Consider the following 72,089-nt stretch of genomic DNA (forward strand, 5'->3'; position numbering starts at 1 on the left):
TGTTATAAAGCATTATGAACACTTTATAAATCTTTATGAATGCACTTATTATGTTATGAATGCCAAATTCATAGAAAGTGTTACCAATAAGGTGTTTTGGAGTACTTATCAAAAGTGTTCAATATATAAGTAAATAAACATAAATTAAACTTTGACATTGATATAAAAATTTTTATTCAAGATGATTTCCTGCTTAAATATTTTTTCTCCTTTTTATTACTTTTTATTACTATTATTTTATTATTTTTCATTTATTTAGCTTTATTTATTATTTGTTTTGCCTTATTAATGATAATTCAAACGTATTTAAATTTTACAGCTATGGCAACACGAATAAGCACATTTGAATTTTCATTTCAATTCAAATGGGAGAGACAACAAGCTGGATTATTTGTTCTTTTTTAAGTAATGTTTTAGAATGTGTATTTGAACAGTTAGTAGGTTGATGTTAATTTAAAGCCACAGTCGTTCTGAATATAGTTCCAGCTGTAGAAATCAAGTATTTACATCTTTGGGTAATATTACCATAACGATATCATTATTGCTATATGGAAGTATCACCCCCCCCCCCCCCCCCCCCCACACACACACACACACACACACACACACAGTGCGCTCCACCAAAACAGAGCCGCCCCCACCACCAGCCCCCCAATCTGAGGATAAACTGTTCATATCTGAGCCGCACACTTCATATCTCACAGTAGACTGGAATCGTCCCCATATGCTGCATGTGCTCCTCATTTATGGACCTGCAGAACAAGGGGACTGAACTGAAGCAGATTCAGAAGGAAACGCACATTTCAATTGAGTGTAAATCGGTCCACTATTATCTTCCCCGAGTCCTTTCAACCTCTGAAATTGACTTGCGACACATTTAAAATCCGAAGCCTTTCTCCAGCTCTGCTATTGTAGGATAATACCTTTGCTTTTAGATGAATGCTATTTGCTTTCATGCCATGTGTGAGGGGCTGGCAGACCAGAACAATGTCATGAAACATCATCAACATACACCCACATCCTCCACCCACCCACACCCACATCCTCCACCCACATCCACCTACACCCACACCCACATCCTCCACCCACATCCACCTACACCCACATCCACCTACACCCACATCCTCCACCTACACCCACATCCTCCACCCACCCACACCCACATCCACCTACACCCACATCCTCCACCCACACCCACATCCTCCACCCACCCACACACACATCCTCCACCCACATCCACCTACACCCACATCCTCCACCCACCCACACCCACATCCTCCACCCACATCCACCTACACCCACATCCACCCACACCCACATCCTCCACCCACACCCACATCCTCCACCCACCCACACCCACATCCACCTACACCCACATCCTCCACCCACACCCACATCCTCCACCCACACCCACATCCTCCACCCACACACACATCCTCCACCCACCCACACCCACATCCACCTACACCCACATCCTCCACCCACACACACATCCTCCACCCACCCACACCCACATCCTCCACCCACATCCACCTACACCCACATCCTCCACCCACCCACACCCACATCCTCCACCCACATCCACCTACACCCACATCCTCCACCTACACCCACATCCTCCACCCACCCACACCCACATCCTCCACCCACATCCACCTACACCCACATCCTCCACCCACACCCACATTTTCCACCCACCCACACCCACATCCTCCACCCACATCCACCTACACCCACATCCTCCACCCACACCCACATCCTCCACCCACCCACACCCACATCCACCTACACCCACATCCTCCACCCACCCACACCCACATCCTCCACCCACCTACACCCACATCCTCCACCCACCCACACCCACATCCTCCACCCACCTACACCCACATCCTCCACCCACCTACACCCACATCCTCCACCCACCCACACCCACATCCTCCACCCACATCCACCTACACCCACATCCTCCACCCACCCTGACATATGGTGGCGTGTGAGTTCTGACAGGGGCAAAATATCATTCAGGGTTTCTAATGCACAAAGAGCTAAAGCAGTAGAATAAAACATCTTCAGAGATACATGAACTGTTCCTCAACACCTGATCAAGCGTAAAGGTTTTAACTGATTAGGGTCCAGATTTGCTATAACTTTAAACTATAACTTTAAACACCAGGGCACTTTTCACGCACAGTACTAACAAGCTCAAGTAATGAACTGGCATGCATACACACAAACATACACAGACATGCATGCACACACTTTTGAACACACAAATACTCATGTACAAACACACGTGTGCTCTCTCTCTCTCTCTCTCTCTCACATACACACACACACACACACAGATCAAACAGATTAACTTTCATATCGTCCAATCAGGTTCATTTTTTCTCTGTCTGATTTAAGCTAAGTGTACACCCAGTTCTCTAGTCACTCCTACTGCATGATTTGCTTGAACGGAGTGTGCATTACTAAATCCTCCCAGACCAAACTCTGAAATGGAGCCCCTCCCACTAGAGGTGGAGCACATCTCACCTGAATTGGAGCCCCTCCCACTAGAGGTGGAGCACATCTCACCTGAATTGGAGCCCCTCCCACTAGAGGTGGAGCACATCTCACCTGAATTGGAGCCCCTCCCACTAGAGGTGGAGCACATCTCACCTGAATTGGAGCCCCTCCCACTAGAGGTGGAGCACATCTCACCTGAATTGGGGCCCCTCCCACTAGAGGTGGCTCTTCTCTTGTTGTAACTGTGAGGGTTTTCACTGCCTTTTCTGTGGACAGCTGCCATGGCCACTGTACATCTACTGTACATCATGTCATTCTGTAACTTTTGCCCCTTTATACCACATTTATTTACACAGATTTCTAATATTTTATACTTGGTGAAACCTTGAAAGCAGTGAATTTAGCCAGGATATTCTCACTTCCTCAGTACGCAGAAGAAGCGCAACACGGGCGCAACACGGGCGCAACACGTGAGCAACACGTGAGCAACACGTGAGCAACACGTGAGCAACACAGGCGCAACATGGTTGTCCTGAGTGGTTTGGGGCCACTTTATGAACTGGACCATTATAGGGTCACACAACCTCCACCAGTCTCTCTGCAGTATGTGATATATACGCTCCAAATTACATATGTAGAAGGAGGAAGAAGACGCAGAATGTGTCTGTACTGACAACAGGAACAAGATGTCTGCTAGTAAAGAAATGCAAATGACTATGAACCCGCCTGAAACACAAAGGTTTCAAATGCACTTGACAATAATATGTCACGAAAGACATGTTCTAATGAGACAGGAACGGGAAAAACATGAGGTAGAAAAAAAGTGAAAGACATTTTAATCTTTTAAATCCCATGCTCTGCTACATTGTTAGACAAACTGAATGTCAGAATGTTGAATCTTTTCTTTCCAAACACTTTTTTCCTCAAAAAAGGTTATTTATTTATTTCCGACTCCTGTGGTGTGCACAATCGAGACGTGGGTGCTTTGAAGAGTTAGCCTGTCACATTTAATAGTCGGCCTCTGTGAACCCACTCAGCTGCGGCTTCCTGAGTGTGTGTGTGTGTGTGTGTGTGTGTGTGTGTGTGTGTGTGTGTGTGTGTGCGTGTGCGTGTGCGTGTGTGTGTGTGTGTGTGTGTGTGCGTATCTGGGGAGAAGAAGAAGCAGAAACAGACGATGACAGTGCTGTGTCTCAGAGGCACTGGAGGGATGAGGAGAATATTTTAACACTTATTTTATCACAGTATTTTATGTAAAAGATGGAAATTCCCTTTCTGGCGGTGTTTTTGGATGGTGAATGAGGCGTTTGGCAGTGTTTTGTCTGTTTGTTTACTTACATATCCCCTGCTTGCTTGTTGCTTCCTCGTGTGTGACCAAAGGTTAATGGTTTACCACACATAAAGAGGATTTACCCAGTTTAACATATACAGCATAGCACAGTAATGACAGTCATTACCCAGTTTAAAATAAGTCTTGTATTTTATTTATAAAGGAGAACAGTGTAACTGCTGAAGAAATCTCTAGCATTTGAAGCCATTAGATTAAGAAACAGTATTGCACAGCTGCAAAATGTGTATTTACATAATATAAATATGCATATTGCATAATTATCAGAATTACATGTAGCACATAATGGTGTGGTATGTGCAGATATGTTGAGACCATGATACATAAATATGTATTGATGTGGGCACTGAAGGGGCTCATACATCTTTAACCTTTAATCTTTAATGTGACAGGACGTTTTATCGGAGTTAAAGGCACTCGTAAATCTTTTAGCTGATATTGGTCTTCATAGTCTCTGGCCTCTCTCACTCCCTCTCGTTAGACATCTAGAGTCTGTGTTTATTACCGAGTGGCCCTGTGTGGGTGTTTGACTCTGACACACACACACGTCTCAACTCAGAGCCTGAGTCTGACAGGTGAGGTGTCTGTTCAAGCCCATGGAGGTCACCCTCCTCACCCTCCTCACTCCCCTCACCCTCCTCACTCCCCTCACCCTCCTCACTCTCCTCACCCTCCTCACCCTCCTCACCCTCCTCACCTTCCTCACCCTCATCACCCTCCTCACCCTCATCACCTTCCTCACCCTCATCACCCTCATCACCCTCCTCACCCTCCTCACCCTCCTCACCCTCATCACCCTCCTCACCCTCATCACCTTCCTCACCCTCATCACCTTCCTCACCCTCCTCACCCTCCTCACCCTCCTCACTCCCCTCACCCTCCTCACTCCCCTCACCCTCCTCACTCTCCTCACCCTCCTCACCCTCCTCACTCCCCTCACTCCCCCCACCCTCCTTACCCTCCTCACTCTCCTCACTCTCCTCACCCTCCTGTCCTCTGTCCCTCTGTCATTTTTGAATGAAAATAAAAGTTCAGACACATCTTCAAATCCCTGCTCTCCTAATCATAATCAAGTGAAATGCAAACATGGGCCTTAAACCGTCTCCTGCTTCTAATTCAATGACAAGTTTTCTTCCACTGGAAGGAGCCAAGCTGACCCAGTAGTACTGAAGAGGGGTTAATTCCCAATACCCCCATTATCCCTAATTATCTCCCATTACCTAATACCTCCTTGCCCTAAAGCCCCTGCCTACCCAACCCTAAAGGATGGAGTCGGTGTGAGGAGTGCGGTCTGCCCTTCCTCCAGTGAAACGTGTTTTGCACTCAGATACATACAAAGAGTCACAGACATGTGCTGAATTTGCATTTATTTGCTTGTACTGCGCTCTCTCTCTCCCTCTCTCTCTCTCTCTCTCTCTCTCTCTCTCTCTCTCTCTCAATGTCTTTTTGTCTCTGATGGAAATGTTGGTGATGGAGACGGTGAAGGAGTTGTTGATGGAGATTGTGGAGATAGTGAAGGAGATGTTGGTGGAGATAATGGAGGTGGTGAAGGAGATGGTGAAGGAGATGTTGATAGATGGAAATTATGGTTATGGGGGAGATGACCTTCAGCCTAACCTCTAACCCCTGACCATTACCCTTCCAGGAACATCGAAACATCCTCCACATCCTCATAGCAACATTAGTTAAATAAACCATGTGTATATTGATTACAGGTGTTTTCTTTAGAATATTGATAACAGGTGTTTGAATTTGCATATTGATAACAGGTGTTTGCTTTAGCATATTGATTACAGGTGTTTGCTTTAGCATATTGATTACAGGTGTTTGAATTTGCATATTGATATATTGATTACAAGTGTTTCAATTAGCCCTTTACGAGGGCCACAAGCGGAGTCCCTAAGTCCTCCAAATGACTGAGAGAGGAAAAGAGAATGACAGGAAAGTAGAGAAAAATGGAAAAGAAAGAGTGATAACAGAAAGGGAGAGATAGAGAGAGAGGGAGAGAGAAAGAGAGAGAGCAGGATAGAAAAAGGAAACAAGTGAGTGTGAAGGTGAGTGAGTGTGAATATGACTGATGAAGGCAGGTTGAAGTATTGCAGGTGTCTGTATGTCTACTGTGTGTGTGTGTGTGTGTGTGTGTGTGTGTGTGTGTGTGAGAGAGAGAGAGAGAGAGAGAGAGAGAGAGTGGGTGTGTGTATGTGAGTGTGTGTGTGTGTGTGTGTGCGTGTGTGTGAGAGAGAGAGAGTGTGTGTGGGTGTGTGTATGTGAGTGTGTGTGAGTATGAGTGAGTTTGTGTGTGTGTGTGTGTGTGTGTGAGAGAGAGTGTGTGTGGGTGTGTGTATGTGAGTGTGTGTGAGTTTGTGTGTGTGTGTGTGTGTGTGTGTGGGTGTGTGTGTGTGAGAGAGAGAGTGTGTGTGGGTGTGAGTGTGTGTGAGTATGACTGGGTGTGTGAGTGTGTGTGTGTGTGTGTGTGTGAGAGAGAGTGTGGGTGTGTGTATGTGAGTGTGTGTGAGTATGACTGGGTGTGAGTGTGTGTGTGTGCGTGTGTGTGTGTGTGTGTGAGAGAAAGAGTGTGTGTGTGGGTGTGTGTATGTGAGTGTGTGTGTGTGTGTGTGAGTGTGTGTGAGTATGACTGTGTGTGTGTGTGTGTGTGTGTGTGTGTGTGTGTTTACGTTCAGTGATTGTGGTAGTGTCCTACATTCAGAGCCCTCAGAAGGATTCCCGTCATAAATTAGTCACAGAAATGAGATTTATATAAAACCTCAAAATAACTCACCACTCTCATAGAGACACTCACATTTATTGAAATATACTGATGCACCCCTGACATTTACAACACTGATGCACCCCTGACATTTACAACACTGATGCACCCCTGACATTTATGACACAGATGCACCCCTGACATTTACAACACTGATGCACCCCTGACATTTACAACACTGATGCACCCCTGACATTTATGACACAAATGCACCCCTGACATTTACAACACTGATGCACCCCTGACATTTACAACACTGATGCACCCCTGACATTTATGACACTGATGCACCCCTGACATTTATGACACAGATGCACCCCTGACATTTACAACACAGATGCATCCCTGACATTTACAACACTGATGCACCCCTGACATTTAGGACACTTATGCACCCCTGACATTTACGACACTGATGCACCCCTGACATTTATGACACTGATGCACCCCTGACATTTACAACACAGATGCACACACACACAAACACATATTTTCTGAACGTCTGTCTGTACGTCTGTCTGTATGTCTGTCTGTGCTTCTGACTGTCTCTGGTGGCCTCCGACTGCCTCTCTAGCTCTGACTGTGACTTTCTTGTCTCCTCTTCTCTCTGCCTTTCTTTAGGAAGTCACTAATCAAGACTCGTGAGATTCCTGGTCAGGAGAGGCAGAAAGCTTCTCTCCAATTAGTGTCTGCACACAGACAAATACCTCCTTCACACACCTCCGAGAGTGGGGTCGAGCGCTAAATGAATGTGACACCAACTCCAAGAAACACTCTGCCAACCAAGTAGACAGACAGACTCAGAAGAAGTAGTGTGTTACTGCGCACACACACACCCACACACACACATACACACACACACACACACACACACACACACACACACACACACACACACACACACACACACACACACACACACACACACACACACACACACACACAGCAGAGATAGAGTGTGTTACAGTGCACACACACCACATACACAGTCGTCTCTCTCTATCTGATGCAATTATCCAGGGATCATTTGGCATGTAGTTCTTGCCTTTGTTGGTTTGGATCAGGCTCTCTGCTCCACAGGGTCTGTTTCTTGTTTGAGCATGCAAACATTTTTTCAATGTCCAGCTGAATGGGTGTGTGTGTGTGTGTGTGTGTGTGTGTGTGTGTGTGTGTGTGTGTGTGTGTGTGTGTGTGTGTGTGTGTGTGCGTGTGTGTGTGTGTGTGTGTGTAGGGGACTTCAAATCTTCATTTATGTTCTCACACATGAAAATATATAAATTAATGAACAAATAAATAATCAGTCTAACATATACCTTCAACTACCCCCTCACCTACCCCCTCACCTACACCTCACCTACCCCTCACCTTCATCTACCCCTCACCTACCCCCTCACCTTCACCTACACCTTCACCTACACCTTCACCTACACCTCACCTACACCTCACCTACACCTCACCTACCCCTTCACCTACACCTCACCTACACCTCACCTACCCCTTCACCTACACCTCACCTTCACCTCACCTACCCCTTCACCTACCCCTTCATCTACCCCTCACCTACCCCTCACCTACACCTCACCTACCCCTCACCTACCCCTTCATCTACCCCTCACCTACCCCTCACCTTCACCTACCGCTTCACCTACACCTCACCTACCCCTCACCTACCCCTTCATCTACCCCTCACCTACACCTCACCTACCCTTCACCTTCACCTACACCTTCACCGTCTTAGTCACATCATCATTCAGCCACCTGCTCCTGAATTAAATACAAATCTTCATTTATGTTCTCGCACATGAAAATATATAAATTAATGAACAAATAAATAATCAGTCTAACATATACCTTCACCTACCCCCTCACCTACCCCCTCACCTACACCTCACCTACCCCTCACCTTCATCTACCCCTCACCTACCCCCTCACCTACACCTCACCTACCCCTTCACCTACACCTCACCTACCCCTTCACCTACACCTCACCTACCCCTTCACCTACCCCCTCACCTACACCTCACCTACCCCTCACCTTCATCTACCCCTCACCTTCACCTACACCTATATACAAATAAATAATCAGTCTAACATATACCTTCACCTACACCTCACCTACCCCTTCACCTACACCTCACCTACCCCTTCACCTACACCTCACCTACACCTCACCTACCCTTTCACCTACACCTCACCTACCCCTTCACCTACCCCTTCACCTACACCTCACCTACCCCTTCACCTACACCTCACCTACCCCTCACCTTCACCTACCCCCTCACCTACCCCTCACCTACCCCTTCATCTACCCCTCACCTACCCCTCACCTTCACCTACCGCTTCACCTACACCTCACCTACCCCTCACCTACCCCTTCATCTACCCCTCACCTACACCTCACCTACCCTTCACCTTCACCTACACCTTCACCTACACATTCACCTACCCCCTCACTTACCCCTCACCTTCACCTACACCTCACCTACACCTCACCTGCCCCTCACCTACCCCTCACCTACACCTCACCTACACCTCACCTACCCCTCACCTACACCTTCACCTACCCCCTCACTTACCCCCCACCTTCACCTACCCCTCACCTACCCCTCACCTACACCTTCACCTACACCTCACCTACCCCTCACCTACCCCTTCACCTACACCTTCACCTACACCTCACCTACCCCTTCACCTACCCCTTCACCTACACTTCACCTACCCCTTCACCTACACCTCACCTACCCCTTCACCTACACCTTCACCTACACCTTACCTACCCCTTCACCTACCCCTTCACCTACACTTCACCTACCCCTCACCTACACCTCACCTACCCCTTCACCTACACCTCACCTACCCCTTCATCTACACCTTACCTACCCCTTCATCTACACTTCACCTACCCCTCACCTACCCCTTCACCTACCCCTTCACCCACACCTCACCTACACCTCACCTACACTTCACCTACCCCTTCACCTACCGCTTCACCTACACTTCACCTACACCTCACCTACCCCTTCACCTACCCCTTCACCTACCCTTTCACCTACACCTCACCTACCCCTTCACCTACACCTCACCTACACTTCACCTACCCCTTCACCTACCCCTTCACCTACACCTCACCTACACCTCACCTACCCCTTCACCTACACCTCACCTACACCTCACCTACCCCTTCACCTACACCTCACCTACACCTCACCTACCCCTTCACCTACCCCTTCACCTACACCTCACCTACACCTCACCTACCCCTTCACCTACCCCTTCACCTACACCTCACCTACACCTCACCTACCCCTTCACCTACACCTCACCTACACCTCACCTACCCCTTCACCTACACCTCACCTACCCCTTCACCTACACCTCACCTACACTTCACCTACCCCTCACCTTCACCTACACCTCACCTACCCCTTCACCTACCCCTCACCTACACCTTCACCTACCCCTTCACCTACACTTCACCTACACCTCACCTACCCCTTCACCTACCCCTTCACCTACACCTCACCTACCCCTTCACCTACACCTCACCTACCCCTTCACCTACACCTCACCTACACCTCACCTACCCCTTCACCTACACCTCACCTTCACCTCACCTACCCCTTCACCTACACCTCACCTACACCTCACCTTCACCTCACCTTCACCTCACCTACCCCTTCACCTACACCTCATCTACCCCTTCACCTACACCTCACCTACCCCTTCACCTTCACCTCACCTACCCCTTCACCTACACCTCACCTACCCCTCACCTACCCCTTCACCTACACCTCACCTACCCCTTCACCTACACCTCACCTACACTTCACCTACCCCTCACCTTCACCTACACCTCACCTACACCTCATCTGCCCCTTCACCTACACCTCACCTACCCCTCACCTACCCCTTCACCTACACCTCACCTACCCCTTCACCTACACCTCACCTACCCCTCACCTACCCCTTCACCTACACCTCACCTACCCCTTCACCTACACCTCACCTACACTTCACCTACCCCTCACCTACCCCTCACCTACCCCTTCACCTACACCTCACCTACCCTCTCACCTTCACCTACCCCTCACCTACCCCTCACCTTCACCTACACCTCACCTACACCTCACCTGCCCCTTCACCTACACCTCACCTACATCTCACCTACCCCTCACCTTCACCTACACCTTCACCTACCCCTCACCTACCCCTCACCTACACCTTCACCTACACCTCACCTACACCTCACCTACACTTCACCTACACCTCACCTACCCCTTCACCTACACTTCACCTACACCTCACCTACACCTCACCTACACCTCACCTACACTTCACCTACACCTCACCTACCCCTTCACCTACCCCTTCACCTACCCCCTCACCTACCCCTCACCTACCCCTCACCTACCCCTTCACCTACACCTCACCTACCCCTTCACCTACACCTCACCTACACCTCACCTACACTTCACCTACACCTCACCTACCCCTTCACCTACACTTCACCTACACCTCACCTACACCTCACCTACCCCTTCACCTACACTTCACCTACACCTCACCTACCCCTTCACCTACACCTCACCTACACCTCACCTACACTTCACCTACACCTCACCTACCCCTTCACCTACACCTTCACCTACCCCCTCACCTACCCCTCACCTACATCTTCACCTACCCCTCACCTACACCTTCACCTACACCTCACCTTCACCTCACCTACCCCTTCACCTACACCTCACCTACCCCTTCACCTACACCTACATCTCACCTACCCCTCACCTACCCCTTCACCTACACCTCACCTACCCCTTCACCTACACTTCACCTACACCTCACCTACCCCTTCACCTACACCTCACCTACCCCTTCACCTACACCTCACCTACCCCTTCACCTACACCTACATCTCACCTACCCCTCACCTACCCCTTCACCTACACCTCACCTACCCCTTCACCTACACCTCACCTACACTTCATCTACCCCTCACCTTCACCTACCCCTCACCTACACCTCACCTACACCTCATCTGCCCCTTCACCTACACCTCACCTACACCTCACCTACACCTCACCTGCCCCTTCACCCCAATCTCTCCTGATTTCACTTGTATTCTGATGTGGAAGATTTGAGTGTATACTAGTCCTGTGTGTGTGTGTGTGTGTGTGTGTGTGTGTGTGTGTGTGTGTGTGTGTGTGTGGACTGACTGACTGATAGACCATCGCTCATATAGACTGATAGACCATGAACTGACTGTCTGCATCTCTCTCCACCTCCTCTGTCCATCTCTCTCCTCCTCTCTCTAAACTTGAGTCTGCATGTGTCACTCCGATTTCAGACATCACTTCCTTGTTTATATCCTTAAGTGCAATTTTTCCTCTATCTCTCACTTCATTTCCTCTATCATATATCTTACTCTCTCCCTCTTTACCTGTTTCTCCCTACCTCCCCCCTCCTTCCGTCTCCCTGTGTGTGTGTGTGTGTGTGTGTGTGTGTGTGTGTGTGTGTGTGTGTGTGTGTGTGTGTGTGTGTGTGATGAATTACCCTGACCCTACCTTTGACCCTAGATGTCTGTTATATTCACTCACAGAAAACCATTTTAAACAAGGCCAAAAAGTCCTTGTTCCTTCTCTCACCGTTTAGTAACCATAAAACCACACCCCCCCCCCACACTCTGTGTATATATGTATGTATATATACACAGTATATATGTATGTATGTACAGTATATATGTATGTATTTATGTATGTACACTATATAGATAATAAAGATTATTATTATTATTATTATTATTATTATTATTATTATTATTATTATTATTATTGTTATTGTCATCATGTTATTAGTGTTGTTGTTATTGTGCCTAACTATGATGGATCATTCTGTACTGTTACACTAACAACAAACAACAAACAGTTCAGATTCAGAAAGTGAAGCACCTTCATCTCAACTGTGTGGGGCACCTTCAACTCACCTGTGTGGGGCACCTTCAGCTCACCTGTGTGGGGCACCTTCAGCTCACCTGTGTGGGGCACCTTCAACTCACCTGTGTGGGGCACCTTCATCTCACCTGTGTGGAGCACCTTCATCTCACCTGTGTGGAGCACCTTCATCTCACCTGTGTGGGGCACCTTCAACTCACCTGTGTGGGGCACCTTCAACTCACCTGTGTGGGGCACCTTCATCTCACCTGTGTGGGGCACCTTCATCTCACCTGTGTGGGGCACCTTCATCTCACCTGTGTGGGGCACCTTCAACTCACCTGTGTGGGGCACCTTCATCTCACCTGTGTGGAGCACCTTCATCTCACCTGTGTGGGGCACCTTCATCTCACCTGTGTGGAGCACCTTCATCTCACCTGTGTGGGGCACCTTCCTCTCCAGTTCTCATCCAGTTATTTTCCACCAATATTCTGAGCAGTGGTTTGAAAAGACAGCAGGAATAAGAAATATAGCATTTATATATCCTATCTGTAAATCATGTCAATAGCAACCCTTTATCCATCTGTATATTAAGTCCATATATCTCTAATATATTCTCACATGTATATTTACAATAGTTCTCAATATCTCTGTAATATATTCATATATATATGATATATATATAAAAACAGTATACAACACATCCATAATATATTCATATGCATATTTATCCAACTTCTGTTTATATTTTTATTCTCATATTTATTATGTACATTCTATACTGCTGCTTACTGCATTTCTGGTTAGATGCTAAATTACATTTCGTTGCCATGTACTTGTACATGTGTAATGACAATATAATTGAATCTGAGTCTGAATGTGAATCTGGAAGAGGAAGAGGAGGAGGAAGAGGAAGAGCAGGAGGAAGAGGAAGAGCAGGAGGAAGAGGAAGAGTAGGAGCAGGACTCTGTGGCCGAGACCAGTGAACACCGTAAGAAACGTCATGCTGCAGCAACAGCTGCCTACAGTGCTGTTATTTGTTTATGTTGAATATTTTAACTGTTTATTTGTTTATGTTGAATACTTTAACTGTTTATTTGTTTATGTTGAATACTTTAATTGTTTATTTGTTTATCATTGTTGAATACTTTAACTGTTTATTTGTTTATCATTGTTAAATACTTTAACTGTTTATTTGTTTATGTTGAATACTTTAACTGTTTATTTGTTTATCATTGTTGAATACTTTAACTGTTTATTTGTTTATGTTGAATACTTTAACTGTTTGTTTGTTTATGTTGAATACTTTAACTGTTTATTTGTTTATCGTTGTTGTAGCATTTTCACCATGGATCTGCAACAGCTCTGTGATGCTGTCATGTCAATATGGACCAGAATCTCTCAGGAATGTTTCCAGCACCACGTTGAGTCTGCCGTGAGGGGTCTAACTCGGGACTAGAACTAGAATTAGTACCTAATGAAGTGTCTGGTGAGTGAAACAAATATGTCTAAAACCTCAAAGTCCTTAATTATCCTTTAAACAACCTGCAAAAATATCCTTTCTGCTAGATAAATAGTTTATAAACCACTGAATTATTATGAGCTCTACACAGTGGGTGAGTATTTTATGGGTGTACCATATGTCAGTAAAGCTCAGCAACAGATAGTAATTTTTGATTAAAATCAAACCAAACCTTATTACATACGCGCACTGAACTCAGCAGACCACTCTAATGTATTAGATTGTGTGTCTACTGCAGAGAACAATATTTCAGCACTATTGACTCTGGCACAGAGATAGTGTGTGTGTGTGTGTGTGTGTGTGTGTGTGTGTGTGTGTGTGTGTGTGTGTGTGTGTGTGTGTGTGTGTGTGTGTGTTTGTGTACATATGTGCATGTGTGTGGGTGGGTGTGTGTGTTTGTATGTGACTATATAAATATTTTGTCTGTGTATGACAGTAAATATTGTGTGTGTGTGTGTGTGTGAATATGAGTGCATATGTGTATATGTGTATATAACACACACTCTCACCCTGGTGACACACATAGCCAGAACTAGATCTGTTTCCTCATCTAGCTATGTACATACATGTGCACACACAAATACTCACATCCGGTAGCACGTGCACACATTTTGTTACTTTATTTAATTCCACATTTAAAAGCATTAACAGGAAATTGTTTTTCTGAAGACATTTCTGAATTATTCCTAGTTTATTATAAATGTTTCACTTCAGACATCCTCATCAAATCTGTTTTCAAATAGTCAAAGTTAAAGTCAAAGTCAAATTTATTTATATAGTGCTTTTCACAACACACGTTGTCACAAAGCAGCTTTACAATCGTATGGGTCCAGATCCCTAATGAGCAAGCCAAAGGTGACAGTAGCAAGGAAAAACTCCCTATGATGGTGGGGATTAGGAAGAAACCTTGGGAGGACCAAGATTTAAAAGGGAACCCATCCTCCATTGGGCGGCCCGTTAGCACAAGTCCGTATTTGTGGACAAAAGGTGGTTCTACAGTTAAAGTTAATGTTCTTGATCCCCGGCCAAGTAGTCACAGTCCCTTCAGTGTAGATGGTGAGCCTCAGGTAGGAGCATCAGCACGTCCTCTTGCGGCAATGGCACATCCAACCCCGACATCAGTATATCCACCGGCAACCCAGACCATCTCCCAGGTGCTTGTAGGTGCTTATATCCAATCGTCTTGGGTAGAGGCATGCAAAAATATAGACAATACAGACTGAGTGGACATCAATTTAAACCACCATTGATTTAAACGTACATAGCTCACGTGCCAGTGATCAGCATGTGGCTCCGGCAGGCTAATCTATAGCAGCATAACTAAAGGGAGGGGTTCAGAGGTGACCACTGTCACGAGGGCTCACTGAGACATTGCTTTCCAGTCAGGTCATTGTCACAACTAGAGTGATCACATGACACAGCTGCATGACAGCATCAACATCTCAGATTACCAGAAATCTCAATGTCTGGGCCCCCAAGCCCCCACACCTTACAAGGGGAATGTTAGCTGAAGGCTTGATTAACTAAGTGAGTCTTAAGTCTAGATTTAAAGATTGGTACTGTGTCAGAATCTCAGATTGGAGCTGGAAGGCTATTCCATAATTGAGGGGCTTTAAAAGAGAAAGCTCTGCCTCCGACTGTAATCTTACAAATTTTTGGAACTAGGAGAAATCCAGCATTTTGGGAGCGCAAAGGGCGAGATGGGTTGTAGTAAGCAATGAGTTCACTCAGATATTGTGGGGCAAGACCATTTAACGCCTTATAGGTTAACAGAAGAATTTTAAATTCAATGCGATATTTAATTGGAAGCCAGTGTAATGCTGCGAGAGTGGGACTAATATGATCAAATTTCTAGCCTTAGTTGGACTCTAGCTGCAGCATTTTGCACAAGTTGTAGTCTCTTTTTGGACTGTTTTGAGCATCCAATTAGAAGACTATTACAGTAGTCCAATCTTGATTAAACAAAAGCATGGACCAGCTTCTCTGCATACCCAAATACACACAAAGTTCAAAGTGTTTCAAGCTTTCCACATACACTATGTTGCCAAAAGTATTCACTCACCTTCCTTGATTCACACATGAGCTTAAGTGGCATCTCAAGTTCAATATGACATTGATCCACCTTTTGCAGCTAGAACAGCTTCAACTCTTCTGGGAAGGCTGTCCACAAGGTTTAGGAGTATGTTTATGAGGATTTTTGACCATTCTTCAGTCTCCACTCTTAATTTATTCCAAAGGTGTTCTATCGGGTTGAGGTGAGGACTCTGTGCAGGCCAGTCAAGTTCATCCACACCAGACTCTGCCATCCATGTCTTTATGGATTTTGCGTTGTGCACTGGTGCACAGTCATGTTGGAAGAGGAAGGGGCCAGCTCCAGTCTGTTCCCACAAAGTTGGGAGTATGGACTTGTTCAAAATGTCTTGGTATGCTGAAGCATTCAGAGTTCCTTTCACTGGAACTAAGGGGCCAAGCCCAACTCCTGAAAAACAACCCCACACCATAATGCCCACTCCACCAAACTTTACACTTGGCACAATGCAGTCAGACAAGTACCGTTCTCCTGGTACCGCCAAACCAGTGGCGGATCCTGGTCCTTCAAGGAGGGGAAGCTCAATTTCGGCCTACATCATAAAATGTGTTGGTTTATTTATACGTAAATTCTACCCGTTAATTTTCAAGAAAATGTTCTGTGACGCTGTCGTACCAACAAGAAACGTTTCTTTCTTCGTTTCTTTTAATGAAGAAAATGCCGTTAAGAGGATTAGGAAAATCTCCAGTTAAACTCAAAACGGAGGTTTACACCAAAAGATCGCTGATTCGCTCATTTCGCTGTCAATCAAAAAGGTATTCAGCCTCAGACAGATCATCCAATCATCATGCAGAAGCTGAGCGTCCGGGCCAGCCGAGGCCAGCCCACTGCCCCATAAACCCCCAGAGACGCTGAGCGTCCGATGGGCGGGACAAAGCCCAGCATTTATCCAATGGCTCGTCTCGTTTCGCTGCACTCTTCGTTTCGCTATTGAACTCTGTAGACGCTCAGCGTCCACACCGTTTAAAGTGCTGTGAAGCTGCGGGACTGAGTGAGAGGAAAGCCGCGTCGTTACCAGTGATAAGAAGCTGATTCTGAACAAAAGTTGAGCGCGTTGTAGTGCACATTTAGTCAATGACATGTACACACAACAGTTTATGTTTGATCTCTTATTTTTTTACATTTTAGGGGAAGCTGAGCTTCCCTTGCAGTCTTAGAGCAATCGCCACTGCGCCAAACCCAGACTCGTCCATCAGATTGCCAGATGGAGAAGTGTGATTCATCACTACAGAGAACTCTAGAGTCCAGTGTTGGCGTGCTTTACATCACTGCATCCGACTCTTTGCATTGTACTTGGTGATGCAGCTGCTCGACTATGGAAACCCATTCCATGAAACTATCTGCGCTGTTCTTGAGCTAATCTGAAGGCCACATGAAGTTTGGATCTCTGTAGTGATTGACTCTGCTGAAAGTTTCACGACTCGATTTGTTGCACAGGTGGCATCCTATCACCGTTCCACGGTGCAGTTCATTGAGCTCCTTAGGTGTTTAATTTTATACGCATGTGGCCAATGAAGTGATTGGAATACTTTTGGCAATATGGTGTATATACATAAACATACATATACAGCATACAGTATGTGCTGCTATCATGTCCCCAGGCTTTTCTCTGCCTTTCCTAACAAAATCTACAAAATTAATTAATGTAATTATACTAAATTATACTAAATAAAACTGAATTATAATGCTAGTCAAGCACCAAAACTATCAGCTCACTCACTGTCTGTCAAAGTTTGAAAGGAGTCTTCCTCACTCTCTCTGATTGTCTCTCTCTCTCTCTCTCTCTCTCTCTCTCTCTCTCTCTCTCTCTCTCTCTCTCTCTCTCTTTCTGTCTCTGCACACATTTCACACAGTTTTGGATGGTATCTGGATAGCAGTTTTGTTGTATGACACTGACAATTTTGAAATCGTTTTCATGACCTAACTCAACAAAAGTATGACAACAATGCTTAGTTGTGGTTAAAACATAATAATTAAGGAGATCTATATCAGGAAAAGAATATAGGATACAAAAATGTGTTTTCATTAGTGTATTATCACCTATAACTATGATTCACTGTCTTCATGATCAGAATAGACTAAACCTACCACTGTCTAGTTTTTTACATGATGTAAAAGAATACAAGGATATACAAGGAATACAAAACACTGGTGTGACCTTACCCAAATGGAGAACACTATATGACCTTACCCAAATTGAGAACACTCCATGACCTTACCCAAATGGAGAACACTATATGACCTTACCCAAATTGAGAACACTGCATGACCTTACCCAAATGGAGAACACTGCATGACCTTACTCAAATGGAGAACACTATATGACCTTACCCAAATGGACGATAGTGGTGTGGAACACACATAAGCAGAGTGACAGTGACATTTGCTGCACTGGTAGGTTAAGATTTCAGTCCAAACACACTGTTGTTTGATAGCTGTAGCCTTGGGCAGGATTGTAATTTGAGGTTTTTGTGTCAAAACTACTATTTATCTTATGTGTTTGGACCAAAATAAACTCACACACACAACACCAGAGGAGGTGTATTCTGCTGAATTAAGCTCCCATATTCCCTGATTGTAATGGGCGTGAGGAAGACGAGGATGCAAAGACGAGGTGCGTTCAAAAGGCTACGTTTATTGAGCTTGATGCAGGACACACTCACAGTGTGTCGAAACAATAGTTTAACACACAACAGATATCACATTAAAGACGACCACCAAACGATACAAACACACGCACTAACTACACGTAGCCAAACAAGCACCGCGTGAAACACATTAGACTAATGAGACAAGTGAACACACACCCAGCCACACCCACGGACGTACATATAAAAACATGGACTACATTAACACACGCCCAAAGGGAGGGGTTCGGCGCTGAAGGGAGGGGTTCGGCGCTGAAGGGAGGGGTTCGGGGCTGAAGGGAGGGGTTCGGGGCTGAAGGGAGGGGTTTGGGGCTGAAGGGAGGGGTCTGGGGCTGAAGGGAGGGGTTTGGGGCTGAAGGGAGGGGTCCAGAGCTAAAGGGAGGGGTCTGGGGCTGAAGGGAGGGGTTTGGGGCTGAAGGGAGGGGTCCAGAGCTGAAGGGAGGGGTCTGGGGCTGAAGGGAGGGGTTCAGAGCTGAAGGGAGGGGTCCAGAGCTGAAGGGAGGGGTCCAGAGCTGAAGGGAAGGGTTCGGGGCTGAAGGGAGGGGTCGGGGGCTGTAGCGTGACACTGATGGGTTGAGGATGATCAGATTTTCCTCAACCCAAAATCAGATTTTCCTGTGTGAGTGAGGGTGTAGTTATGTATGAGTTTGGGTGGGTGTGGTTATGTATGAGTTTGGGTGGGTGTGAAGGTGTGGTCATGTATGAGTTTGGGTGGGTGTGTAGGTGTGGTTGTAGATGTGGTTATGTAGGTGTGGTTATGTATGAGTTTGGGTGGGTGTGTAGGTGTGGTTGTAGATGTGGTTATGTAGGTGTGGTTATGTATGAGTTTGGGTGGGTGTGTAGGTGTGGTTGTGGCTAGTGTGAGTGTGTGTACTGAAGACCCTTCTGATTGGTTTGAGACAGAGAGGAGTCAGATTATAATACGGCAGTTAATAGAACTTTTAGGGCATCACTCTAAGTAGTTTTAATTCTTCTAACATTTTCAGACATCTTGTAAAATGTCACTCAGACTGGATTGCAGGAAAGACTGTTAGACTGAATCCCTCTGAGATTAGATTGACTTTCCCCTCACGGTGTGTGTGAATGTTCTCAGGCGTGTGTGTAAGAGGAGTGTCGCCATGGTGCAGTGATATCTTCTTCCACAATTCTGATATTGAAGGGCTGCAGTTTTGATGCTACTCTGTCGCTGAGGTGTTCTCTGTCTTCACAAGGTGCTTTAGTGTGGGATGATGCACTCAGAAAACAGAACTGTTCGATTTCACCCTGACGTCTGCAAAGATGAAATGAATAAGAATGGATTGAAAATGTATTTTGAAACTGTGGCATGTTTTAAATTTTATCCAAAGCCTTTCAAGTTGTGTTGATGTGTTCTGGTTTGTGAGTGGACTGTGCTCTGCTCTGTCAGGACACTGCCCATGTGTTCCTGAGTTTGAACACTTCCAGTAACAAGTGCTGTATTCCATGCTGAGCTTTTACCTGTAATAACCACACAGGTCACAGACTGAATGAAATGAAATGTGAAATGAAATGAAATGTGCCATATTTTGTCAATTGTGATTTTTACACCCCAATCGAAAATTTTCCTCCGCTTTTAACCCATCTGTGCAGTCAGAACACACACACACACACACTAGTGTGAAGTATGAACACTGATAAACAGATAAGTTTTGCTTTCCACTAGAGTTCTGCTTAAACAATTATGTTTATTTGGGCTGTGTTCAGGTTTATTTGAGCTGTTTTCATGTTTATTTGGGCTGTGTTCAGGTTTATTTGAGCTGTGTTCAGGTTTGTTTGGGCTGTGTTCAGGGTTATTTGGGCTGTGTTCAGGGTTATTTGGGCTGTGTTCAGGTTTATTTGAGCTGTGTTCAGATTTATTTGAGCTGTGTTCATGTTTATTTGGGCTGTGTTCAGCCTTTTGGTTTGAGTTTACAGTACTTGGTCTAATCAATTTGACCAGTGAAACAAGCCAAACTTGGTGGTTTTCAGTGATGTTCTGGAAAATCACAATGGCTTCACATTACATTAGTATTACATTTATCTGTACCAGTTATTACAGGTAAAACATTGTCACAGAATAGAAGAATAGAATAAACTTTATTGATCCCATGAGTGGGGAATTCATTTCCAGGGTCAAGGTGTAAAGTGCCGTTCAGTGATGCTGTCCTACTGATACCCCAGAGGACATGTTCATTGCTCAAATGTTGCTCTTTGATGTCTCTGGAGACTTTCTTGTGATTGTCACTTATGTTTCATTTAGAGATATACTTTGTCACAGATATTTCTCCTATAATTTCTCCTAGGAGAAATTGTCCTAGACAAAATTGAGACATGATGTACCTCGAAGAATAAATGAATCAAAATTGAGAATTTAGTTTCAGATATATATGAGATCTGCGGAGATCTCTTTCTTGTCTTCAATTAATCTATTTCAAGACACCTTTAGAATAATGTGGAATTTCTCAGTAAAGCAATGAAAAAGCTAGCAAAATCATTCAGACGTTAAGGCCAACAGCTTTCTAATCCTAATTAAACACATTCAGTTCACTTAACACAAACAACTGTCCAATCAGCTTTGCATTTCATTTTTGAGCCTTGAACAGAACAAATTTTTCATATTTAATAAAAGATCTTATTGAATTTATCATATACAACAGTAGTAGTAAAACAATGTTCCCAACAAAACAGCTATGCAATAAAATAAATACATAAATTGTGATGCTGGCTAAATAAACATAAAATCCAATTAGAATTCTGTGGTATGATGGAATTTCGGTATATTTCGGTATATTTTGGTATTTACATATGGTATTGGAATTGTAAAATGGTAATGGCATATTAAATATGTGATGCGACACAACACAGTAAATCTGTGCTTTGAAAAATGGGATGTTTAAGACATTCTGCGTATCCAAAATAAAAGAGCAGTGGGAGGGGCTAGGAGTTGGAGCTGTCTGATTGGTTCTAGCGTGGGGCTTCTCACTGAAGAGACAATGCAGAGAGAAAAAGCAAGAAGCCACATTGGCGAGCATTGAGCTATCACTACAGACTCATCTATCACTACAGACTCATCTATCACTATAGACTCATCTATCACTACAGACTCATCTATCACTATAGATTGAGCTATCACTACAGACTCATCTATCACTATAGATTGAGCTATCACTACAGACTCATCTATCACTATAGATTGAGCTATCACTACAGACTCATCTATCACTATAGATTGAGCTATCACTACAGACTCATCTATCACTATAGATTGAGCTATCACTACAGACTCATCTATCACTACAGACTTATCTATCACTATAGATTGAGCTATCACTACAGACTCATCTATCACTATAGATTGAGCTATCACTACAGACTCATCTATCACTACAGACTTATCTATCACTATAGATTGAGCTATCACTACAGACTCATCTATCACTATAGATTGAGCTATCACTACAGACTCATCTATCACTATAGATTGAGCTATCACTACAGACTCATCTATCACTACAGACTTATCTATCACTATAGATTGAGCTATCACTACAGACTCATCTATCACTATAGATTGAGCTATCACTACAGACTCATCTATCACTATAGATTGAGCTATCACTACAGACTCATCTATCACTATAGATTGAGCTATCACTACAGACTCATCTATCACTACAGACTTATCTATCACTATAGATTGAGCTATCACTACAGACTCATCTATCACTATAGATTGAGCTATCACTACAGACTCATCTATCACTACAGACTTATCTATCACTATAGATTGAGCTATCACTACAGACTCATCTATCACTATAGATTGAGCTATCACTACAGACTCATCTATCACTATAGATTGAGCTATCACTACAGACTTATCTATCACTATAGACTTATCTATCACTATAGATTGAGCTATCACTACAGACTCATCTATCACTATAGATTGAGCTATCACTACAGACTCATCTATCACTACAGACTCATCTATCACTACAGACTCATCTATCACTACAGCCTCAGTGGCGTCAAATGGAAGGCGTGTACATTTGCAGTGACATGTCTCACTAAAGAAATGTTATCATTCCATACAGTCAACAAAACATCATTCAAAAACATGATTAAAACACTTGTCAGTACGAGTAAGACATTCTTTTCTAAAACAGCAATTCCTGGCTTGTACAACAAAGTTCGACAAGATATTCAAGCTCTGATGTTGACAGTTATTCGTTGACAACAGATATGTGGTCGTCAGTGAATCTGACACCATACGTGTCCTTCACAGCCCACTTCATCACGCTCGACTGAAAGTTACAGTCTAAATGCCACAAAACAACCTTTTTTATGGCAAGTCTCACTGCTAGCAACATTGCAGATGTGCTTGGTAAGGTGCTCAATGTGGCAATTGGATGAGAATTAACTTGTAGCCATAACTATAATGGATATGGACATTAGTGTCTATGTGTGCTTACATTCATGTGTTTGTTAGCATGTATATGTTTGGTTATGTTATTATCACCTGTCTTTGGTCTTGTTAATGTTATGTGTTCCACATGTGTCTTGTTTATATGCTTGTATTTATGTGTATGTGTTGTCTACGTATTTGTCAATCGATGTCTCATTCTGTCTGGTAAATGTGTGAGAAAAAAAAAGTTAAGATATTTCAGTAGGATAAAATCGCTCCGCAAAACCAAGACACACAAGCCAGGCGAAAAACAATGAGATCTTGATATATAAAAATCAATGTGTTCAATTTCATTAAAGATGTTTTCTTAACATAGAAACAGCTGCATTGCCAAGTTGGGAGGGAAAACCAATATGTTAAAATATGGTGTCCATGCTGCCGAGGGCCTAAAACATCAAAACTCATCAGTCAGGTTCAATTTTGGTGTTTGTAGGATGTGTTATGACCCCATGGGTCCCCTTCAGGTACTAGTCTGTCAGTGCACGGGCAGGGCTGGGTCTGATTGGTCTAATTTGATAATTGAGTACACCTTGGTGGTACTGTTTATAAGTTGGGGCTTTTTCTTTCCAGGGGGGGCATTTATTTTCTTTGTTTGGGCACGTTGTTGGGCTGCTTGATTTCTCCTTCTCTCCCTCTCCTACTTTTATCCAACCTTATCCTTACTCCTCTACATTGATCACTTACTGACACACTCAGATACACCCACTTAACCACCACTAACATATATTCATACCCTAGACATTTTTGGAATTGACTTAGATTATTTTGATACTTGAATCCTGTTGTTCCCTTCTTATGTTGCGGCGTGTGGACGAGCCCAGGCCGTAGCAGATGTCATGTCATACATCTTTAGGATTCATCAAAATGTCTGAAAACTGAACAGTTGACTGTAGTGATGTGTAAATATGCTCTGGTTTGAGATTCCATGCTTTTCTCTAGCTGGAAAGTTGTGTGTTACTACTGACAACCATGTTTTTAAGAAGATTTGTTCTCACATGGAAGCATATGCCTTCAAGTGTCAGCAGAGGCTTTGCTGTTTTCCAACATTCATTTTCTAATTTATTAGCTGTTTGTTGTCACAAGTATGCTGATCTATCTATCTATCTACACTAAAATAACACATCCTAGATCTCAGTTAATTAAATATTTCAGTTGAAAATCTTTATTTACTACATAGTAGAATATGTTGAGAACAAAATAACAAAAGTGATCAATGTAAATCAGTATTATTATCCCATGGAGGTCTGGATTTGGAATCATACTCAAAATCAAAGTGGAAAATCAAATGACTGACTGATTCAACTTCAGTGGAAATTCCTCAAGACAAGTTAAAATGAGTCTCAGTAGTGTGTGTGTCCTCCATGTGTCTGTATGACCTCCCTACAACACCTGGGCATTCTCCTGATGAGACCTCCCTACAACACCTGGACATGCTCCTGATGAGACCTCCCTACAACACCTGGGCATGCTCCTGATGAGACCTCCCTACAACACCTGGACATGCTCCTGATGAGACCTCCCTACAACACCTGGGCATGCTCCTGATGAGACCTCCCTACAACACCTGGGCATGCTCCTGATGAGACCTCCCTACAACACCTGGGCATGCTCCTGATGAGACCTCCCTACAACACCTGGGCATGCTCCTGATGAGGCGGTGGATGTTCTCCTGAGGAATCTCCTCCCAGACATGGATTAAAGCATCAGTCAACTCCTGGACAGTCTGTGAGGCAACGTGGGGTTGGTGGATGTAACGAGACATGATGTTCCAGATGTGCTTGACTGGATTCAGGTCTGGGGAACAGGCGGGCCAGTCCATTGCATCAATATTTTCATCATGGAGGAACTGCTGACACACTTCAGCCACATGAAGCATTGTCATGCATCAGAAGGAACCCAGGGCCAACCGCACCAGCATATGGTCTCACATTGGGTCTGAGGATCTCAACCCAGTACCTAATGGCAGACAGGGTACCTCCAACTAGCACATGGAGGTCTGTGCGGCCCTCCAAAGAAATGCTGGAGGATGTTGCAGGCAGCAGAACGTTCTCCACAGCGTCTCCAGACTCTGTCATGTCTCCAGACTCTGTCATGTGCTCAGTGTGAACCTGCTCTCACCTGTGAAGACCACAGGACACCAATGGCAAATCTGCCAATCTTGGTGTTCTCTGGCAAATGCCAGTCGCCCTGCATGGTGTTGGGCTGTAAGCACAAGCCCCACTTGTGGACGTCGGGCCCTCATACCACCCTCATGGAGTCTGTTTCTGACAGTTTGAGCAGAAACATGGATATTAGTGGCCTGCTGGAGGTCATTTTGCAGGGCTCTGGCAGTGCTCCTCCTGTTCCTCCTTACACAAAGGAGGAGTTAGTGGTCCTGCTGCTGGGTTGTTGCCCTCCTATGGCCCCCTCCACGTCTCCTGGTGTACTGGCCTGTCTCCTGGTATCTGCTCCATGCTCTGGACACCGCTGACAGACACAGCAAACCTTCTTGCCACAGCTCACATGAGCTGCACTATCTGAGTAACTTCTGTGGGTTGTAGACACGGCCTCACGCTACATCTATGGTGAGAGAACTGACAAAATGCCAAAGTGACCAAAACATCAGCCAGAAAGGATGAGAACAGAGAAAAGGTCTGTGGTCTCCACCTGCAGAACCTCCTTTATAGAGGGGGTCTTGATATTTGCCTCTCATTTCTACTTGGTCATATATATATATATATATATATATATATATATATATATATATATATATATATATATATATATATATACATAAACATGCTACTGCAGTATCTGCTGAACCAAAAGCTCAAAATGTTGCTAAAAACAATACATGGATGACAATGAAAGACGCATTCACAGAACTTTATTTTGGCTGAGAACTGCAAAAATGCTGGTGTATACAAATGTGAATTCATGTGTGCTAGATACACAACTATAAAGGGTATTAACATGGCACAGGTAAAAAGTAATACACAGTGTCAGAACTGAAGCAGCTTTTAGTCTTTGGGTGAGAAATGGTTGAGTTCATACTGAGACTCCTGTCATTAGTAAACAAGTCTAATTATTTTTTGGAGAATCTGAGCACAATGTGAATTTATATCTATACTAAACTACCACGAGTTAAAGAACGCACGCATACACACACACACACACACACATACACACATAATCACACACACATGCACACACACTCTGTCTCTGTCTTATTCACACACACTCTCTGTCTCTCTTATTCACACACGCACACAAACACACACACACACACACACACACAAACTCTGTCTCTCTTGTATTTACACCCATACTCACACACACACACACCTGTATGCCTTTAATCCATTTTTAGATACTGGAAATGATTTGGACATCGTACTTAGTGCTGGGTTTTGTGTGTGTGTTTGTGTGTGTGATTGATGCTTGGAGTGTATGTGGGGATCAATGCAAAGAGGGTTTAAGTAGCTAATGAAGATTACTGAAAGTGTGTTATAGAACTTTTTAGGCCTCCCGTCTTATGTATCGACCCACAGAGACACTCAGACATGAAAGAATGTGGAGATCCACTTACCTTAAACCACATACATGTACACACACTACACATCTGACTACTACACACTTACATTAAACCACACACATGAACACACACTACACATCTGACTACTACACACTTACATTAAACCACACACATGCACACATACTACACATCTGACTACTACACACTTACCTTAAACCACACACATGCACACACACTACACATCTGACTACTACACACTTACCTTAAACCACACACATGCACACACACTACACATCTGACTACTACACACTTACATTAAACCACACACATGTCCACACATACTACACATCTGACTACTACACACTTACCTTAAACCACACACATGCACACACACTACACATCTGACTACTACACACTTACATTAAACCACACACATGTCCACACACTACATATCTGACTACACACTTACGTTAAATCACACACACATAGACACACTACATATCTACTATACACTTACATTAAACCACACACATGTCCACACACTACACATCTGACTACACACTGACATTAAACCACACACATGTCCACACACTACACATCTGACTACTACACACTTACATTAAACCACACACATGCACACACTACACATCTGATTACTATACACTTACATTAAACCACACACATGCACACACACTACACATCTGACTACACACTTACATTAAACCACACACATGCACACACACTACACATCTGATTACTATACACTTACATTAAACCACACACATGCACACACACTACACATCTGACTACACACTTACATTAAACCACACACATGTACACACACTACACATCTGACTACTACACACTTACATTAAACCACACACATGCACACACACTACACATCTGACTACTACAAACTTACATTAAACCACACACTACACATCTGACTACACACTTACATTAAACCACACACATGTACACACACTACACATCTGACTACTACAAACTTACATTAAACCACACACATGTACACACACTACACATCTGACTACTACACACTTACATTAAACCACACACACACACACACATAGACACACTACATATCTACTACAAACTTACATTAAACCACACACATGTACACACACTACACATCTGACTTCTACACAATTACATTAAACCACACACATGTACACACTCTACACATCTGACTACTACACACTTACATTAAACCACACACATGCACACACACTACATATCTGACTACACACTTACGTTAAACCACACACACACACACACACATAGACACACTACATATCTACTACACACTTACATTAAACCACACACATGTCCACACACTACACATCTGACTACACGCTGACATTAAACCACACACATGTCCACACACTACACATCTGACTACTACACACTTACATTAAACCACACACATGCACACACTACACATCTGATTACTATACACTTACATTAAACCACACACATGCACACACACTACACATCTGACTACTACACACTTACATTAAACCACACACGTACACACACTACACATCTGATTACTATACACTTACATTAAACCACACACTTGCACACACACTACACATCTGATTACTATACACTTACATTAAACCACACACATGTACACACACTACACATCTGACTACTACACACTTACATTAAACCACACACATGCACACATACTACACATCTGACAACTACACACTTACATTAAACCACACACATGCACACATACTACATATCTGACTACACACTTACATTAAACCACACACACACACATAGACACACTACATATCTGACTACTACACACTTATCCAAAAACACACACACAAACCAAACACACACATACACATGTTACACATCTAAGTGGCATGCAGACATGAAAGACTGTGGAGATTCACTTATCTTAAAACCAAACACACACATACTACACATCAAAATATCAATAAAATGTCACAATCAACAGTAACAGCGTATGATATTTCAGATCTGAAGATGTTTGGGGTAAACACTGTGAAACACTGTGGAATACTGTGATGTTTTTTAATAAACCACAGTGTAAAATCTCCATTTGATTGAGCTGAGTTTCAGTCTGAACCCCTAAAGCAGACGATATGTGGTGTTTCATAGATGTAAGCCTATACAAGAACCAGAGGGTCGCATACCTACCGTGATTCACCTGTCTCCCTCAACTGACCTGTCTGTCTCTACTGACCTGTCTCCCTCTATTGTGCAAGACCAGCCTGGATTACAGCTCAGAACCTGCTTGAGACATGTGAGATTGAAATCAGATACGAGTAGAAAATATATTTTCAAATTAATAAGTAAGTAAATATTAACTTGTAATCTGGTAAGGTGAATAATTCAAGGTGTTTTCCTGCCATTACAGCCTCAAGGTGTTTATGGCTTTATAAACATAATAGTGTTGGGTGCTTGGCAGTGGAATTGGGCTGTTTAATTATCCTCTATTTGTGTGTTACAGGGTTCTCTGGTGGCAGCTTGACAGTAAAAAGATTTAACAGCTGTCCACACACACACACACACACACACACACACACACACACACAACCAGCCTGGACAACATACCAGTCTGGAAGCTCCATCAACCTCTACACATGACCAGCCAAAACTGTTTATGGCTCTATCAGGAATGATGAAGGGGACCCAGTTGTTTGAAGGCCAGTTTAGCTGAGACCAGTCTGGTGAGATCCCTGATTAAACACAGTTATTTAAAAGGGCTGGTAAGTGTTATACCGGGAGAATCTCCAGGTGTCCAGGAGAGGACACTTTAAACCCCTTTCCTTATAATTTTTGGCTTAACTAGATCCAGGAACACAAATGCAGAAAAGTTGCTCCATGTGAGGACAGTGGATGAAGCAGGTGCCTCATCACTGTCCTCCGCCAACATCAGAAAGACAGATGATGTTTTGCAGCCTCTTAGCTGTAAATATTACACAGAATGTGTTGTATACACCTGTTCTTCTTCCTGAACCCCTGTGGCCGTATATACGTCACGATGAAACTCACACTGCAGCTCGTGCTGATCCTGTCACTACAGTAACTTCTGAAGTTTGATGAAATTGTGATTGTCAGTATGGGCAGATAATTTTGGCCAGACAGCATGTTTAAACACGTTCAGCCACTCTCCTCCAACATTTACTGGGGTTTCACTCTTCCTGTAAACCCTCCTGACCCTTCTTAAAGTGACCTTGTGGTATTTTATGTCCCCTGGACAGCACAAGCCTGTTAATGTTGTTCCTTTAGATGGGCTCTGCTCTTTTATTATGGGATGTAAACAGACCCATTCATCAGTTAAAGATACTTGATGTTCTTTAGAGCTTCTGTAGCATTTTACGATGCTTTAGATGGGCACTCGCTACACAGCAACAACCAGACAGCCCACAAGAGCTTATCTAGAATACAGGGAGACAAGACTTACGAGAGAAGAGAAGCTGTTCAGAAGTATTTGTTTACATTTTTGCAACCACTGTCTGATCTAAGACTGGCTTCATAGGACCACGACAGACGCTGTAGACGAAATTGCTCTATTTCTTCAAAAGACTTCATTTCTTGATCTCTCCTCCCTGCTGAAACAGAAATTTAGAACATATGAGTTTGAAAGTTGGTGCGCATTCACATCAGTAGTATTAACCCTTTAGTTACTTCTGTAGCTGTGACATTTCATATAGTTTTAAATTCAGTGCTTGGTTTCAAGTTTGGTTATTATTATTTTTGATAACTGACATTTACCCAGCTATCTGTCTTTCTATTCAAACCATGGGCTCAGTGGTCGAGTCACTGCAGGGTCAGTCAGAGCTGACTGTGAAGGGAAACTGAAGCATGTGGTGGGAAGACTGGAGGTAGAGACATTTTAATATCTTTTATTTTTCCTTCATTATATGGTACTGAAGGCACCCTTGTCAGAGGAGGGTGGGCTCTCTGGGTCTCCACCAATGTTGGTCCTGAATTTCAACTAGCTGCTTTTTTTGCTTAAGGTGGATGGGTGATGTGTTCAGCTCCAAACACCATCACCCATGTGTGTGTGCAGTGGTGGTAGTGTGAGCTCACTGCTGGAACGTTGCAGCAGCTCCTGGCTACTGTCCCACTCTGATAATGAAGGTGGTGAATATGATGTCCAGGAGACCTGCAGCGTACTTCTATAAAACTGTAAGAGACGTGAGGGCCACATGATTGGACCTGAGGAAACGCATCATCAGCCCTATTTGTGGACCAGCAATCTTCATTCATCTTTGCTGGGTTCACCACTTCCTCTTTCTTGGAGCCGTCACTGCCGGACACAGCTGGACACAGAGACGAGGTTGTAGCTACTCTGTATCCACAGTTCCAGTTAGCACCTGGTCCACTGAGGGTGCTCCATCCAAAAGGCTTGTAGGCCTTCTTAAATGTCTTAGGGACGTCTAGAGTAGGCACATCTCACTAGGAGAGTGCGCGTGTGGAGACGCAGGTCTGCCTCTCCTGCTGCTCACAGCCTCTGGCGTGTCTTTAGGGTTTCTTGTTTCTGAGCAGAGCAGCTGTAGTGCTGGTCCAGCACACAGTGCTGTCTCTCTGATTCCAGGTCTAATAGAGGAAGGCTTCTCACAGTTTTCTGTCCAGAACATGCCCCATCTGGTAGTTGTCTCATTTTAGAATGTAGGTAGCCATACAAATGACTTCTCACAGTCAGTCTCATTTATGCAGCCCCAGTTGGCCTTTGTACACATCAGGACTATGAAAAAAGTTCACTGGGATAAAAATACATTAATAAAATTCATAAAAAATAAATTATGTTACAATTAAAACAGGAAACACTGTTCTTGTGATTTATTTAACTGTCCACTTAGCATTTTTGCTAACTAAGCAAGCTAATTTGATTTGTTGGCTAACTTTTTGTACCTAACACTGAGCTAGAATCAAAATCCAATCTAAATAATCAAAAATACGATTTCTGAGCAGTTGTGAGTTCACTCGAAGTTAGCTTCTCTTGTGGCTAGATTTCACTGATCTGAGCTTCTGTTAAAGGTAGTAGTTAGCTAGCTTTCATGTTGGTTAGCTTCCATCAGGTTAGCTGATGCTCTACACAGAACAATGTATTCCAAGTATCATTAGTGTGTAGGTTATTATCATCTTTGTTGTTGTTGTTGATGATGATGATACCCTAATATATCTTACTCTGGTATTCTTACAGGTACAACAGTGCAATATTTCTGGAAGGCTAGGGGTTAGGGATTAGGGGCTAGGCTAACAAACACACTTGGCACAAGCCATGTGTTACAAACAGACAATTAATGAAGACTTAGAGTCTAACACTGTTTGCACTGGGTGCAGTGGTATTGTTGTCACAGACATAAATAGCTAAACTGCAAATGACTAATAATAAAACAGGCCTACTGGCACACAGTGTGACCAGACAACAGCATGATGAATGAATGAATGAATGAATGTTCAATTTATATAGCGCCTTTCCAGATTCCCAAGGCGCTTTACAATTTAACACAGGTACAAGTCACAGACAATCAATCACACACACACCGGCGAGAAGCGGCAGCCAATTGCGCACAGCGTACTCTCTACCGGAAGCCACAGCCCCCTGGGGGACTGAATGGGGTGCAGGAAGGGGAGAGAGGACAGACCCTAGTGGCAAAGCACCATCCACCACTGGGCATACAAGCACACACACGCACGCAGACACAGACACTACTTTTTATTGAACATAGAGACACAGACACACACTCAGGGAGAATTTTTTATTGACTGCCAATTTACCTAACCTCCATGTTTTTGGACTGTGGGAGGAAACCGGAGATCCCGGAGGAAACCCACGCAAACACAGGGAGAACATGGAAACTCCACTCAGATAGGGACTTGAACCCAAGACCCCAGTGCTGAGAGGCAAACGTGCTAACCACCAAGCCACCATGTTGCCCAAGAGCCCACCATGTTGATGCCGAAAGAGTCTGAAATCATTGACTGAGGTCTTGGTATCTGCATTGATTACTGCTGTGCATTTTTGTACATTATGAAATTAGTAATCCAAAGACCAACAAAGAGTGTGTGTGTGTGTGTGTGTGTGTGTGTGTGTGTGTGTGTGTGTGTGCGCGCGCACGCATATGCATATACACTCACCGGCCACTTTATTAGGTACACCTGTCCAACTGCTCATTAACACTAATGTTGAATCAGACAATCACATGGCAGCAACTCAACACATGTAGGCATGTAGACATGACCAAGACGATCTGCTGCAGTTCAAACTGAACATCAGAATGGAGAAGAAAGGTGATTTAAGGGACTTTGAACGTGGCATGGTTGTTGGTGCCAGACGGGCTGGTCTGAGTATTTAAAAAACTGATGATCTACTGGGATTTTCACGCACCACCATCTCTAGAGTTTACAGAGAATGAACAGAAGAAGAGAAAATATCCAGTAAGTGGCAGTTGTGTGGGCATAAATGCCTTGTTGATGCCAGAGGTTAGAGGAGACTAACCAGACTGATTTAAGCTGATAGAATGGCAACAGTAACTCAAATAACCAGTCGTTACAACTGAGGCATGCAGAAGAGCATCTTTGAACGCACAACACGTTGAACCTTGAAGTGGATGGGCTACAGCAACAGAAGACCACACCGGGTGTCAGCTAAGAACAGGAAATTGTGGCAACAATTGGACAATAGAAGATTGCAAAAACATTGCCTGGTCTGATGAGTGTACCCATCTTCTGATAGCTTCTTCCATCAGGATAACGCACCATGTCATAAAGCTCAAATCATCTCGGACTGGTTTCTTGAACACAACAATGAGTTCACTGTACTCCAATGTCCTCCACAGTCACCAAATCTCAGTCCAATAGAGCACCTTTGGGATGTGGTGGAACGGGAGATTCACATCATGGATGTGCAGCCGACAAATCTGCAGCAACTGTGTGATACTATCATGTCAATAAGGACCAGACTCTCTGAGGAATTGTCAGGGCTGGCTCGGATACTGTTCCAGCACCACTAGGGGCACCCGAGTCCCAGACTCAATCAGCTCAATCAGCAGTGATTCATCTCAGCAGTTTTTTTGGCTTCTTAAGGAAGCTTGTGGAGACGAATCACTGCTGAATCGTTTTGGTCATGCCGGTACGTTTTCAGCGTCTCTCTGCTTTCTCTGGAGTTGCGTTTCGTTGTAAGGTGTCTCACCACCTTAATCTCTCTCACTTACCTGTTACTTATTCGAGTCTCCATCTCCTGCGCTGCTTACTAGCCATTCTCAAGTTTTCTCATCTATTTCTCTTCCTATCCGTTTGCCTTTATTTTGGGAAGGTTTTGTTGCGGTGTGTTTAGTCCGCTGCCAGTCACTTCCCCTGCAGTACTTGGTTTCATTTTATGAAGTTTTTCTGCGTCCTTTTGATTGCCTTTATTATGTAAGTCGTAAGTCGCTCTAGATAAGAGCGTCTGCTAAATGCCGTAAATGTAAATGTAAATGTATTATTTTTCTCTGATTGCTCCTCTGTTCAGTTTTGTTTTGCACGCGTTGAGTATTCTGTGTTGTTTTCTGTTGTTCTTTTTTCCTTTCCTTTCCATCATATCTCTCTCTCTCTCTCTCTCTCTCTCTCTCTCTTTCTCTTTCTCTCTCTCTCTCTATCACACACACACACACACACACACACACACACACACACACACACACTGACGTTAGGCTTTAGCGTGAGCCAGCACTTGGGTCCACCACTCTCACAGTTTTCTCTACGTGGTGTGTACTTGTTGGTACAACTGCATTACAGGAATGTTTCCAGTACCTTGTTGAATCTGCCACGAAGGATTAAGGTATTTCTGGAGACAAAAGAGGGTCCAACCTGGTACTAGCAAGGTGTACCTAATAAAGTGGCCGGTGAGTGTATTTCATTAAAGACTTTAAATAAAACAATGATTTAATAACTGGTCCACTAAGATATGAGGACTCCACAAAATGTGGATGTCCACAAAGTCCTCCAAGTCATAAACACGTCCCTTGATGTGGATGTAAAATCCTTAATTACTCCACTGTATGCAGAGCCATAACAATACAACATCACTATTGGAATTCTGCTTCTGACAGACTGCACTTTTCTTGGAGAGGTGCCACGACAGAACTGCCCCAGTATGGAACTGCCCCAGTATGGAACTGCCCCAGTATGGAACTGCCCCAGTATGGAACTGCCCCAATATGGAACTGCCCCAATATGGAACTGCCCCAGTATGGAACTGCCCCAGTATGGAACTGCCCCAATATGGAACTGCCCCAGTATGGAACTGCCCCAATATGGAACTGCCCCAGTATGGAACTGCCCCAATATGGAACTGCCCCAGTATGGAACTGCCCCAATATGGAACTGCCCCAGTATGGAACTGCCCCAGTATGGAACTGCCCCAGTATGGAACTGCCCCAATATGGAACTGCCCCAGTATGGAACTGCCCCAATATGGAACTGCCCCAGTATGGAACTGCCCCAGTATGGAACTGCCTCCAGCATTGTCTTTTCATCATCTGGATCAGCTGATATGTGAGTGTGTGTGTGGGTGTGTGTGTGCGCACTCGCTTAATTATTTTCACAAATTAGGTTTAGGAATTGTAATCATTGCAATTAATTGTAATAACTAGGGTTAGTGGTTGTCTAAAGCAGGGGTACTCAACTGGCGGACCGTGGTCCGGATCCCGACCCGAACGCAGTCCTGTCCGGACCCAATCTCATTCCTGATTAACTGGATATGGATAAAAAAAAACCCGGAGCATTTATTTCAGGGCTATTGAAAAAACACTCCGTCACGAGTGTTACGTTTGCCACCCCCGCTCAACAACTTACGTTCGCCACCCCCGCCGCACCGGACCTCAGGTCACAGGTATCTGCCAAAATTGGACCGCAGACAAATTTAGTTGAGTACCCCTGGTCTAAAGTATTCATCACCTGGAGCAGAACCTAAAACCAGCAGAACCTCTTCCTCTTTTCCTGCTGAACTCTCCTCTTCTTCACTAACCCTAGCAACACTTCCCCCATTCATGAACATCGGGCTAATGTAATGAGCCTAAGCTAATTTCCATCACTCTCTACATGGTGTACTAGACAGTGAGTGGTATTGTTTACAGTATCACAGTCGTGGTGAAGAACTAGTGATGTTGAACTCAAAGATTAGTGCACTGAATCAGTAATGCCATGTTCAATGTGACAAAGGTTCTCCTTTCTTCTCTACTTCTCTTCTCTTTTCTTTTCTTCTCTACTCATCTCTTCTCTTTTTCTATCTTCTCTCTTCTCAACTCTTCTTCTCTTCTCTACTCATCTCTTTCCCTTTCTTCTCTTCTCTTCTTCTCTCTCTTCATCTGACCCTTCCAGAGCTGGTCTCATGGCCAAATGTAATCAGAACATAAATGAGCTGTGCAGTTTAATGGAAGGGGTGAGGGTGGAGGGTGAGGGGTGAGGGGGAGGGGGGAGGGGGAGGGGTGAGGGTGAGAGGGAGGGGTGAGGGTGAGGGGGAGGGGGGAGGGGGAGGGGTGAGGGTGAGGGGTGAGGGTGAGGGGTGAGGGTGAGGGTGGAGGGTGAGGGGTGAGGGTGAGGGGGAGGGGGAGAGGGAGGGGGAGGGGGAGGGTGAGGGGGAGGGGTGAGGGGGAGGGGTGAGGGGTGAGGGGGAGGGGGAGAGGGAGGGGTGAGGGGGAGGGGTGAGGGGTGAGGGGGAGGGGTGAGGGGTGAGGGGGAGGGGTGAGGGGGAGGGGTGAGGGTGAGGGGTGAGGGTGAGGGGTGAGGGTGAGGGTGGAGGGTGAGGGGTGAGGGGGAGGGGGAGAGGGAGGGGGGAGGGGGAGGGGTGAGGGGGAGGGGTGAGGGGTGAGAGGGAGGGGTGAGGGGTGAGGGGGAGGGGGGAGGGGGAGGGGTGAGGGTGAGAGGGAGGGGTGAGGGGGAGGGGTGAGGGTGAGGGGTGAGGGTGAGGGTGGAGGGTGAGGGGTGAGGGTGAGGGGGAGGGGGAGGGGGAGGGGGAGGGTGAGGGGTGAGGGGTGAGGGGGAGGGGGAGAGGGAGGGGGGAGGGGTGAGGGGTGAGGGGGAGGGGTGAGGGGGAGGGGTGAGAGGTGAGGGTGAGGGGTGAGGGTGAGGGGGAGGGGTGAGGGGGAGGGGTGAGGGGTGAGGGTGAGGGTGGAGGGTGAGGGGGAGGGGGAGGGGGAGGGGGAGGGGTGAGGGGTGAGGGTGGGGGGTGAGGGGTGAGGGGTGAGGGGGAAGGGTGAGGGGTGAGGGTGGAGGGTGAGGGGTGAGGGTGAGGGGGAGGGTGAGGGGGAGGGGTGAGGGGGAGGGGTGAGGGTGAGGGTGAGGGTGAGGGGGAGGGGTGAGGCGGAGGGGTGAGGCGGAGGGGTGAGGGTGAGGGTGAGGGGTGAGGGGTGAGGGTGAGGGTGAGTGTTTAGGTTGTTTGGTTGAGGGTTATGGTGAGGGTTGGAGGAGGGTTATGGGTTAGGGTTGGGGTTAGAAATAGAGCTAGGGTAAGGTTTAGTATTAGCCACACCCACATGCTGAGACGATCATCTGCCTGAGCAAATTTTGTATTGCCAGATTAACCATAGAACATGAATGCACACATGCACGCAGCAATCTGACAGATACCCAGGCCGTGTGAAAAAGCCATTTTGAGGATTTGATCTGAAATCCATTCAGGAAGATGCAGAGTGAAGTGAATGTTCATTCCAAGGTTCAGATATGCAGATTCATAAGATCATAGTTTTACTTTAGACATGGTCACATCCCTGAAATTATACTTGGGTTATAAATAGACACAATTCCTAAAGTCAGAACTAAAATGCATCTGTAGATCTGTAGAACAGCCATGTGTCAGACTTTGCATAATAATTACCCTCTCCACCTCTTTCTCTCTCTCTCTCTCTCTCTCTCTCTCTCTTTCTCTCTCTCTCTATCCATTCTGATAGAAATGGGGGAATTATCTGACAGATTAATGTTACATGAAACTAGGCTTAGCAACCTTTTCCCAGGTCAGCAATGTGTACTGTGATGATCTTTATTATCAATGCTAGCTCATTATGTACCTCACCTGTCCTACCTGTCCTACCTGTCCTACCTGTCCCAAAGCTTTGGGAGTTGTTGTTTTTTTCACACACCCTTATATACCTGCATAGTATATGAGAGAGAGAGTCTGTTTTTGTTGCCATGACATCCCCATCCAGGGACCTGTTTTCTGTTACAGTTCTGATGGACACCCGTTTGCAGTGTCAATAGGACGTCCCTGTATGGGTCTGACCCCTGCAGGACCGCCCAGGGGTGTATTCCACTGTCCTGCTCTGAATTTAGATCAGCACTGACTAAACACCATTATTCCATTTATTTAATACACATTCACCTAATTCTCTGTGTATCTACTCTGTTTGTAAGAAGACTGATTTGGTGATTGAGAGATTATGTTATGAGAAGACTGATCTGGTGTTGGTGTGAGCACAGTGGAAGAGGGCAGCTGTCTCAACACAAGAACCCCCAGGGGTGGCTGAAATGCTCAGCATCCCCATGTTGTCCAGAGGACCAGTGTCTCCTGCAGTCTGTAACTATGTCTCTATCACTGCCCATATGAGCGTCACACTGATCACACACACACACAATCAAAATCACACACACACACGCATGCACACACACACAATCAGAATCTCACACACATGCACGCACACACACACAATCAGAATCTCACACACGCACGCACACACACACACACACACACAATCAGAATCTCACACACACACGCGCACACACACACACAATCAGAATCTCACACACACGCACACACACACACAATAAGAATCTCACACACACACACACACACAATCAGAATCTCACACACACATGCATGCACACACACACACACACACAAACACACACACAATCAGAATCTCACACACACGTGTATATTCTCTCTCCTCTCTCAAATTCACACACCCTCCACACAACACTGACAGGAGGAAAATTAACTGTTTCCATCTGATTACAGTGTTTCTGTCATTAACACTAACATTAACACAAACACTATTGTATTTCAGAATTAGTGAATTGAAAATGTGGTGTTTTGATAAAGGAAAACCTTGTGTAAACAACAATCAAATGTTGTGAAGGATGCAGTAATAAGAGTTTCATAATGGTAGGAGGAGCTTATCTCTCACACTCACACAGTAGGAGGAGCTTATCTCTCACACTCACACAGTAGGAGGAGCTTATCTCTCACACTTACACAGTAGGAGGAGCTTATCTCTCACACTCACACAGTAGGAGGAGCTTATCTCTCACACTCACACAGTAGAAGGAGCTTATCTCTCACACTCACACAGTAGGAGGAGCTTCTCTCTCACACTCACACAGTAGGAGGAGCTTATCTCTCACACTCACACAGTAGGAGGAGCTTCTCTCTCACACTCACACAGTAGGCGGAGCTTCTCTCTCACACTCACACAGTAGGCGGAGCTTCTCTCGCACACTCACACAGTAGGCGGAGCTTCTCTCGCACACTCACACAGTAGGCGGAGCTTCTCACTCACACTCACACAGTAGGTGGGGCTTCTCACTCACACAGTAGGCGGAGCTTATCTCTCACACTCACACAGTAGGCGGAGCTTCTCTCTCACACTCACACAGTAGGTGTTCTCTGCATACATTAGTACCATCATCTTGGTGTCCTGCACTCTCACAAAAGCACTCAGAATATCATTAATTCCTGCTTTGTTATACTCTGTTTATACTGAGTATATAGGATATTAACTCCGCCCACTCACAGCAGAGGCAGGCTGATTATTTCCTCTGAATGTGTGTCTGATCAGAGTCTGACTATGATCTCGCCGCACCACTGAAAATGTCTCCCATGGGGCCAGAGAGTGCTCGGTGTCCGTGGAGAGGTCTCTGAGGAAAGGTCTTCCTCTCACAGCAGATAACAGCCCACAGTTTATGCTTTACCATGGAACATTTCTTCAAGATTTCCAGCATGATTGTATTGATTTGAAAGTGCAGAAGGGACCTGGTTCATGTAGCAGGGATGCACTGTGCTGATCAAAGCCGTCATTCACCTCCTACTACCCAGTTTGAACAGTTTGGCTGGATTGTTTGGGCAGTGCAGCGGGACACTGCAGGTCTCGTGGAGGACACTGCTGGTCTCGGGGACACTGCAGATCTCGTGGAGGACACTGCAGGTCTGGTGGGACACTGCAGGTCTCGTGGACACTGCTGGTCTCGTGGACACTGCTGGTCTCGTGGACACTGCTGGTCTGGCGGGACACTGCTGGTCTCGTGGACACTGCTGGTCTCGTGGACACTGCTGGTCTCGGGGACACTGCTGGTCTGGCGGGACACTGCTGGTCTCGGGGACACTGCTGGTCTGGCGGGACACTGCTGGTCTCGTGGACACTGCTGGTCTCGGGGACACTGCTGGTCTGGCGGGACACTGCTGGTCTCGGGGACACTGCTGGTCTTGTGGACACTGCTGGTCTCGTGGACACTGCTGGTCTCGTGGACACTGCTGGTCTGGCGGGACACTGCTGGTCTGGCGGGACACTGCTGGTCTCGGGGACACTGCTAGTGTGCCTGCAGGAGCTTTTTTCTGAGCTAATGGAGCACTGACTGTTTGAGATGAAGCGCCTGGAGGTGGAGGATCTCAGAGCAGCGTGGAGGAAACGTCTCTACATGGATCTGATGTTAAAGGTGGAACTCCAGCACTGCTGTTCAGAATGAGGCCACAGAAGAAACTTCAGCCTACACCAACACTGTGATCTTCAGCCTACACCAACACTGTGATCTTCATCCAGAGTGCGTTGAGTGATGTTAGCAGCACTAATGAGACTCCTTGCTGTGCTCAGGGTCATTAACACTATGTGTAGCACTGTGTGTAACAGATTGTGCGTGTGTGTGTGTGTGTGTGTGTGTGTGTGTGTGTGTGTGTGTGTGTGTGTGTATGTGTGTGTACATTTATATAGATATGCATCAGCTTTCATTTTTTATGTTTTCTTTAGGTCATATTAGCAAATGGGCTAAGGTTATTTTATTATGACAAGCAACAGATGTTATTTTCAGAGAGAAAGAGAGCAACGTATATCAAACACATGTCATATATATACATATATATATATATATATATATATATATATATATATATATATATATATATATATATATATATATATATATGGGACAGGGAGGGGGGACAGGGGACAGGGATGATGATGGTGGCAGATTTCTCATGTATTACATTCAACCACATTTATTATTTAAGGCTACATGCCGGTGTAATTTACCCTCTGAATGATACGCTCTTGTGTGCTGTACACCGTCTGCTCCTGCAGTGAGTGTTTATTCTGGACATAATGGCGACTCCAGTAGTCTACTGTGTGTAGCTAATGTTATTTAATACTGGGAAGGTCAGGTTAGTCCCTTACAGATTGGCGAATGTGCGTGTATTAGAATTTTTGGAAATAAAGAATGTGAAAAGCCTTTATAGAATAGTTTTAATGCCTATATATGTATTGTTGTGCAGTCAAGTGGCATGAAAATTCAGATAAAGAAACCATATGTGAATATGATTCACACAGACTTGTTCAGCACAGAACAGCCCACAGCCCCCCCAGAGGGGGGGGGGGGGGGGTGTAGACGCTAGATGTGTTGATGTTGTGCAGACAAGTGTGAACACTCACAATGACTTTCACAAACCATGGAGGCCTCATTATGTAAAAGCTTGTCTATGTGAACACACACACACACATACACACACACACGCATACAGACTACATACACACATACAGGCCACACACATACACACACACACTCATGGTTTGGGTGAATGATTTTTTTTTATTAAACATCAGTGGAGTACTGTGAATGGGGATTCTACTCAAAGCAACTTGAAACAGCAGTTAAATAGTGTGTGTGTTAGTGTGTGTGCGTATGTGTGGATGTCGGTGTCTTCAAAAGAACAATCAACAGTGAGCAAGAATTCTGACGGCATGTTGAATGGGCTGATACCTAGTTTAGACTAACCCTAACCCCTAGATTAGACTAACCCTAACCCTAAACCCTAGTTTAGACTAACTATAACCATAACCCTAGGTTAGACTAACTCTACCCTAACCCTAACTCTAACCCTAGTGAGAATCTATTAGCTGCTTGGTGAATTCTCACACAGCTCCTCAACAGAGACCCTGTGTAGCCATGGGAACAGCCACCACCACACCCTTCTTACCCCCAACCCCACCCAGAATCAGAGGCTTCAACAGAGCCGTCTCAAAACACACCCACACACAGTGATGCTAACAGTCATTAACACACATTAGCTGCATTAGCATTCCCACGGTCCTCTACTAAACTGACGAATTCAGCTGCAGCTCCCTGATCTCCTGTCTGGTCCCTGTGTACTGGCCTGCCTCACTGGTCTCTGTGGCCCCTGTGCCATACTTAGCTCTGCCAATCATGCATCTCCGATTGGATTAGCTGCATTTCTGTTTTGGGAGTATGTGGATCAGGGGGATCCTTTGGAGTGGAGCTCTGGTCCGGGCAGGGCTGGTGAACTGGGAGTGCTGGAACACGGTCAGAGAGTCAGGACATGTGGATCCAGTCTCGTACACTCAGGTGATGTGGATCCAGTCTCGTACACTCAGGTGGCCCCCGTAATCCACGCAATCTCATTATTCTGGCTAGCAGGCGGGATTAGCAGTATGTTTGTGTTTCAGATCTATGCTAAGCCACTGTGCTTCTGTTTCAAACCTACCACAGAAGAATGACTGATGATGGAACACTTGAGATTGTTAGCTCAGTTGCATCTGAGTGTGACAGTCCTGGTTTGCAAATAAAACGTTTTTCTGCCCTGAACATTGGGAACAATAACTCTGAGTGAACACTGACGCTGAGAGACACTGGAATAATACAGAGTACTACTGGAATACTACAGAGTACTTCACAACAACCATTTTGTTTATTCAGTCAAGTTCACTTGAAAATCTGTAAAGCCTGTGTTCAGTAAACAATCAATTCTAACAAAAACAGGTAATAGACAAAATTAACAGACAACAGACAAAATAAATATATGACATAAAATAAACAGGTAATCAGCATTCAATTTGTCCTGGTTAAAATTTTTTCTTCATTATTATTTCCAGAATGATAGAGTCAACATGTTAAAAAGGTTTTTAGAGAAAGAATGATCTGGATTTTTGAAATTTTGAAAAGCGCTATACAAATATATTTGATTTGATTTTCTTTTCTTTTCTATTCTGATCACAGATTGTAACCATGGAGACAAAATAATACTAAATTATTGTCCTGCTTCTGCACCTGAAACAGATTGTAAATATGTGACTGAATCACCCTGAACCCCAGACGGAACCCTGAACCCCAGACAGAACCCTGAACCCCAGACAGAATCCTGAACCCCAGACAGAATCCTGAACCCCAGACAGAACCCTGAACCCCAGAGAGAACCCTGAACCCCAGACAGGTTCTGACATGCTGCATGTCTGTGAGACGTGTGTTCTGAGTGGCATTAGAGCAGGGGTGGCCACTCCTGCATTAGAGCATGTACCATCATGGCTGGTCTATGGTAATAAACCCGTCTGCTCTTATCCAATCAGTGTGACACTGGAGGCAGAGGGCAGGGAGTTGTGGGTAATGTCTGGTAGGGTTTGATCTGTAGAAGAGCCGTGAACGCTGTCTCCCCTTCTAGCCAGCAGAGCTGGGACCCCTCAGGGGGGTATTTACATGGTAATTAGAGCACAGCAGGGGTCCGTCTCCACCTCCAGCTCTCGTGAACTATTGATCAGCTCTGGCCTCTATGACCTAGCAGGCATGAGGAGCCTTCTACAAAATCACAGCCTATCAGGAGACACGCTGAGCAGACCCACTGTCACCCTGAGCTACTTAACATACTTATTCAGGCTTAAGTTAATCAGAGGATTGAGTGCAGAGAGAGAAAGAAAATCAACAATGTCTTTATTCAGCCTGAAGGTCTTTGGTCTTCTGCTTCAGTGCAGACTCTCCACAGGAAGGCGATCGTCTTCACGCATATGGCTTCATCACACGGCTTCTCTGTTTTGTCTAAGGAGCTTCCTCACAGCCTTAGAAAGGGCCAGCACAGGGCAAATAGCACAGAAACTTGAGCCTTTTTAATTGTAATTGAATGAAATATCTAGTGCTTACTGGCCAACATGGTACAGGAGCATTCACAAAGGGAGAAAATTGCATCCTGTTGTTAAAATTGTATGTGATGCATGCAAAACCTGTTCTTGATTAAATCTTTAAGTTGATTAGTTGAAGCTTGTACACTGAAGCACTCAAACAAGGCACCTAGTGCCAGGCCTGGATTTAGTCATTCCTGGTAGGTTGATTTTGTAGTTCCTGGTAGGTGATTGATGTCTAATGTAACTGGCTGAACGGTTTGCTATGCCACATGATTTCTAGGGTAAAGGAGTTTGGTAAGGTGGGGTTGATCCAGGATTGGTGTAGAGCTGGGTGAGGGTTTGTAGGGATGGGTAGGGGTTGGTACAGGGGTGGGAGGGGTTGGTACAGGGGTGGGAGGGGTTGGTACAGGGATGGGAGGGGTTGGTACAGGGGTGGGAAAGGGTTGGTACAGGGGTGGGTAGGGGTTGGTACAGGGGTGGGTAGGGGTTGGTACAGGGGTGGGTAGGGGTTGGTAGGGGTTGGTACAGGGGTGGGAGGGGTTGGTACAGGGGTGGGAGGGGTTGTTACAGGGGTGGGAGGGGTTGGTACAGGGGTGGGTAGGGGTTGGTAGGGGTTGGTACAGGGGTGGGAGGGGTTGGTACAGGGGTGGGAGGGGTTGTTACAGGGGTGGGAGGGGTTGGTACAGGGGTGGGAGGGGTTGGTACAGGGATGGGAGGGGTTGGTACAGGGGTGGGAGGGGTTGGTACAGGGGTGGGAGGGGTTGGTACAGGGATGGGAGGGGTTGGTACAGGGGTGGGAGGGGTTGGTACAGGGGTGGGAGGGGTTGGTACAGGGATGGGAGGGGTTGGTACAGGGGTGGGAGGGGTTGGTACAGGGGTGGGAGGGGTTGGTACAGGGGTGGGAGGGGTTGGTACAGGGATGGGAGGGGTTGGTACAGGGGTGGGAGGGGTTGGTACAGGGGTGGGAGGGGTTGGTACAGGGGTGGGAGGGGTTGGTACAGGGATGGGAGGGGTTGGTACAGGGGTGGGAAAGGGTTGGTACAGGGGTGGGTAGGGGTTGGTACAGGGGTGGGTAGGGGTTGGTACAGGGGTGGGTAGGGGTTGGTACAGGGGTGGGTAGGGGTTGGTACAGGGGTGGGTAGGGGTTGGTACAGGGCGTACGTAAGTTGTCGAGCAGGTGGCGAACGTAAGTTGTTGAGCGGGGGGGGGGGTGGCGAACATAAGTTGTTGAGCGGGGGGGGGGGGGGGGGTGGCGAACATAAGTTGTTGAGTGGGGGGGGGGGGTGGCTAACATAAGTTGTTGAGCAGGGGGGGGGGGGGGGGGGGGGTGGCGAACATAAGTTGTTGGTTCTCCGCCAGTTGAGTATGATGAGGCTCAACTGATGAGGCTCAGGGATTCCGTGTCATACAGCGCCGTGCTCAGGGTCCTAGTGCCTGTAGAATTAATGGCCCGATTAACGTAATTTAAAAACCAGGACATTTCCACAGTTTTAAAAAATATCCCGGGATGCCCGGGACAGGACGTGAAATACGGACATGTCCCGGGAAATACGGACGTTTGGTCACCCTAGCTGTTTTACATCTGCAAAATCTGATTTTTCTTGAAAGTTTGTCATACATTCGCAAATCCATGATGGCTGTAATGTACTTGAGTTGCGGCTCTAACCCTCTTGCTCCTGCCTTTCAGCAGACATGCTAAGATACTGATCAAGCAAATAGGGGAAGGAGGAGACACCTACACACACACACACACACACACATACACACACACACACACACACACATACACACACACACACATACACACACCTACACACACACACACCAAACAACACACACACATACCTACACACACACACACACACACACACACACACACACCTACACACACACACACACACACACACACACACACACACACACCTACACACACACACACACCAAACAACACACACACATACACACACAACACACACACTCTAACACAGACACACACATGCTCTTTCACGCAGACACACATGTATAGGCTAACACACAAAGACTGTCTGACACACAAATACACGCACAACTGTTCAGGATTCATTCATTCATAGGTAGGGTTGTGCTCCTCCCTGAATTCTGATATTGCTGAGATGCAGAATAATAGAGAATCGAGTCATGTGGCCAAGCTGATATTTCCCTGATATGTAGTTTTGGAATGTATAGAGTAATGATATGAGTGCATACCTCTCTCTCTCTCACACACACTCTCTCCACTCCCCACCCACTGAAACACACCTTGCTCGCACTCTTAATCACCCTGTCTTTCACAAAACACTCCCTCACACACTCTTACAGTCCCCCACACGCTCACACACTCCCCCACACTCCACCATACACCCTCCACACTCAGACATTCCCTCACACACTCCCCCACATGCACACACACTCCCTCACACACTCCCCCGCACTCACACACACTCCCCCACACACTCTTAGCCTCACACACTCCCCCACACTCTCAAGCCTGAGATTACTCCCGGAACAATCCTGGCACACCCAGTCTGGTGTTTTGTTTAGTCTATGTCTCCTGTAACCTGTAACATTCTCTCTCTAAATGAACCAGGGCAGGTCAATATTCTTTAAAGGGTTTAGACAGGAGCCCCATGTAGTCAACACTTTGATTCTCATCTTACAAACATCCAGGACGTTCTGCTTGCTAGGCAAGGCTGACCACAAGGAGAAGAGGTTTCACCCCAGCAGTCAGCAGGAACCCTGAACTCTGAACCCTGAAACCTGGCCACGCGACTTCCTTGCTGCATGCCTCTGTCTCTGAACTCCCATCATGCTCTGCTTTAGCGTGGTTTTCAGTAGGTTGAAGTCTGACGTACAGACGTCTGTTTTCAGTTCACGGAAGCGATGGCCTTTGTGTACATTAGGGAGATTGGGGAGAACAGAATCTTTCAGGCCTGTTTCCTTTTGATTTGGATTCTGATTAATTTGTGTAATCCTGGACTGATCTGTGTAGTGGTCTGGTCCGTGACACACGTATACCATTTTCTCACTTTAACAGTGGCCTGTATCCACACTGACAATATTTTTTTTGAGAGCAGGTTGTGAAGGTGATTCCTGAAGCTGGACTGACTGAGTGAAACATCTCCATCTGTTCCTGCCCCTTATGTTCCTGCTGTCAGGGCTGGCTCCAGGGTGGTTCCTCTTGCTGCCACTGGGGGGAGCCCATGAGCCAGCTCTAGGCAAAGCTCCCACAATCAGCACTGATTATCTACAGCTGTCTTCCTCATTACTTAAGGAAGAGCTGTAGTTTGTCAGCCATTCTCCCTCTGACTTGAGTTGCAGTTGCATGGTGTCTTGTCACCAGTCTGTCCCGCGATTACCCTGCTTGTTCGAGTACTCCTGCGCTGCTTCCTGGCCTCTCAAGTTTTCCTTCACTGTTACTTCTTCTGGTTTTGGGTTTTGTTTGGGAGTCTTTTGAGTTTGTTGTGGCATTTGCCTGCTAGCCAGTTACTTCCTGCTAGCCAGTTACTTCCCATGGTGTCTTTTGTTCATTTTGGTTTTGCTTTCATTTCCTCCTTGTTACGCGTTGAGTTTTCCACGTCTTCTGAGTTTTCAATTCGATTATTCTCCCGTGTTGTTGAGTTTTCCACATTCGTTTGCTCTCCCCTGTTTTCTCTACGGTCGAGTTTTCCTCATTCCGCGTCTTTAGTTCATCTTATTCCTCGTTGCATTACAGTGGTTTGTTTTGGTTTGGTTGCGCTGCTTTCAGTTTCTTTATTTTTGCGCAAGCTGGCACTCGCGTTGGGTACGCTGGGTGTGTTGGGTATGCTGGGTGTGTTGGGTGCGCTGGGTGCGTTGGGTACGCTGGGTGAGTTGAGTACGCTGGGTGCATGGGGAACGTTGGGTGTGCTTTTTCTGCCGTGCCCCCCTTTAGTAGATGAGAATATTTTTGCGCCCCCCCTACACCCCCCCCCCCATATTGACTAGGGATGTGTTGAAAACTTACAAAAACAATAGGTTCACAACTTTGGTCAAACATGAAAAAAATTAACTGCAAGAAACATTTTAAATGGTTCAAGAATTCTAAATGTAATTTAAAATAAATAAGGAGATGAAATAAGAGAAACAGCAATACATATGCGGCTAGTTTGCAAGCGCAGACATCACGCAGAGCACAAAGCATGTAACGGCCAGAAATATGTGTACTGTCTCTTTAAGGGAGCGAGTTGAGCGTGCGTATGGAATATTGTTTTTTTAGCTTTCCGCCGTAGACCGAGTCAGACCACTACTCTTTAATTTATTTCTGTAAGTAACGCATTAAATGAGCTTTGGACAACTCACCAGTTCATGTATGAACAGTGAAGTATTGCTGGAGCCCAGGTTTATTTTGGTCAACCAGCAAATAAACGGACTAAGTGGAATACCACCAGCGCGAGTATTAGGGTTGAACTAACTCCGAAAAGCAAGCAATACAAGCATAGAATTAGAGTGAATAGATCTGTTTTTATGGATCGGTCACATTGTCCCCGATACCCGATCTAGAATTTTTTCAGATATTAATATCGGAATCGGTGCATCCCTAACACATGTGCACGTTTTACTTTCAAGCTCCGCGCCCCCCCTGCAATAGCTCCGCGCCCCACCTAGGGGGCGCGCCCCCCACTTTGGGAACCACTGATTTAGACGGAGTGAGGAAGCTCATCCTGTATATGATCAGATCCTGGTTCAGCGTTGCTCACACGAACATGTCTGTGATCAACCAGCTTCACTCTGTTCTTCTTACTGTGTTTCTTATGATGAAGTACGTTGTGTGTCACAAAACACCCAGCTGCAGCATCCTGACATGGTGTGGAGTCACGTGATGGGGACTGTGTGGTGTGGAGAGGGGAGGGTGTGGTGTGTGTGTGTGTTGTGTGTGTGTGTGTGTGTGTGTGTGTGTGTGTGTGTGTGTGGTGTGGTTGTGGTGAGGGTGTGTGTGGTGTGGATTCATGCATTTGTTTGTTTGATTTTGTGTGAGGTGGTGACCAGGAGCAGTTCCAGTGATTAGTGTTCTCTTGAGTGGAGTGAAAGAAAGATCTCATGGGAACTCACTGATTGATTTACTTCAGATGCAGAGACGATTCATCGCCAGCGGCTGCTCAGTGTCCTCTAACGTTTCAAACAACCTGATTATACTGGAGATGAGATGAGGATATTACCATGGTGCTGGTCGCCATGGTGCTGGTCGCCATGGCGCTTCAGCAGCCATGACTCTGCAGGTAGACACACAGGAACGGGACCAAAGCCACTTGGACTGGAAACAAGGACAATTCTACTGTACATTTATTCATTTTATTAGGAAACAATTGTTTCATATATCAGTAAGCAGCAGCAACATTAGGACATATAATTTTAAAGCCTGCTTAGTAAGGCTGTTACCCATCAATAGGGACTTGGACATTTTTTTCAAAATTATTTAATCACATTTAAAATAGTTTTATTAGCTGCAGCACAATATATCTAAAAAAAAGACGCCTCAATTGTCAAATTTGATCAAGCCAGTCCTGGCCATAGTTGCCAGGTTCACGGTTTTCACACCAAATTGGGCTTGTTTGAAAATCCATCCATGGGTAAAAATTCTGGGGTCGCGGGGTGCGATTTTTTTGGGCTACTTTTGAGTTGGGCCACCGCGGGAGTCACAAGTCAACACAAAGAATCGATCGCAATATAATACTTAATTTGTCTCAATTTTAAACACTCGCCACCCCCTCCCCCGTCAATAACTTTGGGCTTTGGGGTAGTTTAGGATGCTGAAGGGCGGGTTTACACTGACTTTGTGCGGGATATTTTTGTAGGACCTGGCAACCCTGGCTAGTTTTAGCATGTGGCTAGTCCGTGCCCGCCGTTATCATGGTTCATCGGACCAACATGTTGTCTTGGGAGCCTTAAAAAACTACCTTAAACTGTACAGACTGGGATAAAACTTAAGGAAACAATAGACAAGAATATATTGTAACGGTCCACATATCTATTAATATCTTTTGAACAGTCCCACAATGTTTTTGAACAGTCCAAACGCGAAGTTGAAATTCAACCAGGCTCAAAAAGAAACAGGAGCGCGAAATGCGAATTCTTCTAACGGGATGAGAGAAAGCGAACATTCAATTATGTCATATTACCAAAACTCTGGGAAGAACCTCCTACAAACCGATGAAAACAGCGATTTATTTTACAGCGCGCTTGCAATGACTGATTTCACTAAGACAGCGCGACCGGAGAAAAATGGCCGCGGCTCAATCATTGTCATGCGGAAATATCCAAACCCCTACCATCAATGTTAAGAACTCTGCAGTATATATAAACCTGTAATATATATACAGGGCTCTCAATTTTAGAATTCATTTCAGAGTGTGAGAGTCGGTGGCGAACGTAAGTTGTTGAGCGGGGGGGGCCAACGTAAGTTGTTGAGGGGGGGGGGGTGTATACGTTGTATATCGCGATCGATCGCCAGTGGAGGGCGACACAGATGTGGATCAGAAGTAAATAAACTAGATTTTTTTTTCCCCGTGTGAAATCGGAAGTGTGGCGTGTGAGCGTGTGAAGACGGTCAAATGCGTGAGACTTGAGAACACTGTGTATATATAACACACAAGTTGTCCTCCAAAGATGGGGGGGTGGAGGTGGGCCAAAAAAAATAAATAAATAACACACACACACATATATATATATATATATATATATATATATATATATATATATATATATATATATATATATATATATATATATATATATTAGTGATGGGCCGTTAACGGCGTTCGTTAATTTGATACTTTTATCGGGCGATATGAAAATTATTGCCGTTAATCTATTCTTAAAGTTGGGCTGGGAACTGGGTCAAAATGGGTAAGCAAACTATGATGACTTTCAACTTGATAGTTTAGCTCGGCTGTATTCCTAACCAAATTGCACAGTAGGGGGCGAGAACGAGTTTTCAAACATGTGAATTACAAATCGTACGAGTGTTTACATGGATGCAGCCACGAAGTCACCAGGTTTGCTTCATGGAAAATTCATTTTTAGGAACGTAAAGTGTTACCGGAGCGGAGCTCGGAGCGGTCGTTTTCTGCATGGTCCTAGTGCTAGATTCGTAGCTATTTAAATATTTCTTTTTAACCGTTAAAACTGCAGAGGACCAAAACCGGCTTTTGAAAAAGTCCCCCCCAAATTACGTCCGTGAGGTTAAATGTACTAAATGTTGGCTTACATTTCAAATATCATGTTTAGCTGAATAAACATGTTATCAACCCCTTTTAATGTACAGTATGTAGGCTTACAAATTCATGTTTAACTGAATAAACCGTTGAACACGAGTAGCCTCCATTTTATTGAGCATGTTTTTTTTCTTCAAGTATCAAAGTAGAACAAAGGTAACAGGCAACACACCCAGAGTGAAAAGGTAGAGTAAAAGGTCCTTTATTGAAAAATGGACCTGCCGTATTAATGCCTACCGGTTTCGGTGACCAATTCACCTTCAACAGGGCAGTAAAGTCATGGCAAGTAACACAATTCACACAGCTTTTAAAGCACAAACAAGATGATGATGTCATCTGTGATGTCCAATCCGAGGGCACCTTCCTCCCGGGATCGTACCATCTTACTAAAAGGGGGAGAGTGGAACCGGCCTAAATCTAAAAGACACAAGAAATGCTGCAAAACAAATAGTGATTGACAAATTACAAAAAACATTTAAAGTCTACCTCATCATTGAGGCCAGGATATTTGTCAGCTTGAAGCCTAATGATCCATCTAGTTTCTTGTTGTGCCAGTTTTTAAAGACGGTCACCCCCTCTAACCAGAGGGGCCACTTGTTCAATGCCAATAATACTAATGGCATGAGAGGTTCTGTCTGAGGCGAGAGAGAGGTGTTTGGCCATAGCGTAATCCGTGTTCTTTTTCCTAATGGCATACTTGTGATCCCACAAACGATCACGTAGCCGTGCGCTATCAAAGTAGAACAGCTTCCTCAAGCAGTCATTGATGCATTTTTGAAACAGGAGATGAGCCCCTGGTCTAATGCACCCTCTGTATTAAGAAACCCTATCTCAAAAACTGACTTTTAGTCATTACTTGGGTAGCACGCATATGAGCCATTTTAATATAGATTAATCTAGATTAATTTCAAGATTTCAGTGAGATTAATCTAGATTAAAAAAATTAATCTATGCCCACCCCTAATATATATATTAGTGTGTGTATGTTACAGTGTGCATGCAATATATATATATATATATATATATATATATATATATATATATATATATATATATAATTTTATATACCATATTTTCTCGACTATAGAGCGCACCTAATATAAGCCGCACCTACAACATAAAAAAAAAGGAAAATGTTGTATAAGCTGCACTGGGCTAAAAGCTGCATAAATCTACTGAACTTAATACATTGAACTGAACTGATCAGTTTCTGAATGCCTGTAGCTTTTCACGTGCAACAGATTTGATTAGGTAACACACACACATAAACATTGTGTCTCTATTGGATCAGATTTGGCTTTCAGCCGGTGTTGTGCCGAATTCCAACTCGTTTATCCGCACATGAAGACGCTACAGATAATATCGTCTATTTACGTTTCTATGCATAAATAAGAGCTACACTTATTACACTTATTATCCATCACAGCAAATGACACGGCATTATCTATGTCCAAAGATACACTTGCTCAAGGGTGTTAATTATTTAAAATAAAATATACTCTGGCTATACCGAAGTTCACCTCTGACCACATGATTTCGCAGTATTACAGCAGTATTATGTCTAAATATCTAGTTAGGACAAAACTAGTTATATAATCACTGTAACTCCCGAATATCATCTGTAACATCTTTATGCGTGGGGAGTCGGAATTTGACATAACGTGTTGGTTTGAAAAATTTTTTCTGTCGTGCCTGCTGCTTGCATGTGCTAAATGAAAATGAGCACTTTCTTCTTTGATTTACAACTTTGACCTCCGCCCTCTGACGGGTGAAAACAAATCTTCAGAAAAGCTGCATCTCAGTAGCTGCATGGTTCAAAGTGTGGGGAAAAAAAGTATTGGCTTATAGTCTGAAAAATACAGTATATATATTATGCATGCGTTCTGTAATTAAGACATAGAGTGCATAGAGACTGTGTCATGGAAAAATTCAAGACAGGTGAGCTTTCTTATGACATTCAAGACAGGTGAGCTTTCTTATGACAGATCCACAACTAGAGTTGTGATGGTTCAGTGACCAGTCAGCTGCAAGATAGCATAACAGAATCAGAGTGTGTTGATTTAGACAAACAGAAGAACAAACCCATGAGTGCCAAGGGGACCCTGACACACCAGCCAGAGAGACAGGAAGTCCAGTAGTGTATGTGCAGAGAGACAGGAAGACCAGCGGTGTATGTGCAGAGAGACAGGAAAACCAGCGGTGTATGTCTGCATATAAACACCCTCCACTGCCTGTGAGCTCTGAAATCATATGAACATTCCACCACATTCAACCCAACCCTAGAAAAGCCTCACACAACACAATACTCCCTGCAGCATTTGAGAAAGACAGCTGTGTTAACTCTAATGCTAACTCTGAGAGAGACAGCTGTGTTAACTCTAATGCTAACTCTGAGAGAGACAGCTGTGTTAACTCTAATGCTAACTCTGAGAGAGACCGCTGTGTTAACTCTAATGCTAACTCTGAGAGAGACAGCTGTGTTAACTCTAATGCTAACTCTGAGAGAGACAGCTGTGTTAACTCTAATGCTAACTCTGAGAGAGACAGCTGTGTTAACTCTAATGCTAACTCTGAGAGAGACAGCTGTGTTAATTCTAATGCTAACTCTGAGAGAGACAGCTCAGCTGGTGTAGCGGATCACTGGAGCGGATCATTGGATCCAGCCCCTGCCATCACCTGCTCGGCACCTATTTAATTAGCATTTAGCCTGTAACATTTTATTACATTTCTTTATAAATATTTGGCTTACAAATGATCTTGGATGCAAGATCATGAATGTTCCTTGTGGGAGGGGTTGGTGTGTGTGGGGTTGGGGTGTGCGCGTGTGTGTGTGTGTGGGGTTGGTGTTGGTGTGTGTGTCCCCCATGAAGAGAGGGAACATGAAATTTCATGATGGTTTCATAACACTCTGTGTATCATCTAATCCCAGCAAGGAGAATGTTGCAAAAACAAACAGAGACGACCTGGGAACTGACGTTAGGTTTAAGGCCAGATTTAAGAGGTTGGGCTTGTGTTTGTATGCTGCATACACAAATGTGAGTTTACTAAGCCAAACAATCATCGTATGAATTTTATCACCAGTTCCTGCACAGAGGAACACACACACACACACACACACTTTCACCTCTTAATGAGTTTATTGTTGTGGAGCAGACTTGGAACTGAGAAACACTGTACAAACTAATACAGTCAAAATACACCACAGAGAACACACACCTCACAAATTCTGAGCAACACACACACACACACACCCCCCCACACACACACACACCCCACACACACGCACACACACAAACATACACACACACACACCCCACACACACACACACACACACACACACACACCCCACTCACACACACACACACACACCCCACACACACACACACACAGGGCCAGTGTCACTCCACTGTGCTCCTCCCACAGTTAGAAATGGGCGTTTGTAACACAATTAATAATTATAATCATAAAACCACAATCAGTTAATAAGTGCAGGACACACAAATCTAATCAATCAGAAACTAAACTAATCAATCAGAGTGCCGCTGGGTGAGGGATGAGGCCCCAACAGGCCAGTTTGACATGCAGCAAGTCTCCCATTACTCCCATTATAATGAATGAGCTGGACATGATGTGTTTGTTCAGTTATAACAGACACATTGATATTACTTCCCAAGCACTTATGAACATATATTAACAAGCAGTGAATACTTCATGAAGCACTTATGAACATATATTAACAAGCAGTGAATACTTCATGAAGATTTAACATCATTTTTGACAGATAACTGGAAAGACAAGAGCTGATTTTTCAGCTGTCAAATTCCAGACCTACATAAAGCATGAACACACTCATTAACCTCATGTGATAGGGTTAGTGTTGGTGTTAGGGGTTAGGGTTAGTGTTGGTGTTAGGGGTTACGGTTGGTCTTGGTGTTACGGTTGGTGTTAGTTTTGGTGTTAGGTTAGTGTTGGTGTTGGGGGTTAGGGTTGGTGTTGGTGATGGGGTTGGTGTTAGTGTTAGTTTAGGTGTTGGATTTAGGGGTTAGTGTTAGTTTAGGTGTTGGTGTTAGTGTTAGTGTTGACAATAGGGTTAGTGTTAGGGTTGGTGTTAGTGTTAGTTTAGGTGCTAGTATTAGGGTTTGTGTTGGGGGTTAGGGTTAGTGTTGGTGTTAGGGTTGGTGTTAGTGTTAGTTTAGGTGTTGGTGTTAGGGTTAGTGTTAGTTTATGTGTTGGTGTTAGTGTTAGTGTTGACGTTAGGGTTAGCGTTAGTGTTAGTTTAGTGTTGGTGTTAAGGGTTAGTGTTGATGTTAGTTTAGGTGTTGGTGTTAGTGTTTGTGGTGGGGTTAGGGTTAGTGTTGTTAGTGTTGGTGTTAGTGTTGGTGTTAGGATTAGTATTAGTTTAGTGATGGTGTTGGGGTTATTGTTAGTGTTGGTGTTAGTTTAGTGTTGGTGTTGGGGTTAGGGTTAGTATTAGTTTAGTGTTGGTGTTAATGTTAGGGGTTATTGTTAGTGTTGGTGTTAGTTTAGTGTTGGTGTTGGGGTTAGGGTTAGTATTAGTTTAGTGTTGGTGTTAATGTTAGGCGTTATTTTTAGTGTTGGTGTTAGTTTAGTGTTAGTGTTGGTGTTAATGTTAGGGGTTATTGTTAGTGTTGGTGTTAGTTTAGTGTTAGTGTTGGTGTTAGGGGTTAGGGTTACACCAGTGTGACCTTGAAGAGAGCAGACAGCACCCTAGGGATCAGCCTAGATGTCACCAGCAGGTCTCCACTGTTTGGCACTGACACATATCTGAACATCTCTCCCTCTCTCTCTGCCTCTCATTCTCCTCTCTCTCTCTTTATCTCCCCCTCCTAACTCTTTCTCTTTCACTCACTTAAATACAGCAGGTGTCTGTTCCACTGCTTCTCCCCGTATGTCATCAGCACTTGAAACGTGTCCAGCGTCCACCTGTGAAAACCACCATTCATCCTCTCATTATGAGAGAGAAAAAAGATGGGGCTTATTTTCAAAGCCCTCTGCTTACTGATGAAAGCTCAGTCCATTTCAAAAGAAAAAGAAACAGAGAAGGAATTGAAAAACTGTGAAGATGGAATACAAAAGAATTAAAAAAACACCATTACCTCTGCTATTTGACTATTATATATATATATATATATATATATATATATATATATATATATATATATATATATATATATATATATATATATTCCATATTCTCCACAGTGTCTTGCAGTGTTTGTATTACGCGCACACACTGACTCACGCTGGTGAACAGTACAGCCCTCATTGTTACTGGTGACCAGTACAGGCCTCATTGTTACTGGTGACCAGTACAGCCCTCATTGTTACTGGTGACCAACACAACTCCTTACACTAAGACTCCGTAATAACTCCATGGATCTTCTTTAGTTTGTAATTATTAACTATGTGTGTTTGAACGTTTGTATATTCAATCATAATCATTATTGTTATTAAAACACGTGAAGAGTCAATTATTCATTATTCAAAAAATACTTAAAATATTGGAAATCTTGATAATGTTTTTGAATGGTAAGACTGTATGAATGGTCTGTAAGGAGGTCTTACAATAAAATATGATTTATATCTGATGTATTCTACCACTGCCACATATGGTCCTGTTTTCCTCCTGTCAGCCATGTTTTGTTCTTCATGTGTTTGTGTGCCTTTATTTTGAAATTCCTGACAGTGTCTGACTTCACACCCCACCCTTGTATATCACCCCCTCTTCATTGTTTTCAGGTGTGTCTCGTTTGATGCCTTGTTTGTCAGTGTATTTAAGTCTTGCGTTTGGTTGTCGAGTATTGTGAGTTTGAGTTATGTGATCTTGCTGTTTTTGGCCATTTCTTGCTAGCCTTTATGGTTCCCCTGTTCAGTGTCTTAGTCGTCTCCTTTAGTGTTAGTTGGTGCATTTGGTTAATGTTTGATTTGTCTTTGTTTTTTGTCAGTGTATTTTATGTAACATTGTTAGTTTTGTTAATAAACTACTTCAGTGTCCAGCCACCTCGCCCGAGCGTTACATGGGCCACTATGTTCACTCCATACCAGCTAAACTTAAACTACAGATTCCTGGACCTGTTACCAAAGGTACAATGTGTGACAGCATAGCAGCAGCTGCTCTACCTGTCTCCACCTGTTTCATATCCTCACTGTTTCATATCCTCACTGTTTCATATCCTCACTGTTTCATATCCTCACTGTTTCATATCTTCTCCTCACAGTTTCTGACCCTCATTCTCCCAGCTGACTAAGTGAGAGTCTGAATGATGCAACAGTCTCCTGCCTGACTGGGTGCACACACACAAGCTCCTGTCAACAGCTTCTGAGAACAGGAACCCAGACTGAAGTGTGAGAAGGTGACATGTAAACACACTGACTGAAGACTGTGACCACATCTTCTATTCAGTTTCATTTACTTCAAGTCACAGTTCAAGGTTTAAAGAGAACTCCACCTCCAGCACCAGCCATTTCCCTCTGCTTTGTGAGGACATCCTGAAAAGTCAGTGGTGTTCAGAGATCCATCTCCTCCCACTGGTGAACTCCAGTCCTGTAGAAGCTGGTTTGCTCTCCCACTGGAACGTTCTTGGTTATTTTTGTTTGGTTCTTCCTGGATTTTCTTTTCTTTTTATTTATTTATCTGTTTGTTTATTTATTTACCCATTTGTGCTACTGACCAGTGGATCTTGACAGTATCTGAGGTTTACCTAATCCTAATCTCTAACCCTCATCACTAAACACGTTTAATATTGCACTACACAAAGTTATCTGTAAACATTATGTAAGCATAGCTGCACAGGTTAATGATAAAATATGGTACAGAATCATAACATACACCATGACTATTGAAATGGGTATATTGCCTATTCTCATGTGTAAACTAACTGTTCTTATGGGTATGTGGGTATACTGATTATTCTCATGGATATACTGATTATTCTCATAGATATTCAGACTTTTCTCATGGGTATATTGAGTATTTTTATGGGTATACTACTGACTACTCTCATGGGTAAACTGAGCTTACGGTCACAATACATTAATACTTATCATTAATAATAACACAACTGATCAGTGGTTAACTAAATGTTGTTTATGCAGTGACTCAGCCTGAGTTCAGACCTGTCAGCAAGCAAAACTATCAGCAAACTGCTCTGGACATGATGGACATGTTCATTTGTACACTGGGGTGCGGGTGCTGGGGTACGGGTTCCGGGGTGCGGGTGCTGGTTCCGGGTGCTGGGGTGCGGGTTCCGGGGTGCGGGTTCCGGGGTGTGAGTGCTGGGGTGCTGGTTCCAGGGTGCGGGTTCTGGGGTGCTGGTTTCGGGGTGCGGGTGCTGGGGTGCGGGTTCCGGGGTGCTGGTTCCAGGGTGCGGGTGCTGGTTCCAGGGTGCGGGTTCTGGGGTGTCCTAATGCTGCAGTCTTCCCTAATGCAGAGTGTTTCCCTCCCACATACATGTTTACTGTATCAGGCCGGTCGAACTCATTAAATCCACCATGATCTTTGGACAACCTGCTCTCTCATCCCAACACCTGTTCTCCTTGACATCAACTGAGTTGTAGTTGCTGGAGCAGATAGTCTCGCTTCCCAAGGCTCATTTTTAAACCACCAACGCTCTTCATCTTCATCAGGGCTCTCAAGTCTCACGCATTGAGCGGGTGACACACGCATTTGACCGTCTTCACATGCTCACACTTCCGATTTCACACGGCGAGAAAAAAAAAATCTAGTTTATTTACCTCCGATCCATATCTATGTCGCCCTCCACTGGCGATCGATCGCGATATACAAACCCCCACCCCGCTCAACAACCTATGTTCGCCACCCCCCGCTCAACAATTAACGTTTGCCACCCCCCCCCCCCCCCCCCGTCAACAACTCACGTTCGCCACCCCCCCCCGCTCAACAATTAACGTTCGCCACCCCCCCGTCAACAACTCTCACACTCTGACATGAATCCAAAACTTGAGAGCCCTGATCTTCATCATGTTTTCATCTAATTCTGCTGAGTGTTTCTTTGACTCTTCTAGTGACATCAAACGTGGTGGGTGCAGGTCCAGCTCACGTGTTTTCAGCATTCACAGCCGTCGAGTCGTGTTGAGTTCACACTACATCACTCCAGTTTCTTTTACCAAACGTTTGATCCAATATGGATGACAATATTTTAAAACATATAACTAAACACAGCATATGAAAAAACACAGCGTATGACTAAACACAGGCAGAAATATTTCCTAAACAGCTTGTCCAGGATGGTTATAAGTGTGCAGGGTGGGACTTAGGGTTGGAGTTAGCCATGAAGCCAGTGCTCTCTCAGACGATCTTGCTTTACTACCCCAGACTCTACAGTTAGGACCATTACCCTAACCATTACCCTAACCCTCACCATTACCCTCACCCTCACCATTACCCTCACCATTACCCTAACCCTCACCATTACCCTAACCCTCATCATTATCCTAACCTTAACCCTAACCTAACCCTATAGTGTGTATTTAAATGTTTGCTTTCACATGTGCATGTGTCTGTGTGTTTACATGTGTGCAGCTACACTCACCTTTATTAGGTACTCCTTGCTAGTACCAGGTTGGACCCTCGAAACTCATCAGACCAGGCAACGTTTTTCCAATCTTCTATTGTCCAATTTTGGTTTTGGTGAGCCTGTGTGAATTGTAGCCTCAGTTTCTTGTTCTTAGCTGACAGGAGTGGCACCCGGTGTGGTCTTCTGCTGCTGTAGACCATCCGCCTCAAGGTTGATGTGCATTCAGTGATGCTCTTCTGCATGCCTCAGTTGTAACGACCAGTCTGGCCAGTCTCCTCTGACCTCTGGCATCTACAAGGCATTTGCACCCACAGAACTGCCACTCACTCAATATTTTCTCTTTTTCGGATCATTCTCTGTAAACTCTAGAGATGGTTGTGCGTGAAAATCCCAGTAGATCAGCAATTTTTGAAATACTCAGACCAGCCTGTCTGGCACCAACAACTCTGCCATGTTCAAAGTCTCTTAAATCACCTTTCTTCCCCATTCTGATGCTCAGTTTGAACTGCAGCAGATTGTCTTGGCCATGACTACATGCCTAAATGCACTGAATTGCTGCCATGTGATTGGCTGATTCGACATTTGTGTTAATGAGCAGTTGGACCTAATAAAGTGGCCGGTGAGTGTATGTGTAACCTGTTCAGTGCTGAGAAAACTGAAGTCAGTGACTTGTTTGCTGCCATATGGTACATAGTCACTGAAGTATTCAACTTTTTTCTCCCTGTGTGTGTGTGTGTGTGTGTGTGTGTGTGTGTGTGTGTGTGCCCATCTGTGCCACCCCTACTTCAAACAAGTCCTTTCTTCCACTGTGCCTTGCAGGTGGATGAATTATTGACTCTCTCCGACTCTACAGCTGAGTGCTGTTTTGTTCAGCAGGGACAGACTCATCGTTTTAGGAAGCACCTCGGCGCTCACGTCTGGAGCCATCAGGCAGATCCACTCGCAGGACTTCACACCCAGCAGACGCTTCACACTGGGCTCTGGAGAGGAAATCTAATAACAGGAGCCTCATCTGCCTGATTGACATCAAGGTTTAAACTCAAGAGCCAATTAGTGTGCCACCTGATCCGTATCACTAGCCAATCCTAGCTTGGTTTCAGTTCCTCCCGCCCTCAGTGTCTTCAGCCTGAAGTGTTAGTTAACCCTCTGTGCCAAACTACAACCATACAGTGCAAACACACACACACACACACAGCTCAATACATTCTCAGGAATAACACACATACACACACAATGATAAGAGCTAAATCAGTCTATTCACACCTCATCTGTTCAACCTCACCTTTTTCTCCCTTTGTACTCCTCCCCCTCTCTCTTCTTTCCTCCCTCCCTCTATCTCTATCTCCTTCTACAGCCTAATCCCCAGCTCCCTTCATCCCTCAGTCTTTATTTAAACAGCTGCCCATAAGTCAAGCTCATAGCCACATCCACATTCCCCACGAGGGAGAGGTTAAGAGTGGCCTTGTCACTGCCCCTCTCCTAATTCCAGAGAGAAGGAAGAGAGATTGAGAGATAGGGAGGGAGGGAGGGAGGGAGAGAGAGAGGGAGGGAGATAGAGAGAGCGGGAGTTAGAGAGGACTGAAGATGAAGCATCAAAGCAGTCAGACTTATGAGTGGCCACATCAGGAGTGTCACTGTCTGTGGTTTTGTGGCCTAGATGAGAGATTTAGAGCCTGTCTGCTGGGAGCGTTCTGCTCTCCCTGCATCTCCTGGATTTACTGCCCTGGGTTTGTCCTGGATTTATGGCCCTGGGTTTGTCCTGGATTTATGGCCCTGGGTCTGTCCTGGATTTATGTCCCTGGGTTTGTTCAGGGTTTACTGCCCTGGGTTTTCTGTCCTGGGTTTTCTGTCCTGGGTTTACCGCCCTGGGTCTGTCCTAGATTTATGGCCCTATGTCCTGGGTTTACGGCCCTGGGTTTGCTGGATCAAGACAGCACTGTTTCCCCTGTAATGTTAGTGTTAGGGTTGGGGTTGGAGTAGGGTGAGGGTTAGGTACAGGGTTAGTGTTAGGATAACTAACTTCACATCTGGATCAAGACAGCACTGTTTCCTCTGTACTGTACAAACCTCACACCTTTCTAGCTATGCAGCCAAGGTCAGAAACCCTGGACACACCACCAATGTCAGACACATACAACAAACACGTTCATACAAAAGTTCTTACATGTTTTGAACATATAGTAGTAGTAGTAAACTCACACACAACCAGAATACATACATTAAGAGAGTAGAAGAGAGTACAACTTTATTAGACAGGGCAGTCATGGTCTTGTGACCGGAGGGTCGTGGGTTTGATTCCCAGACCTAAGGCCATGACTGAGGTGCCCTTGAGCAAGGCACCTAACCATAACTGCTCCCCGGGCGCCGGGCTAGGGCTGCCCACCGCTCTGGGCACGTGTGATCCACAGCTCCCTAGTAATCACTAGTGTGTGTGTGTGTGTGTTCTAACTGCACAGATGGGTAAAAAGCGGAGGACAAATTGCGATCACCATGAAAAAATCACAATTGACATTTACATTTACATTTTTTTTTTTTTACATTGTACAAGGTAATGAAATGTCATTCCTCTGGGGCCTTAGTGTAAAGCACAGCTATCCCAGAGTAACCTGAAACACGCCGGCATTCACAGATGGGGGGTGGGGGGGGGCATGGAGAGATAACATTAGGAGGATCTATGATCACAGATTATTATCTCGACAGGACAACTGTCTGTGAGCACGCAAAGAAATCTGAGGTGACACGGACAGACAACGATAATAGTAATAATGATTATATATATATTATATATATATAAACTGTGAGTGACCGAGGTGTGTGACTGGTAATTGAGGTTAGCCCTGTTCTGAGCCCTGTTTTGAGCTGACTAAACCCATGAAGAGCTTATTAGTTGTGGTGGGTGTGTTAGATCAGGGAGTAAGAGTAGTATGGTGCATTCACGCTGTAGCAGCAGAGAGACAGTGTGCACAGAGCTGGGTATCGCTAGCATGCTCTTGGGCGGAGACCTCACTGTATGTGAAATGTGGAAAGTAGGAGGTGTCAGTGTGAATTTACAGCCCATAGTAACCCCAGGATGGATGAGGTCTGCAGACATTGGCCAGAATTGGCTAGAGGTGTGAGATATGTAAAACAGTCATCCCTGAGTGATGACACGTACTCCCTCACCCCACACCCATCTCACTGATAGGCCTCTGACTCCCTACACACCTTAAATCTATCACAGGCAGACACACACACACACACACACACACACACACACACACACACACACACACACACACACACACTCTTATACACACTCTGTCAAATACATCAGAGGAAGGGGATACCTTTACACACTCTTACATTTATAAAAAGATAGAGATTGTGTGTGTGTGTGTGTGTGTATGTGTGTGTACACGTAAGTATGTGTGTGTGTGAGTATGTGTGTGTGTGTGTGTGTGTGTGTAAAAGGCCCGTGATGAGCAGCAGAATGTTCAGTCTTATGCAGTTGAAGTATTTATAGAGACTGAATCTCTCGCTAAGCTTCCAGTTCAGTTCAATTCTCTCTCTGAGACCTTCAACAAAGGGCTGCCAAACAACCTCTCCTCAGATTCTTCTTTGTTTATCCTCTGTGTGTGTGTGTGTGTGTGTGTGTGTGTGTGTGTGTGTGTGTGTGTGTGTGTGTGTGTGTTCAGGCATCATTAGTCAGCCCTTTTAATTGTGTGTATGATACCTAGAGGACCAAGTGTGGGTGGTGTGTTGTAATATATCAAGATGGTTCTGTGACATTGTCATGCACACACACACACACACACACAAACACACAGACATATGAACTCACAGACGCAGACATGTGTGGACACACACTGAATTGTATCTGTGATAACTCCATGTTATTTAGAGATAAAGGTTAGTCATTTAGATTTTATTCATTATTTTAATAATTCTACCACAAAATATGAAACACTGCACATGCACACACACCAACCTGCATCCACATACACACACACACACACACAGGCTCATTTTCTCTGTCTCACACACGCACACGCTCACTCATCCCTCCCCACACACACACAATATTCAAACAGAAAGTTCGTATTTCTGGAGTTATAATTTACTCATCTACATTTCCAGTCCTTGTGCCAGAAGAGAGAGAAAACAACACCCCTTTTCATACATGCTATTAGCATAAATGTTAATATTATAAACCACTTTCCCTCCAATGTTTATTAAATTCATCAGAATTATGCCATTTTGAAAGGTATTTGAACCACAGAATGACACAGTCCTTCATAGTGTAATAGTCAGTCAAGGATTCTACACAAAGACTCTCACACTAAAAGCAATTACTCAAACTCACCTGTTATGAGGGAAAAAAAACAGAAAACTGACATCTGTGACCAGAACAGAAACTGCTATGCACAAAATCATGTCCCACAATCAGAAACCTCACCCACCAACAGAAACCCTCCCCCACAATAACCCCACTCCCCCAAACACACACAGACGTCTCACAGACATCCAGGCGTCCATACTCTAAAGCAACAGTATGGGTGAACAGAACTGAAGCACATCATAAAGAGAATGAGGATATTAATCTTGTGGCAGGTATTCAACAGGAGAAAGTGTTTTCTCCAGTGAAATGTCAGTAATTGCAGAGTGGGTGTTAAGCCTCCCTCTGTGTGTGTGTGTGTGTGTGTGTGTGTGTGTGTGTGTGTGTGTGTGTGTGTGTGTGTGTGTGTGTGTGTGTGTGATTCTCTCTCTTATGCTTTCTTTTTTTTCTTCTTCCATCTCTCTCCACTGAGCTGCCAAAGGAAACTCAAGCACTCAAACTTTCCATTTCTTTATTAACGTAAAAGGCACCAGCAGTTCAACTTAATTTTGACAAGCGTCATTAGGACACACTCAGCATGCAGAAGAAGGTTCAGCAGCAGACAGAGGTTCAGCTACACTCACACCAACACTCACACCAACACTCACACCTACAACACTCACACCTACACTAACACCCACACCTACAACACTCACACCTACACCAACACCCACACCTACAACACTGACACCTACACCAACACCCACACCTACACCCACACCTACAACACTCACACCTACACCAACACCCACACCTACAACACTCACACCCACACTCACACCCACACCCACACCTACAACACCCACACCTACAACACCCACACCTACAACACTCACACCCACACCTACAACACCCACACCTACACTCACACCCACACTAACACCCACACCTACAACACTGACACCAACACCCACACCTACAACACTGACACCAACACCCACACCTACAACACTCACACCTACACCCACACCTACAACACTCACACCTACAACACTCACACCAACACCCACACCTACAACACTAACACCTACACCAACACCCACACCTACAACACTCACACCTACACTAACACCCACACCTACAACACTCACACCTACACCAACACCCACACCTACAACACTCTCACCTACACTAACTCCCACACCTACAACACTCGCACCTACACTTACACTCACACCCACACCTACAACACTCACACCTACAACACTCACACCAACACCCACACCTACAACACTAACACCTACACCAACACCCACACCTACAACACTCACACCTACACTAACACCCACACCTACAACACTCACACCTACACCAACACCCACACCTACAACACTCACACCTACACTAACACCCACACCTACAACACTCCCACCTACACTTACACTCACACCCACACCTACAACACTCACACCAACACCTACAACGCCAACACCTACACCAACACCCACACCTACAACACTCACACCTACACTAACACCCACACCTACAACACTCACACCTACACCAACACCCACACCTACAACACTCACACCTACACCAACACCTACACCAACACCCACACCTACAACACTCACACCCACACCTACACCAACACCTACAACACCCACACCCACACCTACAACACCCACACCTACACTCACACCCACACCTACAACACTCACACCCACACCTACAACACTCACACCTACACTAACACCTACACCAACACCCCCACCTACAACACTGACACCTACACTAACACCTACACCAACACCCCCACCTACAACACTGACACCTACACTAACACCCACACCTACAACACTCCCACCTACACCAACACCCACACCTCCAACACCCACACCTCCAACACCCACACCTACACTAACACCCACACCTACACTAACACCCACACCTACAACACTCACACCAACACCCACACCTACAACACTCACACCTACACTAACACCCACACCTACAACACTCCCACCTACACTAACACCCACACCTACAACACTCCCACCTACACTTACTCCCACCTACACTTACTCACACCCACACCTACAACACTCACACCTACACTCACACCTACACTCACACCTACAACACCCACACCTACAACACCCACACCTACAACACCCACACCTACAACACCCACACCTACACTCACACCCACACCTACAACACTCACACCTACACTAACACCCACACCTACAACACTCACACCTACACCAACACCTACACTCACACCTACACTCACACTCACACCTACACCAACACCCACACCTACAACACCCACACCTACACTCATACCCACACCAACACCCACACCTACAACACTCACACCTACACTCACACCTACACTAACACCCACACCTACAACACTCACACCTACACCAACAGCCACACCTACAACACTCACACCTACACACACAACACTCACACCTACACTCACACCTACAACACTTACACCTACACTCACACCAACACCTACACCTACAACACTCACACCTACACCAACACCCACACCTACAACACTCACACCTACACTCACACTTACACCAAAACCCACACCTACAATACTCACACCTACAATCACACCTACACCAACACCCACACCTACACCAAAACCCACACCTACAACACTCACACCTACAACACTAACACCTACACCAACACCCACACCTACAACACTCACACCTACACCAACACCCACACCTACAACACACACCTACACCAACACCCACACCTACAACACTCACACCTACACCAACACCCACACCTACAACACTCACACCTACACTTACACTCACACCCACACCTACAACACTCACACCTACACTCACACCTACAACACTCACACCAACACCCACACCTACAACACTAACACCTACACCAACACCCACACCTACAATACTCACACCTACACTCACACCAACACCCACACATACAACACTCACACCCACACTCACACCCACACATACAACACTCACACCCACACCCACACCTACACTCACACCCACACCTACAACACTCACACCTACACTCACACCTACACCCACACCCACACCTACAACACTCACACCTACACTCACACCAACACCCACACATACAACACCCACACCTACAACACGCACACCTACACTCACACCCACACCTACAACACTCACACCAACACCTACACCCACACCTACAACACTCACACCTACACTCACACCCACACCTACAACACTCACACCTACACTCACACCCACACCTACAACACTCACACCAACACTCACATACACCAACACCCACAACACTCACACCTACACCAACACCCACACCTACAACACTCACACCTACACCAACACCCACACCTACAACACTCACACCTACACTCACACCTACACCAAAACCCACACCTACAATACTCACACCTACACCAACACCCACAACACTCACACCTACACTCACACCCACACCTACAACACTCACACCAACACCCACACCTACAACACTCACACCTACACCAACACTCACACCTACACCCACACCTACACCAAAACCCACACCTACAACACCCACACCAACACCCACACCTACACCCACACCTACACCCACACCTACACCCACACCTACACCAACACTCACACCTACACCAACACCCACACATACAACACTCACCCCTACACACAACACTCACACCTACACTCACACCAACACTCACACCTACACCTACAACACTCACACCTACACCAACACCCACACCTACAACACTCACACCTACACTCACACCTACACCAAAACCCACACCTACAATACTCACACCTACAATCACACCTACACCAACACCCACACCTACACCAAAACCCACAACACTTACACCTACACTCACACCAACACCCACACGTACAACACTCACACCAACACTCACACCTACACCAACACTCACACCTACACCAACACTCACACCTACACCAACACTCACACCTACACCAAAACCCACACCAACACCAAAACCCACACCTACAATACTCACACCAACACCCACACCTACACTTACACATACACCAACACCCACACATACAACACTCACACCTACACTCACACAACACTCACACTTACACCTACACTCACACCAACACTCACACTTACACCTACCCTCACACCAACACTCACACCTACACTCACACCCACACCTACAACACTCACACCTACACTCACACCCACACCTACAACACTCAGACCAACACTCACACCTACATCAACACCCACACCTACAACACTTACACCTACACTCACACCAACACTAACACCTACACCAACACCCATAAGGCCTGGTGGTAGGGAACTAGTCTTGTGACCGGAGGGTCGTGGGTTTGATTCCCAGACCTGAGGCAATGACTGAGGTGCCCTTGAGCAGGGCACCTAACCCCAACTGCTCCCCGGGCACCGGGATAAGGCTGCCCACCGCTCTGGGCATGTGTGCACCACAGCCCCCTAGTGTGTGTGTGTTCTAACTGCACAGATGGGTAAAAAGCGGAGGACAAATTTTGATTGCAGTGAAAAATCACAATTGACAAAATATGGCACATTTACATTTTACCTACAACACCCACACCAACACCCACACTTACACCAAAACCCACACCTACACCAACACTCACACCTACACTCACACCAACACCCACAACTACACCTATGCTCACACCCGCACCTACAACACCAACACTCACACTCACCCACACTCACACCCACTCCCATACTCAGACTCACACTCCCACCCACACTAACACACACTCACACCCACACCTACACTCACTCAAACAGCCACACCAACACTCACACCTACAACCACACTCACACACACACACAAACACACACACACTCACACATAGCCACACTCACACCAACACCCATCTTGTAACTGGAGGGTCATGGGTTTGATTCTTGTGTCCTAGGACATGACTGAAGTGTCTCTGTGTGTGTGTGTGTCTGTGTGTGTGTCTGTGTGTGTGTGTGTGTGTGTGTGTGTGTGTGTGTGTGTGTGTGTTCTCACTGCACAGATGAGAAAATGTTGAAGACAAATTCTGATTGGGGTGAAAATCTCAATTGGCAATATGGCAATTTAACTAATTGAACTAACTTAACTACAGCTTGACAATGACGTCTCTTGCTGCTCACAAGTTGACTATTGTCAGCTGAGACATGGTATCCCACTCTTCTTGAAGATCATTGAGGTTCTGGGGTACAGAGTTCCAAGCCTTTCTATGGAATTCATGTCCGGATAATGTGCTGGCCACTCCTTTTGAGGAACCCCAGTCTCCACCTCCAACCTCCATAAGTTGGAGCATTGTCATCCATGAAGATGAAATTAGGCCTGTGTTGTTCATATAGATGCACAATGACTTGACTAATGGTATTATTCAAGTGTTACAGACTTGTTACAAAGTGTAGGGTAGTTCTGTACTGACCAGTCACCCCTGCACACACTGCACCACCACCACCACCACCAAAGGGTTGTTAACAGTGGTTGATGCTCAATCTTCTCCTTAATGTCTGCAAACATTGTTGACGGCCATTATTTCTGTGCAGCATGAATTGACTTTCATCAGTGAACAGCACTGAGGCCCACTGGTCCCTCGTCCGGTGTAAATGCTCCCTGGTCCATGCCTGACGTTGACACCTGTGCCTGGTGGTGTGGTCAGGTACTGTTGACACCTGTGCCTGGTGGTGTGGTCAGGTACCGTTGCAGGCCGTCTAGACAGAGGTGTGAATTCCAGGTTCAGAAAGAAAAAGTCATCACCAAGATTTTGCTCAGGCTTCCTGGATTATGTTGATTCCTCTAAGTTTATCTGGATTGTACTAATTAGAAAATCTAGCAAGCTTGAGCAAAATCCTGGTGAGGACTTTTACTTTCTGAACCTGGAATTGACACCTCTGTGTCTAGCACACAGACCACTCTGACGTAAATGGTTTAATATGGTCTGACATGAAACCTGGGTGCCTGCCACCACCCTTCAATGTGCCTGGAGTTGTGTGGCATCTGGATCCGCATCCGGTTCTGCAGGGCACTGTTCACAATGATGGGGTCAGCAGTGTGACCATAGGACGTCCACTTCTTACCTTTCTGTGACTCTTCCAGTCTCTCTTTTGCAACCTGCTGATGACACTCTGTGACACGCTAAGTTCAGTGGTGAGGTACTGTTCAGTTGTTAGGTGTTGTCTTCGTCTCATGATGTCAAAATGAGGACAGGATGATGATGATGATGATGATGATGAGGACAATTCTAATAGTGTATGCCTCATTGGTACATGCTATGTTGTAATTAGTATACTTTGTGCTGAGTTTAATATATGCTATGCTGGGTTTAGTATATGCTGCTTTGCGTTTAGTACATGCTGTGTTGGGTTTAGTATACACTGTGTAGCATTTAGTACATGCTGCGTTGCATTTAGTACATGCTGTTTTGGTTTTAGTATACACTGTGTAGCATTTAGTACATGCTGCGTTGCATTTAGTACATGATGTGTTGGGTTTAGTATATGCTATTTTGGGTTTAGTATATGCTGTGTTGGGTTTAGTATACTGTACGTTTGGTTTAATATATGCTACGCTGGATTTATTATATTCTACATTGGGTTTCGAATACACTACACATGGTTTAATATAGGCTACATTACACTGAGTTTAGAATATGCTATGTTGGGTTTAGTGTACACTATGTTGAGTTTAGTATGCACTATGCTGAGTTTAGTATGCACTATGTTGGGTTTAGTATATGCTGTGCTGAGTTTAGTATACACAACACTAGGTTTATTGTATACTACATTGGGCTTAGTGTATGCTATGTTGGGTTTAGTATACGTTACGCTGGGTTTAGTGTATGCTACATTGGGTTTAGTACATGTTATGTTGGGTTAAGTATATAATACGCTGGCTTTAGCATGTTCTACATTGGTTTTAATACATGCTATGTTGACTTTAGTAGAATATGATGGGTTTAATATATGCTGCATTGCTTTTAGTACATGCTGTGTTGGGTTTAGTATGTGCTATGTTGGGTTTAGTATACACCACTTTGCGTTTAGTATAAACTATGCTGAGTTTACTATACACTAAGCTGTGTGTAGTATATGATATGTGATGTTTAGCATACACTGTGTGAGGTATTTAGTATATGCCACGCTGGGTTTAGTATATGTTATGTTGAGTTTAGTTGTTACTTTTGTTTTAGTATACGCTACAGTGAATTGATTATACACTTCTTTGGGTTTAGTATATGCTGCGTTGAGTTTAGTATACGATACACTGGGTTTAGTATATGCTATGTTGGGTTTAGTATATGCTATGATGGGTTTAGTATACACTATGTTGGGTTTAGTATATGCTGTGTTGGGTTTAGTATACACTGTGTTGGGTTTAGTATATGCTATGTTGGGTTTAGTATATGCTATGTCAGGTTTAGTATATGTTACACTGGGTTTAGTATATGTTGTGTTGGGTTTAGTATATGCTGTATTGGGTTTAGTATACACTGTGTTGGGTTTAGTATATGTTACACTGGGTTTAGAATATGCTATGTTGGGATTAGTATATGCTATGTTGGGTTTAGTATATGCTATGCTGGGTGTGCGCAGGGTTTTGTGCACTGAGAGGAATTTAAGTGTCACTGCTCCAGCTTTGTGGACCACAGCCTCATTTATCTTGTCTCAAAGATGTATGCCATCATGGAAATATACCCCATTTTACCAGCCTTTCATAAAACATATTCTTTGGTAATGGTCTTCTGTCAAACCCTTATGTATTATTGAACAGCTCTCATTTTCATTCAAACAGCCTGTAAGTCCTTCATGGAAAGAGAGAATAAGAGAGAGAAAGAGAGAGAGAAATACTTAATAACCTTTTGTGTGAAAATTAGTCACCTTGTCCTTTGCAGGCGATTTTCTGTGGGTCACCATGGTATTTATCAAGGCGGAAGATTCAAGTAAATGTGTAGTTCTGACGCACTTTCATTGGC

Source organism: Brachyhypopomus gauderio, chromosome 11, assembly GCF_052324685.1.
Source record: "Brachyhypopomus gauderio isolate BG-103 chromosome 11, BGAUD_0.2, whole genome shotgun sequence".
Classification (NCBI taxonomy): Eukaryota; Metazoa; Chordata; class Actinopteri; order Gymnotiformes; family Hypopomidae; genus Brachyhypopomus; species Brachyhypopomus gauderio.